Source organism: Ambystoma mexicanum, chromosome 10 (genome assembly GCF_040938575.1).
Source record: "Ambystoma mexicanum isolate Mex_15411 chromosome 10, UKY_AmexF1_1, whole genome shotgun sequence".
NCBI lineage: Eukaryota > Metazoa > Chordata > Amphibia > Caudata > Ambystomatidae > Ambystoma > Ambystoma mexicanum.
Window position 1 is genome coordinate 621,389,062 of NC_090932.1, and position 72,089 is coordinate 621,461,150.

A 72,089-nucleotide genomic window follows, 5' to 3' on the forward strand; every position below is an offset into this window, starting at 1 on the left:
TTTGTGGCAAAGTATTTTATTTTCCATTACATCTCAAAGAAAATGTACACACTCTGGGAGTGCAACGTCCAACAGATCAATCTTTAATTGTCTTAGTAAATGGCATACCTACAAAAGACAAAAGAAATTGGCAACAACTCGTGAACTTACATAAAGTTAGACAAGTCCTGCAATATCTAAAAGACAATGAATACTACAAATAAATTAATATTGAACAAAAATGAGAGAAACCATCCAAATAATTCAAGAGCCACCAGAAAATGGTCAATTTCAACTTCTAGATCCTGCTATAGAATCCAATATCTGAGACCATTATACAATTCATCTATTACACTCTAAAGACACCAAAGATGATGCACTAGAAACGTACCAAATACAACAAGCCAAAGGATCTCCAATCAGCATATGGGAAAAAAGTATAGAAGCCCGTGCCTTTCCTCTACTCTTTCCTACTGGAAAAGGAGGAAGGTACGATGATAGACCCACACAAATAACAGCACCAGAATATCGCTCTTTCTGAATGTATTCTGACAACCCCATATTCAGACAAAATGTTAAATACATATTCCACATTCTCTTTGAAAGTGAACTGGCAACTCTATGCTACGGAGTTACACACACATTAAAATCAGGTACCCATTTTCAAAATATGTCAGCTATGCAATTACTACAAAAAGTGCAAGAAAAAGATTAGGTTTTACATTCAAGTATTACAAATCTTTTAGCAAACATGCATGGTACAAAGGAATACTGGTTCTGACGTCACTGAGATGTACGCTGTACGATAAGAAACCTTAGCCCTCCCACCTGGTTTGTTACATTAAGATGTGCAGAATATGCATGGGAACATTTACATGATTTCCTACGCACAGCAAACAAAAACAAAACAAACATAGATATAAAAACACCAGGAGAACTCTGCTCTCTAGATCCTGCAAATGTATTAAGATATTTCCATCATCGCTTCATTGCTATGCTACACTTTATTGGTAATAAAACTGTTCCTCCCCTCGGAGAAGTGCAACACTTCTTTTGGAGAAGAGAATACCAAGCCAGAGGAGCACCACACAGCCACGTGCTTTTATGGATTAAAGATGCTCCTAAATTTAGTCAGGACAGTGATGCCACTGTTTTGCAGTTTATCCAAAAATATGTCACTTGTGAAATTCCTTCACAAACAACACATAGTGACCTTCATGCACACAATTTACTATTTCAAAGACACAAATGAGGGAAATATTGTCATCGCAAACATAAAAACAAAGGGAAATACTGCACCAAATGCTGCTTTGGTTTCCCTAGACCAGTTACAACAACAGGTCAAGTAAACAACTTCATGTCTTCAGTTAGACATAGTGTCAAAGGTAAATCACCTAAGAACACATATTATATAAAAAGAATGGAAGAATCAAAATATATCAATGATTACAATGCAAGCATTGCCCTCCTATGGAATGCAAACATAGATGTGCAGTACATTGCAGACAATTCCACTACAGTTGCACAATATGTCACAGCCTACTTAACCAAAGCAGAAAAAACAGAGCTTCAAGACCTCTGGGATGACATATCATCTGACAAAACACATCACAGAAATTGTACATCTTAGGCATAAAAACACTCTCTCATAGAGAATGTGGCTGCTATGAAGCTGCAGACCATTTAACCGGTACTGCCTTGTATGGAAACTCTAAAAATATAATATGGCTAAGTCTTGGTCCTCTAAATGTAGAAAAAGAGTTCTCAGATCATATGAGGACATAGAACAAATAGCCAAAAATGATCCCAACGGCCAACACATTTTGAAAAACAATTTACTAGACACATACTACCCAAACAGGACTACCACTTTGGAAACCATGTGTCTATACCACGTAGCCCAAAACTTCACATACAAAAATAATATAAAACCAGATGAAAAGAAAGATAGATACAGATTGGCAAATTGTGAAGGCAGCTTAGTGAAACTTACCAAACAAAGCTTAATTAATCAAATCAAATTATCATTAAAAACTGCTCAACATAAAGAACTGTATTACATGTCCCTGCTACAACATTTTAAACGATGGAGAAAAGAAGAAGAGTTACTAGATACCTATGACTCCTACGAAGACGCTTTCAAAGCAAATGAAAGTACTATAACAGATGTAAACTTTACACAGTAAAAAACAATGTTGCAAAATGAACAGCAACACGAGGAAGAACTCCAGGCCCAACTAGATGTAGACACTCATGACAGTAGTCAACCTTCTGTAACAGGAAGCTACGAACCACTTGGACAGCCACTAATAGCAAACGAGGCAGAATTAGCCATGACAGAAGTAGAAAACGCCATGTGTCAGTATGAACAATCTACAGAAGACTTTACTGTACTGAAATAACAGCTGAACTATGAGCAATGTAGCATTTTCCAAGAAGTAACAACCAAATTGAACATGGTGTGCAACATGACAATAAAAACTGTACCTGCCAAGACTACAAACCTATACTGCTATACGTCAGTGGTCAAGCTGGTTCAGGCAAAACATTCTCAATCAAAATCATCAGCAAGTTCCTCCAACAATTGACAAACAACAAACTGTCAGCTGTTGTAACTGCCCCCACAGGTTTAGCTGCCTACAACATAGGTGGTGTCACTTTACACCGATTACTAATCCTTCCAGTAGAACACCAAAGAAAATTAGACTACTACAAACTTTCTACAGAAGCTGCAGTGGAACTACACAGAGTTTTCAAACAAATGAAAATGCTACTAATAGATGAGGTGAGCATGGTCTCCAACCTAATGTTGGATTTGATTCACCACAGATTACAAGAGGTCCTCAAAACAGGCTACGAAGAGCTCTTTGGAGGAAAACACATTATTGTTTTCGGAGATCTTCTTCAATTAAAACCAGTGAAAGCTGAACCTATTTTTAAAACCTTAGGGCACAAACTGTGCCATAAAACTCTCAGCAGCATAGGAAATGTCAACATTTGGCAACATTTCCAATACAGAGAATTAACTGAAAACATGTGCCAGTCTGCAGACCTCACATACGCCAACATTTTAAAAAGTATTAGAGTTGGTGTACTATCTAAAGAAGCACAATCGATATTAAAAACCAGGCACATCCATGCACTCTATGGCCATAACTCAAGTGCTACTAATGTCATGGAACAATTAGTACACACAAATGTCAATTGTATGTCCTTGATGCCAACTCTTGCAAGCTGTTCAAAATTCAATGAAATAATTTTGAATAAAGAAATGCAACCAATTACTGAAATTTGCTCCACAGACAAACTGCATGTACATAGTATGACACTACCCATGTGTCAACAAGCCACAACAAGACTAAGGGGCCAATTCATAGAATTCGGCGCACAAGTGGCGCACAGTGTGCGCGTGCGGTAGTCTGCGCCAGCCGCGTGCGCCGAAACACATTCAGGCGCACAGCGTATTCATGGATTCCAACATCCACAACCAGCCGTGGCGCAGAGTGGCGCAGCGACCCTGCAGCAGCGTCAGTTACGCCCCCAAGAACGCCCCTCGCGTAGGGAAAAGCCATCAAAATCCCCAATCCAGCGCAAAGGGCAGCAGCAAACGCAGAGCGGGGAGCGTGTATTTCAGGGGTGTGCGGGTGTTCCCACACGCGATAGGCCTGGGTACGTCTATTACAGGGGTGCGCGAGAAATTCTACACGCGATTGGCCTGGGTATGTGGATTTCAGGGGTGCGCGAGAAATTCTACACGCGATTGGCCTGGGTACGTGTATTACAGGGGTGCGCGAGAAATTCTACACCCGATTGGCCTGGTTATGTGTATTACAGGGGTGCGCGAGAAAGTCTACACACGATTGGGCTGGGTACGTGGATTTCAGGGGTGCGCGAGAAATTCTACACGCGATTGGCCTGGGTACGTGGATTTCAGGGGTGCGCGAGAAAATCTACACGCGATTGGGCTGGGTACGTGGATTTCAGGGGTGCGCGAGAAAATCTACACGCGATTGGCCTGGGTACGTGGATTTCAGGGGTGCGCGAGAAAATCTACACGCGATTGGCCTGGGTACGTGTATTACAGGGGTGCGCGAGAAAATCTACACGCGATTGGCCTGGGTACGTGTATTCCGGGGGTGCGCGAGAAATTCTACACGCGATTGGCCTGGGTACGTGTATTACAGGGATGCGCGAGAAATCCTACACGCGATTGGGCCTGTGCGAGTGGGGCAGTGTATTACGTGGGTGTGCGGGAAGTTGAAGAGGTGAATTGCCAGTGTGGGTCCTCCCAGGTCTCCCCTCTACCCCCTCCACGACCTCTGCAGGCAGCCCACACCACAGGGGACTACCCTGCACCCCTGGTCATGTCCCACAGGCAGCCCATCCACCATGGGCATGCCCCCCAGCCAAGCCACATGTCCCCTTGCACCCCCACCCCCCAGCACCGTGGGGCACCTGCCAGCAGGCCCCCAACCATGTCCCACTCATGCCCCTTGCACCCCCACCCCCCAGCACTGTGGGGCACCTGCCAGCAGGCCCCCAACCATGTCCCCTTGCACCCCCACCCCCTAGCAGGCCCCCACTCATGTCCCCTTGCACCCCCATCCCCCAGCACTGTGGGGCACCTGCCAGCAGGCCCCCAACCATGTCCCACTCATGTCCCCTTGCACCCCCACCCCCCAGCAGGCCCAAACTCATGTCCCCTTGCACCCCCACCCCCCAGCACTGTGGGGCACCTGCCAGCAGGCCCCCAACCATGTCCCCTTGCACCCCCACCCCCCAGCAGGCCCCCACTCATGTCCCCCTGCACCCCCACCCCCCAGCAGGCCCCCACTTATGTCTCCCACCACCCCCACCCCTCCAGTCACCAGGGGCAGCCTCCACAAGGCCCCCACCCATGTCTCCCACCACCCCCACCCCCCAGCAGGCCCCCACTCATGTCCCCCTGCACCCCCACCCCCCCAGTCACCAGGGGCAGCCTCCACCAGGCCCCCACCCATGTCTCCCACCACCCCCACCCCTCCAGTCACCAGGGGCAGCCTCCACCAGGCCCCCAACCATGTCTCCCACCACCCCCACCCCCCAGCAGGCCCCCACTCATGTCCCCTTGCACCCCCACCCCCCAGCACTGTGGGGCACCTGCCAGCAGGCCCCCGACCATGTCCCACTCATGTCCCCTTGCACCCCCACCCCCCAGCAGGCCCCCACTCATGTCCCCTTGCACCCCCACCCCCCTGCACTGTGGGGCACCTGCCAGCAGGCCCCCAACCATGTCCCACTCATGTCCCCTTGCACCCCCACCCCCCAGCAGGCCCCCACTCATGTCCCCTTGCACCCCCACCCCCCAGCACTGTGGGTCACCTGCCAGCAGGCCCCCAACCATTTCCCCTTGCACCCCCACCCCCCAGCAGGCCCCCACTCATGTCCCCCTGCACCCCCACCCCCCAGCACTGTGGGGCACCTGCCAGCAGGCTCCCAACCATGTCCCCTTGCACCCCCACCCCCCAGCAGGCCCCCACTCATGTCCCCTTGCAACCCCACCCCCCAGCACTGTGGGGCACCTGCCAGCAGGCCCCCAACCATGTCCCACTCATGTCCCCTTGCACCCCACCCCCCAGCACTGTGGGGCACCTGCCAGCAGGCCCCCAACCATGTCCCCTTGCACCCCCACCCCCCAGCAGGCCCCCACTCATGTCTCCCACCACCCCACCCCTCCAGTCACCAAGGGCAGCCTCCGCAAGGCCCCCACCCATGTCTCCCACCACCCCCACCCCCCAGAAGGCCCCCACTCATGTCCCCTTGCACCCCCACCCCCCAGTCACCAGGGGCAGCCTCCACCAGGCCCCCACCCATGTCTCCCACCACCCCCACCCCTCCAGTCACCAGGGGCAGCCTCCACCAGGCCCCCAACCATGTCCCACTCATGTCCCCTTGAACCCCCACCCCGAGCAGGCCCCCACTCATGTCCCCTTGCACCCCCACCCCTCTGCAGGCCCCCACTCAGGTCCCCCTGCCCCCAGGTCCTGACGAAACGCAATCATGGCAGTAATGGGCAGCATACCCAGCACAAACACCCAGCCAAGGATTGCATCCACCCACATAGTAGATGCAATTACATGATACAACCCCAATGGCAAGTATGTAAATGAACACATGTCCGTCACACACACATACACAAAGGGTGCAAGTGAATGTCAAAACCCATATCATGACATGCATGAAACCAATGAGAAAATACCACAAATGTAAGTAATAAATATATGTATTAAAGATGAAAATGAAGTAAAGAAATAAAACACACAACAATGGGGATGACAAAACAAATGGTCCATGTCCGAGAACTAATAGAAAAAATCAAAAAACAAAGGAATCCAAAAACTAATGTAGTCCATAGAAAAATAATGGGGGGAGAAAATAAGGAAAAACCATTGCCTCATGGTGAACACAAATATAAATCCAACAGATGTTTTCCAAACATCAAACTATGTACAAGAATATCCCAGGGTCCATGAGCCCAACACCATAAATGAAACCTACTACTACTAACTAATAAAAAAAATATATACAGAAAAGTGGCCATTGTCCGAGCGGTCCAAAAAAAACTTAAAAAATAAAGGAAACCTAACACTAACTAACTAAAGAACTATATACAATGGCAGCGGGCAAGTCCTGCGGCTCACTCTGTGATGTTGCCGGCCAGGGCATCATCAAACTCCATGTCGATGTCCCGGAGGCGGGACTCTGTCCTGGCCCCGAGGTCTCGCAGGGACAACCCCGTGTCCACCTCAAACTCCCTGCGAGCTTCCTCGAGGCACTCAGCCCGCCTCAACGCCCGACGCATGGAGAACTCCGCCCTGACCATGGTGAGGCGCTCCTCTTCCGCCCGCTGCCGCTCCGCACCTATCCGCTGGACCAACTGCTCCCACATGGAAGACACTGCCATCCCAGGGTTCTCCTGCCCTCCGGTCGATGCCTGCCCCTCTGATCTTGATGGCCCCGAGCCATGATGCCTCCCACGTCGAGCCTGCTGCTGCCTCTGACGCCACTGCCTCTGCCAGCACGACGGCATCCAGGCTGATGGAATCCACCGATGCCGTCGTGCACGTGCCCTGCCAGATGATGCCGGCACATCCTCCATCTGCAGGGGGACAGTTGCTGGTGTGTCCACCCCTGCTGGACCTTCAACTCCCGACTGTGGCAGGGATGGGGTCCCCACCGAGCTGGCTGCGTTGGTCGGGGCAGGTCCACAGGGGGCCCTGGTGGCATCTGGGCCGGAAGACGGCATGGAGCACGACTGGCGCATAGCCTCCACAGAGGAAGAGAGGGTCGCCAGAAGGCCACACACATGTAGGAAACCCCCGACCATGGCGGCTCCCAAATGGTTCACGTACGCACGGTGCTCTTCGTGATGATGTGCATGCTCCTCCCGGGAAGCATGCACCTCATCACGAATGCCAGCCGTGAGCAACGCGACACCAATCAGGACCCTCTCCACACGGCCAGGGGTCCCCTCGTCCGCAGGTAGAGGAGTGTCAGATGACATGGACATCTCCCCTACCTGCGGACGGACCTGGGATGGGGCATCCCTGCTGGTGCATGGTGGTGCAGTCACAGTGTCAGGGACAGTGACATGCACAGGCACCTCCACGGCGACCTGTGCTGCCTCCTGCCCCTGGCCCTGGACTGCACCACTTGCACCAGCGGGGATGCCCCCACCAGGCCCCATGTGTGGCTCAGTAGCGGCCTCCTCCCCCTCTGTGGAAACCACCAACCTGGATGTCTCCACGCCCTCTTCCGCCGGTGCAAGCTCCTGTGGGGGCTCACCCACCCCTTCCGCTGCAGCCGTGGCGGCATGCCCGCCGCTCTGCTCCACAGCGCCTTCTCCGCCCTCTTCTTCACTTGCCACTGTGTAGAGGGAGACATAGAACACAAGCATCAGGGTACTGTACAATGGTCCCCTAGACAGGAAGCAACAGCAGATGAGTGGCACTGTCATACATCACTTCCATCATGTCCCTCCACAACACATGGGTCAGTGCAGGCAAAACACATACAGTAACAGGCATGGCGCAGGACATGGACATTGGCATACATGACCAAGGGACTCATGATTCATACAATGTTGGTTTTAAACTCACATGCATCATGGGTCTTTCCATCACATGCACACACCTCACCGTAGTTCCATCCATCTGGCCTCGTACACCACAGACGCAGTGGATACAAGGATGACTAGGCTGCATCAGTGAATCTGAACATTGTCACAGACATGTGTCATGCATCCATGGCAGTTACAAGTCACAGACACGCAGGTCAGACACACACACATGGATACCATACGTGTACATGGGACCAGCACCCATCCCTCACCCCCACCCATGTCCAGGAACAGAGACTGCCATGCTTCCATGTGTCCATTCCGCACAGAGCCCCCCATGTTGCAATAGAACACATGCACCAACCATGTGGTTCACACATCACTGTACTCACATGCCTGACCATGATGTCCCTGCACACACACATACGTACATGGCCTATGTCACACATACAGGCAGGTATCAGACAACCAGCACACTGCAACATGCCCTGTCTCACACAGTAATGCTTGGCCACTTACCGGCCAACTCCAGATGGGTCTGCCTCCGAAGGATCTGGGCGTGGAGCGCTGGGTCTACGCGTTCCAGGACCCTCATCTGGATGTCACTCAGGCGTGCCCGGCCCCCCTCCGCGAGGCGCCGGGCCTTATTGAGGGTCCTGGACCTCAAGTCCTCCCAGCGCTTCTTGATGTGCTTGATGTCGCGGGTTGCCACCCCCTCCGCGTTGATGGCAACCACTACATCGTCCCAGATCCTCTCCCGTCCTTCCTTGTTGGCGCGTGGTCTTCCGAAGAGGGCATCATAATGCCCCAGGACATGCTCCACCAGGACACCAACTTCCTTCTCACTGAAGCTGGTGGCCCTCTGCCTCTCTGGCTGGGGGTCGCCACTGGTCTCAGATGGTGCTTGCCCGACATGGCGACCCCCGAGGCAGGCGTGGGTGGGCAACTGGGTCCTGGGGCTGGGCTGTGGAGCGATGGTATCCCAGTCGGGAGTCTACTGTTCCAGCAGGGGTGGACACAGCAACTGGACCCCTGCAGATGGCTGATGTGCAGGCACCAAATGGCAGGGCACGGTGGCAGCAGGCAGGCAGGCAGGCAGGCAGCAGATGGCACGTGGGAGGCTGCTCGGGGCACTGGGGGGCAGTGATTCGGCCTTCTGGGCAGCATCGTGGTCTTCCGTGTGTATTCGCGTGGCCAGCTTGATACGGAGTGATTTGGCACGTGAAAAATCTGCACGTCAGCGTGTAATTCGAGGAAAGGCCCTTAGCGCGTAAGCGCGTCTGCACGCATACGCATTTTCATTGGACCAAAGGCCCTCAGCGCGTGAGCACGTCTGTGACGTGTCGTGCGAGGGTGTATTCCTCATTGCACGTGATGACAGAACACACGTGGATTTCAACCAATCGCGTGTGAAAGTTCACGGCACCCCGGAACACACGTACCCAGGCTAATCGCGTGTAGAACTACCCGCGCACCCGGAAACACACGTACCCAGGCCAATCGCGTGTACGCTCGCTCCCCTCCGATCACACGCGATGACACCCGAATACAGGAAACACGTGCACGGCAAAAGACGTGCACAGGCGTCAACGAGTCCGCCCACACGGAGGCGTCCCGCGGACAGCATAAAAGTGCGCGCAAACAACAAACGCGTATATACAGCGACAATGAATGCCCCATTTGTTGCTGCACTGATCGTGGGACACCGCAGGAGGAGGAGAATAGCCAGGGCACGCATTTTTGCCCCACGGACAAGCCTTTTTGGGATGCCTGACGACCAGGTCTACGGCAGGTATAGGTTTCCACCCCATATCATCCTAGACCTGGTCAGGGAGTGGGAAGATGACCTCACATCCCCCACCCTTTGCTCCCAAGCATTGAGCCCCTTGGAGAAGCTGCTCAATGTCTTGCATTTTTTGGCCACTGGGTCGTTTCAGCGGACCACTGCCATAGTGGGGGGGGTCTCACAGGCCACGCAGTCACGCTGCCTACACCAGGTACTGGCAATCATGACAGCGCGCCCCTCAGTCCGCAGGCACATATACATGCCCAGAACACCCGCAGAAAGGCAGGCCGTTGTCCTGGATTTTTTCAGGGTGGCACACTTCCCCAAAGTGCTCGGTGCCATAGATTGCACCCATGTGGCCCTACGTCCACCTAGGGCCACTGAGCACATCTACCGAAACCGCAAGCACTGGCATTCCATCAATGTACAGGTGGTATGCGATGCAAAGGGAATCATCACCTCTGTCTATGCAAACTACCCTGGCTCCACCCATGACAGTTTCATATACAGAATGTCCGCCCTGAGCCGGGCCCTGGAAGCTGGGCAGCATGGCGACACATGGCTCCTAGGTCAGTACAAATGCCCTTGCACATGCATGCAAGTCACACACAGACAAATATCCCAACCCTAATAATCTCAATTAGTATCACCTCCACAGGGGACAGTGCCTACCCTCTGAGCAACCACATGATGACGCCAATCCGGAACCCCACCACACCACCCCAGGTAAGATACAACGCCGCCCATATTGCAACCAGGGGCATAGTGGAGCGCACATTCGGAGTGCTCAAGTCACGTTTCCGCTCCCTTGACCGCTCTGGTGGGCAACTACTCTATGCACCACCAGTAGTGTGCAGGATCATTGTGGCAGCATGTGTCCTGCACAATGTTGCAACACGGCAGGGCGTCCCGGTGGACATGGTGGTGCCCCCACATCCCCAACCACAGGCACAGGCGCTGCCCATGGGAGGGGACAGGGCACGTGGCGAGGAAGCCCGGACCCAGCTTGTGGCCACATTTTTCACCTAAACTCCCACCCCTGCGGAGTGCACACAGGCCTGGCACATACCAGGTGACAATCGATGATGACAAAGTGACAGTCAACTGTCACAACCCTACCACCCTGAGATAGTTGCCATGGAAGAGCCACATCGTCTGCATCCCTAGCTACTTAAACACAAGCTATCCTGTGCAACCAAAATGCACACATATGACATGTGACATGACATGGGCCATACACAATTATTCCAAGGCGCAAAGAGGCAGGGGGAGGGAACAAGGGAACACAGAGAACGGTACTACTAGGCCAGGTGTCATTGAGATTGTGCAAGTGCAGGGGTAGGGGGAAGGGAAACGTGCAAGGGGAAGGGTGGGCGGGAGTCCAGTACACGGGAAGTAGGCCAAAAAAATAATACATAGGTCGCCTGGTGGCAACTGCAAAGGTAAATGCAGACAAGTGCTGGGAAGGGAGGGCTGTAGGGATAGAGAGACAGTACTGCAGTGCAGGGATTGCCAGGGTGGCAGTGCAAGTGGACAGTGGCTGGGCCAGGGACCGAGGTTGGTGAGAGTGTCCCAGTAGCAGCTCCTGTGCAGTTCCAGTGAAGAATTCTGCAAGGGAGAGGCAGAGAGTAAGCAGAAGCAAAGAGGAAGGTCTTGAGGTGCTTCCAGAACTGGAGATGGTTCCCCTCAAGTTCAAGTCAGGCAGGAAGTCTGTTCCAGGGGGAGGGCCCTGCTGCGGAGAGAAACCTACCCCCAGCTAGTTGCTCTGAGAAGCGGATGACCTGGACATGCAAGGTGTGCATCACACACACCTGCAAAACAGGCCATGGCCATCACTTTCATGTCAGTCAAACCCTCCCAAACATCAACATGACATGGCAAGCAATACCCATACACCGACGCAGTAACGATAAGGTACACATTGCCATGTCCTAAATGTACAGTGGCATCGGACAATGATGCCTGACCCGGAATCAGATGAAATGACAGACCAACAAAATGTCCCACCCAAAATAAGTCGTTTCCAAATGCATTGCAACAGTCGTAGACGTAACATCACAATGAATGCCTGTCTATATGCACATTATGCATTGCAAAATCAACACTGCAGCTCATGTGTGCAGTGTCCCACTCCTGCATCACACTGCTCAGCGCACAGCACAGTGAACAGCCATTGCGTGTGATGCACACCCTGAGCATCACATCTAAGTGACAGACTACATCAAACATCAAATTAGGCATGTACTGGAACCATAATCGGTCACAGAACATGTGCTGCCGGGACACAGTGGGCACCAGAAGGCAAACAGTGTACACGTGGATATGCAAGGGTGGGAGTATATGGAGTGCATCCGAGTGCAAGTGTGTGGTTCTGCAGGGACATGCACTCCACATATGCATGTGCACTCAAGTGACCATCAGTGTTCCCTACACATCACATGTGAACATCCACCATGTGTACACTCCAGCATGTCAAACCACAACTATCCCCTCGCACCTGAAAGGAAAACACAACACATGAACAGGCATTGATCAGCAGAACACAACATGTACATAGGACAACAACATTACAATGTCAGAGTTCCCATCACACTGCAGGGCAATGCAACTATCACCAACAACCCCCCCTCCCGCGCAAATGACCATGACCCACTGAACAACAGCCCTCATTTCCACCTGGCCACAGGATCACCTTTACCCTTCGTGTCCATCTCCCACCTTGTGTGTAAAAAGATGCCTGAACCCTCAGAATCCACACTCATTTCCAAAATCACAAAATCCAAGGCATGAAAACGAACCCAAACACCCTCCAGTAGATGACTTGACGTAGCAGTACCTCACAAACGCCAAGTACTACCACAATGATGCAACAACCAAGGTAGCACAGCAGAACAATGTCACGACAGGATGTGAGACATGTGTGGTACATGATATAGGATGATGCACCATGAATGGATGTGTACTGTCACAGGTCCCCTGTACAGGCGCGGGAGTCTCATGAAACAACCACCCACACCATGTCCTGGGTGCCTGCAAGGTCAAACTCACACAGGCCCCTGAGATCATGGTGGGGAATGAGGTTCAGGGATATGCAGTCGGGACAGGTGTAGACACACTGGATGACTGGAATGAGTGGCAGGTGAGGGGAGGAGGAATGAAACATGAAACTAGGGAATGCACGAAAATGTACAACCTGCATGAACACATACACAATCCAAACAAACTTGGACATCATTGTCATGGCCTTCTGTAGTCCAGGCTCAGGAGTGGTACGAACCAACCACCCCCTCTAGGGTTTTGGCGCCTGCAAGTTCGGGGCTTACACAGGCATCCGCAACCCCAGTGGGGAAAGAGGGTCAGGGAACGTTGCTTGGATAGGCACGGGAAGCAGGAACACCGGGTAGAGGGTACAGGTTTCATAATTGCATAGGATCACGGGTGATTAGGGAAAAAAACATACCAAATAGGACCACACATACATCCATGCATCAGTACACTCCCCAGCAAGCCTATGCAGGGCAGTTTGTAAGGAAAACAACAAGACACTTAGCTCTGGTTTTGAGTGCTGGCCTCCTGCCTGCGCACTCTCAGGAACGGTTACAGGAGCACTGCAATGCTGCAAAGAGAGACACAGTCAACAACCTGTATGTGCCAATTACACAAAAACACAACACAAAACATCCCCCATAGCAACAAACTACTCTACAAACAGACAATCAGTGCTCGATGCTTCGTACCCATATATAACATCACCCCTGTGACGGGTCATGCACAGTCAATGCAGTAAGTCAGGCGCTGGTGGGTGCGTGGCAAATGGAACACCAAATTCACACAACATGCAATGTTCCCTGGGTAAGCAGACAGACCCAAGTATGTCCCTTGCTGTATGTCCCTGTGAGCTGCCCCTTTCCATGTCTCGGAAGGCTACATGGTTGATACAAGTGCCTCAGTGAACCTTGGTGTACCGCAGGGTATGTGCCACTGCCCCTGCATGTGTCCCAGACAACCCTACTATCAACAGCCATCAGTCCACAAACACATCTGAGCTGCATTGTGTGCTTCAACACCAATATTCGTCTAAGCTCACCCTCAGTGCTGTGACTAAGCCTGCATGTGCAACTCGCCTGGTGCAAGCTTTGCTGTGTCGTGGCCCCCCTGTGATGCTCACCTTGCCTGGAGTTCCTTGAACATGTCAGCAGTTCTAGGATGTGGGTCTGCAATCACTGTGGCTCTGCTCGTGCACACATGTTCATGTGGGCACCAACAAACGGGTCAGGAATTCCGTCGTCCAATGGGCCATGTCTGCTGGCAAAGGTGCTCTGGTGCCTCATCCCCCTGCAGAAAGTGCATGAAACAAATGATTAATGCATCAAAGTGATCTGTGTGTGTCTCATCAGGCATCTCATTACTTGACCATGTCAGAGAGTCACATCACAAATCACACCATCAGTCCGTCTTTGACTTCCAAAGTGTGGAGCACAATCTACAGCATGAATTGCAACAGGCACGTGTACAGGAAAGATATGAGACATAATACACAATGCATAGCAATCAATGTCCACATTAATCATGACACACCCCATCTAGCAAAAGCTGAACAGTGGACAATTACACCTAAATCATCCCCACTAGGGGTGTCAACACAAGTCACAAAGCACCAGACATGCCACAGATATGACAGTCCAAAGCCCTTGTGTAAAATTCTGTAACACCGAACCATCCTTGCGAGCCCATGGATAAGGGAGGCAGGAGTGGCATATGTGAGTCAAGGAACCCAAGCAGCAAACACATACACAAGACAACCATGAAGGGCCCAGCTGGAACAGACAGTGGATGCCTTCAAAAACCACAAGGCACCGCACTGTCACATGAAAGCACAATAGACTACAAATTTGAAACTATTAACTAATTACACTAACTATGGAAAACCTACATTACCTATTTAAACTAACTATCAAACAGAAACTTAACTAACTAAACTAAAAGAAAAATCAAAAATGGCCACATACGACCCGGGGGGGAGGGGAGGCACCCAGGAGGGGGGAGGTACAGGGTGCTGCTCAACATCCACCTGCGATGATGCTGAGCCAAAAACAAATACCTCCATGGGCTCAACGCCTGCACAGCACGACCTATGTGGGAGATAGATGGTCGTCCGAGTCTGGCTCATCCTGGAAAGGAGGACATGGCACAGTAGCCTGGCCACGCCTAGCCGCAGCTTGCCCCTCGTCGGCAGCAAGTCTGCCGGACAGGTGAGCCTGGTTCTGTGTGGCGATGTTACATAGGTCTGCATGCAGAACCTCACGTGATACACGTGCTTCCTCTTGCAAGGTAGCACGTGTAACACGGAGTTCCTCCTGCAAGGCCTGGCTGGACAACCGCTGCACCTCCCGGCAAGCCTGTAGCTCAGCCGAGATGGTGCGCTCAAGCTGTGCAAACCTCTCCTCTGCCTGCTGCCTCTGGGACATCATAAGGACACCCAGAGTGGATCTGAGGGAGGCATACTCCTCCCTCAGGGCATCCATGTGCGCCTCTGCGTGAGCAGCAATTGCTTGATGCAGAGATGACATTTCAGCCTGGCGTGCCCTGTCTGAGGCCGCCATGCCCAGCCTGAGCGAGCGGGCCGTGGACCGTGCCGCCTGCTGCTGGAGAAGCACCTGCCTAGCAGGGGGGAGCACAGATCGGGCCACACGCTCCATGCTGTCAGCGATGTTCTCCATTGCTGCCCCCTGCCGTTTGGAATTGGCAGTCATGTCTTGCTCCCACTCAGTATACAGCGGTTGCGCGCGGCGACTGCGTTGCCGGGCTTGACCCCTGTGGGACCCAAGGACCGGGGGTCCTCGCTGTGTTGGCACCACCTGCGGCTGCACGACTACATGCCCCCGTCGACGTGATGTCCCAGGCACATCAGTGACTGGTGTGGAGGGTGACCCTGCGTCCCGATCCACCACGGGCGGAGGAACCAAGACTGTCTGATCCCTCAGTGCAGGTGTCGCAGACAGAGGAGTGTCCACATCAGAATCACTCACCCCTGACACATGGACTTGATGCTCATCCAACTCAACATGGACGTCAGAGTCGTCATAAAGGCTGGACTCATAGGCAGCCAGAGACAGGATGGACTGCAGCACTTGGGGGTTTTCGTGGCCTACCACCCCACGACCCCCACTAGTGCCGGGTTGATGTGGTGTTACCAACCCTGTGTCTGGCATGACAACACCATCCTCTGCATCCATTGCGTCATCACCTGAAAAATAGAGAGGAAAAGGTCACTACACATGTCAGAAGCACACAACACACACACACACACCGACAGCAAAGGCATCCGGCAGACATGTGACACACAACATATGACCTGGCATGCATGCTGGGTCTACTTTGAATAGCTACTGTGATCAGACCTGTTGAAAGGTGGCAGTTTGCATGGAAGTGGGTCTATGCAGTGCTGGAAATGTGTACGCCACTCACTACCTACATGTACAAGCACTCCATGGTGTGTGCCAGGAAATGTGAAGGCAGTGCAATGTCAAATTCAGACATCACGTGCATTGTGTATTCAATGTGTACCATGTCTAGCAGCCAAGCACCCCTCCACCCCAGTACCAAAGCAGGGATGCCTAGCATGGTATCAAAAGGCTGCCCATACACCTGTGTATTGACAAGCAGTGTTGACTGGCATCAACAGCTTAATGTGATTCAAATTACACACTGCAAATGATGCTGGGACAGTGGGCAGGACACATGATGGAAGATCCGGAGGCCGGCCACGTGTGAAGAAGACACGACAAGAGTTGGACAGAGTCATTGGCCATTGAACAGGCTGAGGCCTGTGAGCCACACAGATTGTCAGAGCCTAAACATGTGTGCAACGCAGGACTGAGCCACAGTTGACATGGGGAGGCCGATAATATGGCAGGCAATGTATGTAACCAAGGACTCATATTACAGTGATCATCCAGTCAAGGACACATAGGGGCATGCGTGCAAAGCACATGGAGCATGAATGGGCACTCATGTCCCTGCGGGACATCTGACCCATGCACAGTACAAGTGGGATACCCTGCATCGAGTACTAAGGCTGTACCACACGGCATATGTCTGGCAGTTTCTAAGCTGGAAGTTAGCATCTACACAGGACACATGAACAAGAAACTACACATTGGCAAGAATGTAGCAGACCAGTGCAAAGGTGGAACTGGGGTGCAGAGTGACGGAGGAGGGGCAAGGGAGCATGCCCACATGGAGTCCCGCATGCAGGCAGAGGAGACTTGCATGACGGTAGCATTGCATTACTTACACATCAGAACCATGTACACGTCACATGTAGCAGCAATCATGCACAACACATCCCACAAGTGAAACACACACGTCCTCAACAACTACGCATCAACACTCACTGGACTGGGCATCAAAGTCCAGCATCTCTCCCACACCTTCGACCAATTCTGGTGGTATGAACTCCGCAACGAGAGCCTCATGCGGAGTGAGTTCTTCCTCCTCTGGTGCAGGCCCACCGCCAGTCACCAGAGTCAAGTTGTAATTTGAGGCACGCTTAGCCTTAGTGCTGCGCTTGATGTCATTCCAGCGCTTTTTGCACTCCTGCGCCGTGCGCACCTCATGGCCGAATGAACTGACATGTTCCGCAACATGCTTCCAGTGGGTGTCACGTTGGGCAGCCGTAGTCTGACTATTGGCACCCACTAGCATGTCACGGCTGTGTCCCCGCACGTAGTCCACGAGGAAGTCCAGTTCCTGCTTACAGAAAGGCTTCTTCCTCGACGTGCAGGAGGTCGTGGCTGTGTGTGGGGTCCCAGCCTGTGCTGCAGGTGCAACCTTCCTCCTCTTGGACTGTGGCGCAGACCCTGGCTGGCTAATGCCGCCCTGACCAGTATGGCCAGTGGGTTCGGTGGATTGAGCCGAGGGAGTGGCAGGTGGAGGGATGACCAAAGGCCTGACTTGTGTCAGTGGCAGCTGGGTGCCCACTAATGGACCCTGCGCAGCAACATCAGCTGTGGCAGGGTCATTGACTGCAACGGTCCTGGTTGGCAGACTCACAACCGGGGTGCTGTTGGGTGCATCTGCCCCTGCACTTGCCAACACCCGGCTGTTCGGGGCAGCAGATGACATGACTGCCCCAGGGACACGTGTCTTGGTCTGAGAAGCCCGGCGTGCCCCTATGGTTTCCCCCCTGGCCTGTTGGAGATCTACCAAGGGCTCTTCAAGTGCCAATGCAGCCTGCGCTGGCAGACCCTGAGCCTGGGTGGCGGTGTCCACAGCTGCACCTGCAGCTACCGCTACCCTTGGGCCCGTGGCAGTCGATGGAACGGACTGCCGGGTCATACGGGTGCCAGTGCCAGATGCAGGAGCTGCATCCCCCGGAACCACAGGGGGTGGTGGCATGGCTGCACCAACACATGGCACAACATTGTGCTCAAGTGGCGCACCCCTGCCTCTTCCCCCTCTGTGGCTGCCCTGGACACCCTGGAGTCCCCCTACTCCCTGGTCACCACGGCCACGTCCCCGACCACGCCTGCCACGAGGAGTACGCCCAGCTGAGGCGCCCCTCACCTTTGGTGGCCTCCCAACCATGGCACAGATGTAATAGTGCTGGCACAGATGGAGTGGTGCCAATGGGAGGTGTACAGCACAATTGACCTGGGCAATTGGGGTGAAGGGGGTGGGAAGCAAGATGTTAACAGCCCCCCTGCACCTGCAAGGCTGTATGTGACCCCGGTGATGTGGTGACGGGTCACGCAATGCTCAGGCACCCCAAAACTGCAGTAAAACCGTGCATGCAACCCTGCAGCCTACGTGCGTGGATTTAACCTCCCGCAGTACGCGGTGGCACCCAGTAACACGAATAACCCGTACGCGTGGGACACGCAGGCTACGATGACATCGAAAATGGGTGCAATACACAGGGGCACCCGCAGTGGGAAAAGGAGCGTTTGCGACTCACCGTCTGACTAGCGCGATGCAGAAAAACACGCGTAGCCAATACCCCCGCCAAAAGAAGAGATACGTCCTTGAGAGCTGTGAAGTAGATGGCGCGCGAAACAACTGGAAGCAGCAACACACGACGGTCACCATGGAAGGCACGTACAGCGAACTGCTGGGCCCGCTCACCTTTAACCCGTGCTGAGGGAAACGCACGCGCGCGTCACGTCACATGCGGACGTGCAGTTTTTCACGCGCGATTACGCGCATTACACGCGGACGTGCAGTTTTCCACACGCGATTAGCCTGGGTACGTGTGTTTCCGGGTGCGCGGGTAGTTCCACATGCGATTAGCCTGGGTACGTGTGTTCCGGGGTGCCGTGAACTTTCACACGCGATTGGTTGAAATCCACGTGTGTTCTGTCATCACGTGCAATGAGGGATACACCCTCGCACGTCACGTCACAGACGCGCTCACGCGCTGAGGGCCTTTGGTCCAATGAAAATGCGTATGCGTGCAGACGCGCTTACGCGCTAAGGGCCTTTCCTCGAATTACACACTGACGTGCAGATTTTTCACGTGCCAAATCACTCCGTATCAAGCTGGCCACGCAAATACACACGGAAGACCACGCTCCTGCCCAGAAGGCCGAATCACTGCCCCCCAGTGCCCCGAGCAGCCTCCCACGTGCCATCTGCTGCTGCCTGCCTGCCTGCCTGCCTGCTGCCACCGTGCCCTGCCATTTGGTGCCTGCACATCAGCCATCTGCAGGGGTCCAGTTGCTGTGTCCACCCCTGCTGGAACAGTAGACTCCCGACTGGGATACCATCGCTCCACAGCCCAGCCCCAGGACCCAGTTGCCCACCCACGCCTGCCTCGGGGGTCGCCATGTTGGAGCAAGCACCATCTGAGACCAGTGGCGACCCCCAGCCAGAGAGGCAGAGGGCCACCAGCTTCAGTGAGAAGGAAGTTGGTGTCCTGGTGGAGCATGTCCTGGGGCATTATGATGCCCTCTTCGGAAGACCACGCGCCAACAAGGAAGGACGGGAGAGGATCTGGGACGATGTAGTGGTTGCCATCAACGCGGAGGGGGTGGCAACCCGCGACATCAAGCACATCAAGAAGCGCTGGGAGGACTTGAGGTCCAGGACCCTCAATAAGGCCCGGCGCCTCGCGGAGGGGGGCCGGGCACGCCTGAGTGACATCCAGATGAGGGTCCTGGAACGCGTAGACCCAGCGCTCCACGCCCAGATCCTTCGGAGGCAGACCCATCTGGAGTTGGCCGGTAAGTGGCCAAGCATTACTGTGTGAGACAGGGCATGTTGCAGTGTGCTGGTTGTCTGATACCTGCCTGTATGTGTGAAATAGGCCATGTACGTATGTGTGTGTGCAGGGACATCATGGTCAGGCATGTGAGTACAGTGATGTGTGAACCACATGGTTGGTGCATGTGTTCTATTGCAACATGGGGGGCTCTGTGCGGAATGGACACATGGAAGCATGGCAGTCTCTGTTCCTGGACATGGGTGGGGGTGAGGGATGGGTGCTGGTCCCATGTACACGTATGGTGTCCATGTGTGTGTGTCTGACCTGCGTGTCTGTGACTTGTAACTGCCATGGATGCATGACACATGTCTGTGACAATGTTCAGATTCACTGATGCAGCCTAGTCATCCGTGTATCCACTGCGTCTGTGGTGTACGAGGCCAGATGGATGGAACTACGGTGAGGTGTGTGCATGTGATGGAAAGACCCATGATGCATGTGAGTTAAAACCAACATTGTATGAATCATGAGTCCCTTGGTCATGTATGCCAATGTCCATGGCCTGCGCCATGCCTGTTACTGTATGTGTTTTGCCTGCACTGACCCATGTGTTGTGGAGGGACATGATGGAAGTGATGTATGACAGTGCCACTCATCTGCTGTTGCTTCCTGTCTAGGGGACCATTGTACAGTACCCTGATGCTTGTGTTCTATGTCTCCCTCTACACAGTGGCAAGTGAAGAAGAGGGCGGAGAAGGCGCTGTGGAGCAGAGCGGCGGGGATGCCGCCACGGCTGCAGCGGAAGGGGTGGGTGAGCCCCCACAGGGGCTTGCACCGGCGGAAGAGGGCGTGGAGACATCCAGGTTGGTGGTTTCCACAGAGGGGGAGGAGGCCGCTACTGAGCCACACATGGGGCCTGGTGGGGGCATCCCCGCTGGTGCAAGTGGTGCAGTCCAGGGCCAGGGGCAGGAGGCAGCACAGGTCGCCGTGGAGGTGCCTGTGCATGTCACTGTCCCTGACACTGTGACTGCACCACCATGCACCAGCAGGGATGCCCCATCCCAGGCCCGTCCGCAGGTAGGGGAGATGTCCATGTCATCTGACACTCCTCTACCTGTGGACGAGGGGACCCCTGGCCGTGTGGAGAGGGTCCTGATTGGTGTCGCGTTGCGCACGGCTGGCATTCGTGATGAGGTGCATGCTTCCCGGGAGGAGCATGCACATCATCACGAAGAGCACCGTGCGTACGTGAACCATTTGGGAGCCGCCATGGTCGGGGGTTTCCTACATGTGTGTGGCCTTCTGGCGACCCTCTCCTCCTCTGTGGAGGCTATGCCCCAGTCGCGCTCCATGCCGTCTTCCGGCCCAGATGCCACCAGGGCCCCCTGTGGACCTGCCCCGACCAACGCAGCCAGCTCGGTGGGGACCCCATCCCTGCCACAGTCGGGAGTCGAAGGTCCAGCAGGGGTGGACACACCAGCAACTGTCCCCCTGCAGATGGAGGATGTGCCGGCATCATCTGGCAGGGCACGTGCACGACGGCATTGGTGGATTCCATCAGCCTGGATGCCGTTGTGCTGGCAGAGGCAGTGGCGTCGGAGGCAGCAGCAGGCTCGACGTGGGAGGCATCATGGCTCGGGGCCATCAAGATCAGAGGGGCAGGCATCGGCCGGAGGGCAGGAGAACCCTGGGATGGTAGTGTCTTCCGTGTGGGAGCAGTTGGTCCAGCGGATAGGTGCGGAGCGGCAGCGGGCGGAAGAGGAGCAGCTCACCATGGTCAGGGCGGAGTTCTCCATGCGTCGGGCGTTGAGGCGGGCTGAGTGCCTCGAGGAAGCTCGCAGGGAGTTTGAGGTGGACACGGGGTTGTCCCTGCGAGACCTCGGGGCCAGGACAGAGTCCCGCCTCCGGGACATCGACATGGAGTTCGATGATGCCCTGGCCGGCAACATCACAGAGTGAGCCGCAGGACTTGCCCGCTGCCATTGTATATAGTTCTTTAGTTAGTTAGTGTTAGGTTTCCTTTATTTTTTACGTTTTTTTGGACCGCTCAGACAATGGCCACTTTTCTGTATATATTTTTTTCATTAGTTAGTAGTAGTAGGTTTCATTTATGGTGTTGGGCTCATGGACCCTGGGATATTGTTGTACATAGTTTGATGTTTGGAAAACATCTGTTGGATTTATATTTGTGTTCACCATGAGGCAATGGTTTTTCCTTATTTTCTCCCCCCATTATTTTTCTTCGGACTACATTAGTTTTTGGATTCCTTTGTTTTTTGATTTTTTCTATTAGTTCTCGGACATGGACCATTTGTTTTGTCATCCCCATTGTTGTGTGTTTTATTTCTTTACTTCATTTTCATCTTTAATACATATATTTATTACTTACATTTGTGGTATTTTCTCATTGGTTTCATGCATGTCATGATATGGGTTTTGACATTCACTTGCACCCATTGTGTATGTGTGTGTGACGGACATGTGTTCATTTACATACTTGCCATTGGGGTTGTATCATGTAATTGCATCTACTATGTGGGTGGATGCAATCCTTGGCTGGGTGTTTGTGTTGGGTATGCTGCCCATTACTGCCATGATTGCGTTTCGTCAGGACCTGGGGGCAGGGGGACATGAGTGGGGGCCTGCAGGGGGGTGGGGGTGCAAGGGGACATGAGTGGGACATGGTTGGGGGCCTGGTGGAGGCTGCCCCTGGTGACTGGAGGGATGGGGGTGGTGGGAGACATGGGTGGGGGCCTGGTGGAGGCTGCCCCTGGTGACTGGGGGGTGGGGGTGCAGGGGGACATGAGTGGGGGCCTGCTGGGGGGTGGGGGTGGTGGGAGACATGGGTGGGGGCCTTGTGGCAGGTGCCCCACAGTGCTGGGGGGTGGGGGTGCAAGGGGACATGAGTGGGACACGGTTGGGGGCCTGCTGGCAGGTGCCCCACAGTGCTGGGGGGTGGGGGTGCAAGGGGACATGAGTGGGGGCCTGCTGGGGGGTGGGGGTGCAAGGGGACATGGTTGGGGGCCTGCTGGCAGGTGCCCCACAGTGCTGGGGGGTGGGGGTGCAGGGGGACATGAGTGGGGGCCTGCTGGGGGGTGGGGGTGCAAGGGGACATGGTTGGGGGCCTGCTGGCAGGTGCCCCACAGTGCTGGGGGGTGGGGGTGCAAGGGGACATGAGTGGGGGTCTGCTGGGGGGTGGGGGTGCAAGGGGACATGAGTGGGACATGGTTGGGGACCTGCTGGCAGGTGCCCCACAGTGCTGGGGGGTGGGGGTGCAAGGGGACATGAGTGGGGGCCTGCTGGGGGGTGAGGGTGCAAGGGGACATGAGTGGGACATGGTTGGGGGCCTGCTGGCAGGTGCCCCACAGTGCTGGGGGGTGGGGGTGCAAGGGGACATGAGTGGGGGCCTGCTGGGGGGTGGGGGTGGTGGGAGACATGGTTGGGGGCCTGGTGGAGGCTGCCCCTGGTGACTGGAGGGGTGGGGGTGGTGGGAGACATGGGTGGGGGCCTGCTGGGAGGCTGCCCCTGGTGACTGGGGGGTGGGGGTGCAGGGGGACATGAGTGGGGGCCTGCTGGGGGGTGGGGGTGGTGGGAGACATGGGTGGGGGCCTTGTGGAGGCTGCCCCTGGTGACTGGAGGGGTGGGGATGGTGGGAGACATGAGTGGGGGCCTGCTGGGGGGTGGGGGTGCAAGGGGACATGGTTGGGGGCCTGCTGGCAGGTGCCCCACAGTGCTGGGGGGTGGGGGTGCAGGGGGACATGAGTGGGGGCCTGCTGGGGGGTGGGGGTGCAAGGGGACATGAGTGGGACATGGTTGGGGGCCTGCTGGCAGGTGCCCCACAGTGCTGGGGGGTGGGGGTGCAGGGGGACATGAGTGGGGGCCTGCTGGGGGGTGGGGGTGCAAGGGGACATGAGTGGGACATGGTTGGGGGCCTGCTGGCAGGTGTCCCACAGTGCTGGGGGGTGGGGGTGCAAGGGGACATGAGTGAGGGCCTGCTGGGGGGTGGGGGTGCAAGGGGACATGAGTGGGACATGGTTGGGGGCCTGCTGGCAGGTGCCCCACAGTGCTGGGGGGTGGGGGTGCAGGGGGACATGAGTGGGGGCCTGCTGGGGGGTGGGGTGCAAGGGGACATGAGTGGGACATGGTTGGGGGCCTGCTGGCAGGTGCCCCACAGTGCTGGGGGGTTGGGGTGCAAGGGGACATGAGTGGGGGCCTGCTGGGGGGTGGGGGTGGTGGGAGACATGGTTGGGGGCCTGGTGGAGGCTGCCCCTGGTGACTGGAGGGGTGGGGGTGGTGGGAAACATGGGTGGGGGCCTGGTGGAGGCTGCCCCTGGTGACTGGGGGTGGGGGTGCAGGGGGACATGAGTGGGGGCTTGCTGGGGGGTGGGGGTGCAAGGGGACATGAGTGGGACATGGTTGGGGGCCTGCTGGCAGGTGCCCCACAGTGCTGGGGGGTGGGGGTGCAGGGGGACATGAGTGGGGGCCTGCTGGGGGGTGGGGGTGCAAGGGGACATGGTTGGGGGCCTGCTGGCAGGTGCCCCACAGTGCTGGGGGGTGGGGGTGCAAGGGGACATGAGTGGGGGCCTGCTGGGAGGTGGGGGTGCAAGGGGACATGAGTGGGACATGGTTGGGGGCCTGCTGGCAGGTGCCCCACAGTGCTGGGGGGTGGGGGTGCAAGGGGACATGAGTGGGGGCCTGCTGGGGGGTGGGGGTGCAAGGGGACATGGTTGGGGGGCTGCTGGCAGGTGCCCCACAGTGCTGGGGGGTGGGGGTGCAGGGGGACATGAGTGGGGGCCTGCTGGGGGGTGGGGGTGCAAGGGGACATGAGTGGGACATGGTTGGGGGCCTGCTGGCAGGTGCCCCACAGTGCTGGGGGGTGGGGGTGCAAGGGAACATGAGTGGGGGCCTGCTGGGGGGTGGGGGTGCAAGGGGACATGAGTGGGACATGGTTGGGGGCCTGCTGGCAGGTGCCCCACAGTGCTGGGGGGTGGGGGTGCAAGGGGACATGAGTGGGGGCCTGCTGGGGGTGCAAGGGGACATGGTTGGGGGCCTGCTGGCAGGTGCCCCACAGTGCTGGGGGGTGGGGGTGCAAGGGGACATGAGTGGGACATGGTTGTGGGCCTGCTGGCAGGTGCCCCACGGTGCTGGGGGGTGGGGGTGCAAGGGGACATGTGGCTTGGCTGGGGGGCATGCCCATGGTGGATGGGCTGCCTGCGGGACATGACCAGGGGTGCAGGGTAGTCCCCTGTGGTGTGGGCTGCCTGCAGAGGTGTGGAGGGGGTAGAGGGGAGACCTGGGAGGACCCACACTGGCAATTCACCTCTTCAACTTCCCGCACACCCACGTAATACACTGCCCCACTCGCACAGGCCCAATCGCGTGTAGGATTTCTCACGCACCCCTGTAATACACGTACCCAGGCCAATCGCGTGTAGAATTTCTCGTGCACCCCCGGAATACACGTACCCAGGCCAATCGCGTGTAGATTTTCTCGCGCACCCCTGTAATACATGTACCCAGGCCAATCGCGTGTAGATTTTCTCGCGCACCCCTGAAATCCACGTACCCAGGCCAATCGCGTGTAGATTTTCTCGCGCACCCCTGAAATCCACGTACCCAGCCCAATCGCGTGTAGATTTTCTCGCGCACCCCTGAAATCCACGTACCCAGGCCAATCGCGTGTAGAATTTCTCGCGCACCCCTGAAATCCACGTACCCAGCCCAATCGCGTGTAGATTTTCTCGCGCACCCCTGTAATACATGTAACCAGGCCAATCGCGTGTAGAATTTCTCGCGCACCCCTGAAATCCACGTACCCCGCTCAATCGCGTATTTGACTTCCCGCGCGCCACTTTTTTGATGCTCTGGGACTCTACCACCTGCCTTCGTGTGGCGGCCGTGTTTCAGCTTGTGCGTGTCTTTGGCTGTGCGTGGCTTTGCCCTATTCGATTCCATGAATACGTGTGGTTCGAGTGCGTGTGGGCGTTCCGTCTGCTTCCCTGCAGTACATCCCCAGTTACGCCCTTATTTTCGCGTGTTGTTCCCCATTCCGCGCGTTACGCCCCATGTCCCACCCACTTTCTGGTGTGTGCGCTGAGGTTGTGCGCTTTCACTGTGCGCGTCGCGCACGCCTTTCGCGATGTTGCAGTGAGTTGTGCGCCATGCACGGGTTTGGCGCACATCCCGCGGTGAACACGCGCAGGGACTTCCATGAATCGCACGCGTGCGCGTGCACCTGTTTTTTTCCGCTTGCGCATGCTTGCGCGAAGATTTTCGGCGCACGTTTGTTCCATGAATCGGCCCCTAAATACTTTAGAAAACTCTATCTCCATCACAGATGGTTTGGAGAATAATGCTTAAACGTAACCTTGACGTGGAGCAAGCACTAGTTAATGGAGCACTTGGTACAGTTGTTGGCTTTCAAACATACCCATGTGACAACAACATTCAGTTTGTCAATGTTCTCTTTGACAAACTATCAGAAGTTAAAAAGAAAGGACTCTCAACAGACCGCTTCCTTCTTTTCAAAGACATGTATGTACGCAGGGAACAATTTTCACTAACTCTAGCATATGCAGTCACCATTCACAAATCACAAGGTCTTACCCCAGATAAAGCATTGACAGATATTGGTAGCACCATCTTTAAAGAAGACATGAGCTATGTAGCACTATCATGCTTACGTACACTTGACAGACTATTTCTAATCAACTTTGATGCAAGTAAAGTAAATGCTGATATTCCTTGCATTCAAGAATACAATAGACTGCGTTCACTCTACACCCCCTAATAACCTATCCTGTTCCGCAAAAAGCAAAACATTGTAAACGAAAACTACTTCAGACTGAAATGATACAGGACCTCACTTCAATTCCTCCAAAGAAAGTAAAAGAAGCAAATACTTCATGAAGTACCACAACCAAAGAAGAATCTACTGCTCAAAGTAACTCATCTACGTCTTCAAAGAAGCAACACATACTCCGAACAAATGACTTTGACACTGAACTGTCAGGTCCATTCAAATTCTCAAATATAACTGGTGTGAACTGCTACGCAAATGTAGCAATAAATATTCTATTCCAATTGCCACCAATTATTGTCAACATTTACTTACACAGTACAGACTAATTGTGTTTGAAAATGTTAGTCCTTCATTGAAATGCAACCAACAATCCTGACAACACTTACAGTGTGTCTGGAATAAGGCAAGAATTGAACTGCTGTGCTGGATTGGTCAAATTCACTATAAACTCACAAGAGGACCCAAAAGATTTTCTAATGTACTTACTACGAGTACTGGAAAACAAAAACATACCTATAAATGAAATCTTCCAGATTTCATATGTGTGGAAACATACATGCACTCTCTACAGCCATGACGCACAGGAACAAGTCCCTATTGAACGCTTCATGTATGTATCCATACCTAACTGTGAATCCATTCAATTTCAGCAACTTGTACAAAATGCAAACCATGGCAGATTATGAACTACCTGCAATTCAGATAATCGCTCCACCTTACAAGTAGAGACACATAGTAAATATGTAATAGTAATGCTTTTACGTTACAGTTCAGATGGTACCAACAACAACTGCAAGCTGACTGGATTCACACATGGTCAATTATCACTTGGTAAGAAAACCTTCAAAACAATAGGAATAATCTACCATGCAGGAGCCACAACCAATGTAGGTCACTACACTGCATATATAAAAAAGAAATGTGGATGGTTTGAATGTGATGATACTACCATTACTCTAAAACAAAGATTACCAGCAAATCTTGTTAACGCTTATTTAATATTCTTAAAACCAAAATGTAATAGCTAATCTGTGCATAAACATTAACACAACTACAATTTCAAAACTATAAACAGTTACAATACACCAACAGGTAACTAACTGCCCCAAGATTCTGCAACAAGCAAACAGATAAATGAATACCACTAAAATGTAACAAGAAATAAACAGTTAGAATACGCCAACAGATAACTAACTGCCCCAAAATTCAGCAACAAGCAAAGCGATAAATAAATACCACTGAAATCAAACAAGAAACATAAAATTAGAATACACCAAGAGGTATCTAACTGCCCCAAAAATCTGCAACAAACCAACAGATAGAAGATTAGCAAGAAACAAGAAATAAACACTGAAACAATGAAAGAAATATATTGTACCACAACATAAAAGTTTTTTTTTTAGTCCAGCATGGATTTTTTTCCTACAGACCCAATGATTTAATAAACAAACACATAAACTGAGCAATTTCACAGTACACTGGTTTGAACTATAATACTTCTAAAGTACTAAATATGAGGGTCAAAATAATACAGGAAGGTCTATTATGCAATGCAATAACTGATTATGAACTACCTACACTAACATATCATCTTTTCTTGTATCATAGAGATTGCAAAAGAATGTCTGCTCCAATTACCCATGTCATGAAAAAACTGCATACAACCACAAAAAGTCAAACAGTAAGTTTATAATAAATATACTCACAAACACCGCTGCATAACACACCCATTCAAGCAAACATCTGACCATAGACCACAACCCAAAATGTTTAATTCCATGGGTATCTAATGCTGCAGTACTTGTTGCCAAACTCTAAAATCTTAACTGCATAGCCTAGCCAAATCTTTACATACAGACTCTACAAATTAAACAGTGCACAAACTTTTGGGTTGTGGATATTTGATGGGTGTTTGATTCTATGGGTGTGTTATGCTGCGGGGGTTGTGGCCAGGACCTAGACTCTTGGGTGTATGGTCGAAAGCCTACGGCCTTCGGCCATGCACCCAAGACTCTAGGTCCTGGCCACAACCACCGCAGTTTAACACACCCATGCTACCAAACATTTTGACTGTGGTATGTGGACTGCTTATAGGGAATATTAATTACAATCAATGCTCAACTAACGACCCAAAACCAACATCATAGTAAAGTAAAAGTAGTGCACCCAGTATTTAGTATGTTCACGGACAGCCGTGGTGACCGCGGACACCGCAAACACATTAAGGGCTCCTGCTACCTAGACAAATACAGCATTTGACCCATCTCTTACTTCCCCACCCTCCCCAAGCGCTCCTACACACCAACACACGCCCCAAAATTGCATTTTCGCTCAGTTCGATGCAGCGCTGTCCACGGATCCAATATGGCGGGCGCATCGGAACAATGTGATGCACCTCACGCCTCATCCCAACCAATCAGAGAACACGTCACGTGTCCGCGGACATGATGCATGCTGATTAGCCAATCAGCATCCTGTCCACAGATCGAACAGGGAAGTGTGTCCGCGGAGCGGACACAGATATTACACATTTTTTTACACCTACTTTTTGGTCATTTTAAAAAGAACTACTGGATGGATTTCCACCAAATTTACAAAAGCACACTTTCGGGACCAAGCTGCCGCTCCTGCCGCACATTTGTTGGAAATCCTTCCAGCAGTTTGATCTGTAGGCGTGAGCAAAGTTTTTTCTCCATTCAGTCTGTGGGAAAAAAAGAAATTCAGTTAGGTTATGAAGATTGTCTGGTAATACTGCTGTTTTTTTGTTTACTTCTTTTTCCATGTATATGCTCATATTCCTATGTGTTGGTGTCTGTTTCTGGTTCGTTTGCAATATTGCAGTTATGTAGTAACTAGGTTTTATTAGCTACTTATTAAATGTTTCACAGTACACAAAACTCTAATAAGAAAGCATTTATCATTTTACTATTCAACATGGCAAGATTATTAATATTGCACCTCCATCATGTATGCTCCACACAATGCCTATGTTTCTACATGAGTATCTTAGTATACTAAAGAACTTCATAATTGAATGCTATTTATAAAACTGCATTGCTTCATGCAATAGGTACCTCATGATACGTACTCCAATGACCCTTGACACTTTTATCTTAACATTACAATGAGAACCCTTTGTACAGACTTTTCATGAAAAGTAAATACACATGTGATGTCATCAGTGATGTCATCAATAAAATGTGTGATGTCATCTTGAATGTCCTGGGTGTTAGTATTAGCAGTGCACAGTGGTGGCATGAGTTATAGTAGCTTAGCTTACCATAACTGGCGAATTTCAGAGGATTTCGGTTTGACTTGAACCATGCGTCCCTTTAACAACGTTTTTTTCTCTGAATTTCATACGTTTTTAGTAGCGCAACCTAACCATAACACCCCTTAACACATTTTTTTCACTGAATTTCATAGGTTTTTCGTAGCTCAACCTAACCATAACACCCCTTTAACAACTTCATTTCACTGAATATAGATATAGTTAAAATACATTTGATAAATGTCTACTAGGATACTCTTAGTTTATATACATATAACATAGAACATACTGAGCCCCCTACCTGTGCTAGTGGTTCTGATGTCCGCAGACTATGCGCATGTCCGCGGATGGCCTAGGCCAACATCAATACTCTCCAAAAACTCAGGAGGTATCTTACATTGTTGTATCATGCAACAGAAACACTGAACAAGTTCATAAACACATTACATTTAATAATAAATAAGAAGTGGAAACTGTAAATTAAGACATCAACCTTCCATTTAAATAGCATATGTACCAGAATGGAATATGCCAAAACAAAATACATATGCCTCCAACATAATTACCTCACAGAGACTGCACAGCAAAAAGCAACAGCAGACTTACACAGCAGTAACAGCAAAACCTACCAAGAAACTAGTAAGTACACTACATTTATTTCATATATTTAAAAACTTTCTGTATTAGGTACATTAAAACTAATATTTTTTTTTTTACACAGAAATGTCCAGTACTTTGGAATGGCTGGAAGAACAGTGATACTAATGGTAGATACAACATTTCTTTATATAAGCAAATTAATAACCATTACTTTATGTGTACTTAACAATTTTTTTAACAGACCATACAGACACTAACAATAATATACCAAGAGAGATATTCCAAAATTCTCTGAAGCGAATGGAACTAAAAATGGATATGTTAATGAAACATTTTAAGTGTGTTGTTAGTATATTCCTGTGTCTTAATTTTCAAAAATAAAACAGCAGTTAGGGTGTCCGCAGACAGCACAGGTGTCTGTGATGTCTGTAATTAACCAAAACAGGGGAGTCCTAAGGACACTGTACCTGTTCATACTGTTTGCAATCAAAATGGAGGTGTCCTTAGGACAGACAAGATGTCCGCCTGTCCGCAATTAACCAAAATGGGGATGTCCTAATTACACTATACCTGTTCGTACTTTTCGCAATCAAAATTGAGGTGTCCTTAGGACACACAAGATGTCCGCTTGTCCTCAATTAATCAAAATGTGAGTGTCTTTAGGATACTATACCTGTTCGTGCTGTTCGCAATGAAAATGGAGGTGTCCTTAGTCCCACAAGATGTCCGGTTGTCCGCAATTAACCAAAATGGGGTGTCCTAAGGACACTATATCTGTTTGTACTGTTTGCAATCAAAATGGAGGTGTTCCTAGGACACACAAGATGTCTGCCTGTCCGTAATTAATCAAAATGGGAGTGTCCTAAGGACACTATACCTGTTCGTACTGTTCGCAATCAAAATGGAGGTGTCCTTAGGACATACAAGATGTCTACCTGTCTGTTTTTTATCAAAATGGGAGTGTCCTAAGGACACTATACCTGTTCGCACTGTTCGTAGTTAAAATGGGGGTGTCTGCAGGACACTAAATCTGTCCGCATGCCCGTAACTATTCAAATTAAGGTGTCCTAAGAACATTCCTCCTGTTCGCAATGTTCGCAACCATAATGAATATGTCTGTAGAACACATATCCCCTCCGCCTGTCTGCAAAGTTCTGACACACATTTATTTTATTTGGAGACTTGAACACTGTCCGTAGAACACCGGCACACATGTGTACAGCACTCTTGGGCCCTATGAACAGCGCAGCTGTCCGTAACTGTCTGCTATACGTGTGTCGCACTTTTATTTAGTTCGGGGACTGAAATACTGTCCGTAGAACATCCACGCGTATGTGCACAACTGACCCTGCGCATTTGGTGTTCTACGGACAGCCGTCCCATTTGCAAACGTGTCCGTGATGTCATCATTTGACTGCACCCACGCTGAGCGTGGTTCCTTGTTCACAGACACTGTCCGGGCCGCTGAACATTTAAAAAGTGCTTTTTTGAGCAATTGCTTTTTGAGCAATCCAAGGTAATCCTATGGGACTCAATGGGAATGGGGATCATGGAAACACCGGCAGCATATCGTAATGCTGCCGGTGTTTCCTCGTCCGCCTCCAGGCGGGCGGTGTTAAACCCGCCAGGTCAGACCTGGCGGGAACATCACCTCCCGCCTGCAGGAGTTGTGATCGCCCGGCATGAAAACAACAGTGGCGGCAGGGTTACCGCCACCGTTGTTTCCATACCGGGTGATTTGTAATGAGGCCCAATGTCCCTGCCAATCTACATACTTTTTGGTACTTTTTGAGCCCTTTCTTGGTGTTTGAAGTGTCTGCAGATGGCACGGGTGACCGCGAAGTGCACCCCAGCACCCCTATTAAAGGCCACACCCCAGAGCTGATCCTCATTCTGTCTTTCTACTACTGCAGATTGACCTGCTTTTGCTGCTTTTGCTATTTGCTTTTGCTGATTGCTAAGAGCTGTCCTGATGGCATCCATGGCTGCTGCTGGTGCTACTGCTGTCTGAGCACCACCCCCACCCCTCCCACCCCCTCCACCACCACCAATGCAGTACTCTGCAGGGGGAGACCTTTCAAAGTGCTTTAGAGGTTGCGGTCAAGGAGCATGAAAAGGACTGCTACCTACCTGAATAAGGCCCACCCTACATCTTCCTCTCTCCACCTGCCCTTTCTTGTCCACATGGTTGGTGTCCCTTTCTTACCCTCCTTTCCCCTCCTTTCCTTGTGTGTCATGTTTAAAAAACCAAAACAAATATAAAACACAAAATATAAAAAAGGCTCTTTTCAGAACTGCCTTTCACAGTTCAAAAAGAGAAGTGTCAATAAAATGCTGCAGAGCCCTGTGCATTCTTAGAAGTCCGCGGACATTTTCAATTTTTGGAGTGCTGTCCTATCAGAACCATTGCACATTTCTCCAGGAGGAAGTGGTGGCTCTGAAAAGAGCCTTTTTGTGGGGTTTTTTGTGTTTTGAAAACTTCAAATGGTCAACACCTACTGCAAAATGGATTGCTATGATTCCAAAAAGGGTTCTAATGCTTTTTGTATGTTTTGCAGAAAAATCTGAATGCCTTTATAAGTAAGATGTACTCCATCTCTGCGAAAAAATATGTGTGCTACCGAACATAATATTTTCATTATGAAAAAAAGGCCATGCCAACATCTCTCAAAAAGGCACAAACAGCCTTGTTGTCATTGCGCCACGCTTTCTCTATTTGTGGACCAAATGAAGAAGAACGCAGCCAAATTTGTCTCTCCGCTATATGAGAAAAAATTACTCTGGAGTTTGGAAACATGTCCAAATTGCAAAGAGAGTCCAGACACATGTCCTAAACTGTTCCCGAGAAAAAAAAAAGTACCAGAGACCTGGTGCTTAGGAGTTGCTTATCCCTCACTACCCTCATTCAGAGCAAGGTTGGATACAATGTTAGTCACACATACATATGATTATATAACAGCAAAAAAAATTTTTGTCAATAGCACAAAAAACCAAGGGTAGAAGAGAGAGAGGCATACAAGCAAATAATTTTAATTCACAATCTAGAACATTAAAAAACTACAAATAAGAACATCAATCACATACAGATCAAATGAAAAGACACAAATAGAAAGAATGTAAAATTAGTGTCAAACAATTATATAAGGCAAGGCTCCAGGTGACAAAAAGCCTTAAGGAGAACAAACACAGGCGAGATGAATTAATACACCTTCACTTCCTGATACAAGAATGTTGCAAAAAAGCGAGAATTTAGCATTTGCTGAGATTCAAAGTGTCGACATGTTTCGGCCAATGCTCATATGGGACAGTTTCTCAAGTGTCCATACAGAATACAGTTGTAGTGGCCATCATCAGGACAAGACATTTCTTCAAACACAGCCTTATAAATGATTCGATATTGGCATCACACAGATCTAGAAAAATGCACATATATATAAAATTAATCACAAAGCATAGACACACTTACATATATATTGAAACTAAATGACAATGACAATGTGGCCTCTGGTATTTGGACATACCCTATATCGGCTGATGGAATAGCCTGACATTCTTTTAAATCCTTCAGTTGTGTCACATAAACAAACCAAATTCGAATACATGCCGAGCATCATGCCCAGAACATTTTGCGATAGAAACATAACATTGTATGACATAAGAAAAGTGGATCCAACCCTTACCAATAGCTACTGTATAGGGTGTGATAAAGAAAGAGACAAGCAATGACTCTTGCGCAAACAGAAATGTAGCACAGTATGATTTCTTCAATAATCGTTCGGAGGATTCATAGCGCACTCTGCATGAATGGAAGATAACAGGACATTAATTCCATTTTATGCCATTCTAACCCCAAATATATTTGTAATATAATTTGTGCCAGTGTATAATGTTGGACCAGGGTAACGGTAAAGACATCAAGCCAAAAAACATTGTCGGGTAAACTTATTTTCTTTTTAGCCCAACCCAAGAAAAGCTAAATGACAACAGACTCTAGCATAATTCCTTAAGTATTTATCATCTAAATGATGCAGAGCAATGAGAACAAGTGTGTCACATGCATAGACAAGTCATCTATAATTAAAAAGCAGCAAACTTGTTTGTTACGAAGGGAAACATAACCCTTACAAAGGACATGTCAGAAAGCGTACCTTTGTTTACACGGAACAAAGTCCCTGGCGATTTTTGACGAGCAACAGGCGCGATTGTATCAGCGTTGCATAATCACGTAAATCTATTGCCAAGTGAGTCCAAAGTAGTTTGACAATTAGTCAATAGAGGTTCTGCACAATACAAGAAGGAAACCAGTTAAACTTGGCAGCTCGATGCGAGTCGAGCGAGTAAGTATGGGCGCGATGGAGAATCAACGCTTACCTTAACATACTGCAGAAAGCAAAAAGGAAACCTCTCGTCACCGCCGCTGTGTACCAAATGGTCAGAGCGGTAGTGCGGAAGGAGAACTTAAATACGTGTATAAATCACGTGACGACGGGTAAAGACTTTGTTCTTTAAAGGTGCAGTGTGTACACCCACCTCCTACACAAGGATGCATTGAAACGCTCTTGTCCAAATTTGCCAATGTTCCAGGGAGATGCATGCACAGCATGTCAAATATCCACTTAGAAGGAGTGGCAACGATGGAGGGGGTGTCATAGAGGAAAACTTCATCTCAAAACGTCCTCTTCAAAATGTAGTGTATGCGCATGTTAAGAGGACCTACTAACACGCGATCTAATAAAACGCGACGCTCGAATTAAAATCTCGGCGTGTTGGCGTCAACACCTCACCAAAAAATGGGGTGATAGTGACCCCAAGAGCCAAGCTCCAAACAGGAGTCCCAGGGTATATAAAACACCCCAGGGGCCGGGGGGTCTAGCAGGTCAAGAAAGTGTGTTATCTGCGAATTTCTGACCACATCACGTGATCAGATTATTCCATTCCACCGAAGAATTGAGCCCCTGGTTGACCGTGTTCAAAGTATATATTAGTCTTTGTTCAGCGCGGCTCAGAGACAGATCTCTATTTCCTCCTCTCGGTAAAGGGGATATTTTTTGAATCACAAACCATTTGAAATCCGTATAATGGTGCTTTGCTGTAATATAATGAGAGACCATAGGTTTGTTCTCAGTTTTATTCTTCAGACATGACCTGTGTTCACAGATTCTGAGTCGAACTGTGCGGCTGGTTTTTCCTATATACAGTAGGTTACACGGACATTTAATTCCGTATATAAGCCAATCTGAAGCACAGTTGGAGAATGATCTTAAATTCCAAACTTTGCCATTCAGGTCAATAGACTTGCAATTGTCTGTTAGGTCGCAAACTGAGCAGTGGCCACATTTAAAGTGGCCGACTGCTGGTGGAAGATTCCACAAAGTGGATTGTGATGAGAAAGGACGTATGGTAGGATAAGTGTGGACCAACAGATCTCTAACGTTTTTTTGGCGCTTAAAGGCAAACCTAGGTTGTTTGGGGCTGAAGTCTTCCGTGGTCAGGATGTGCCATTGTTGTTTAATCACTTTGCGCAAGGCATTGCTAATGGGGCTAAACGTGCTAACACATGTAATCCTGTCCTCTTGTATCGAGGGTTCGTGCTGGAGGCATCTAGCTCTATTAGCATATTTAGCTCTTTTATATGCTCGATTGATGCATTTTTTAGGATACCCCCTAGCAGACAAACGCTGTTTCAAGGCTCTACCTTCTCTAGTAAAATCTCCGAGCTCGGTGCAGTTTCTTCTGAGTCTCAGGAATTGCCCAATAGGTAGTTTCTCACGTAAACTCCGAGGGTGAAAGCTATTGTATCTGAGAAGGGTGTTCTTGTCAGTGGGTTTACGGAACAGGGTCGTGCTGAGAGTACCCTCTTCAGTTTTTGAAATAAGAAGATCCAGAAAAGGAATGGTGGTAGAGTTGGACGTCATAGTGAATTTAATGTATGGGTTATGATTGTTGAGCCATTCTAGGAAAACGTGCAGGCGGGGAAGATCCCCTTGCCAGATCATGAACACGTTGTCTATGTAACGGCACCATTTCAGAATATCTTTATTAAAGGGATTGGATGGATGGTAGATGGATGTGTTTTCAAAGTGATCCATGAATAAATTGGCCAAATCTGGCGCAAAAGTGGCCCCCATACTTGTACCATGGATTTGTTTATAGAAGGTACCTTCATATAAGAAGAAATTTTCTGTCAGGGCGATTCTAATACATTCCATGATGAATGGTGTGGGTACTTTTAGCAATGTATCAGTCCGTCGATTCAAGAACATCTCCATAATTTTCAAGCATTCTCCTTGTGGGATGCTTGTATAAAGGGACGTCACGTCCAGGGTAACTAGAAGATCAGTGGTGTTAAGGTGGATCTCGGAGACAAGATTAATCATACTGGTGGTGTCCTTTACATAGGAGTTCATGTGTAGCACAAAAGGTCTAAGGAACCAATCTGCATAAATGGAAAGTGGCTCTAAAATAGAGTTAATGGCTGATACAATAGGTCTCCCGGGTGGAACACATACATTTTTGTGAACCTTGGGAAGAAGATAAAATGCAGGAGTGACAGGTGATGTTTTTATGAGAAACTGATGTTCATCCTGATCAATCCATTCTTCATGTAAAGCATGGTCCATCAGGCTTTTGATTTCTTCACCGATGGAGGCTGTAGGATCATGGTTGAGTCTACGATAGAAGACGGGGTTGTTCAATTGGAGCATCACTTCTGTGGAATACAGTGTGGTATCCCAAAGAACAATACCTCCGCCCTTATCGGCGGGCTTTATTAGAAACGTTGTGTTCTTTTGTAGAGCATCAAGAGCCAGCCGTTCACTATTGCTCAGATTGTCTCTATGGTGGTTTTTATCTTTCAAGAGATTTTTTGTTTTTTCTAAGATCTTATTTTCAAATGCTAAAATGGCCGGGCTAACCATAGCATTAGAGGGAGTGAAGTGTGAAGGAACTTTAAGGCCAGTAATGCTAGGTGCTTTAGTAGAAGACAGGCCATCTTTGAAAAAGTATTTTAAGCGAATCAGGCGAAAGAATTTGTGTAATTCAACCTGAGTGTCAAAGTCTTGGGCTATGGTGGTAGGGACGAAACTCAGTCCATTTTTCAGTACCGATATTTCTGCCTCAGTGAGAATATGGTTTGATAAATTGAAGATGGGAATCACCAGTTTTGAGGAGGACCCCTCCAATTGCGGGTTTGCATCTGTGGAGGCCCCTGTTGCCACTGACGTGGTTTCCTCCCTCGCCCTCGAAAAAAAGGTTGATTATTAGGGTTAGGCCCATTCGAGGTTGCGGGGTTGTCCGAGTCGCTACTCGACGTGGTATTGGAAGTGTTTGAGAAACTCACATATTTATTCCTCGTGCGGCCTGTCGTTCTATTTCTGCTTTGTGCCTGTTTGTTTTGATCCTCATAAAAAGAGGCCACCAAATATGGCTACGTGATAGTTTCCTTATAGTTTTCTGTATCTTTTTTATATTTCCAAATTTTTTTATCTAGAGTGAACTTTTTAAATTTCACTATTTCTTCTTCAATTTTAGTGAGTTTTTCTTTAATGTCTTTTATGAGGTTGTCACCTTTCATCTTATTTTCAAGAGTTTCAATTTCCAGTTTTTGTTTGGTGGACTCTTCTACCGAGGTATCGATGATCAAAATCAAATAGTCACGTGAGCATTTATTCCCAACAGCGCTAAATTGTCCTTTGAATTTGGTATTGTCTAAAAATACCCTTGGGATATTTTTGACTTGTAATCCTTCGGGTATTATGCCTGCTTTTAAATAGGCTAGCATCATCTGTCCGTGAGATTCTGTACGGATCAGTTTTTTCTTTTTTTGTAACAATAGATCCAGATCGACAGCGGCGGTGACGAGAGGTTTCCTTTTTGCTTTCTGCAGTATGTTAAGGTAAGCGTTGGTTCTCCATCGCGCCCATAGTTACTCGCTCGACTCGCATCGAGCTGCCAAGTTTAACTGGTTTCCTTCTTGTATTGTGCAGAACGTCTATTGACTAATTGTCAAACTACTTTGGAATCACTTGGCAATAGATTTACGTGATTATGCAACGCTGATACAATCGCGCCTGTTGCTCGTCAAAAATCGCCAGGGACTTTGTTCCGTGTAAACAAAGGTACGCTTTCTGACATGTCCTTTGTAAGGGTTATGTTTCCCTTCGTAACAAACAAGTTTGCTGTTTTTTAATTATAGATGACTTGTCTACGCATGCGACACACTTGTTCTCATTGCTCTGCATCATTTAGATGATAAATACTTAAGGAATTATGCTAGAGTCTGTTGTCATTTAGCTTTTCTTGGGTTGGGCTAAAAAGAAAATAAGTTTACCCGACAATGTTTTTTGGCTTGATGTCTTTACCGTTACCCTGGTCCAACATTATACACTGGCACAAATTATATTACAAATAGATTTGGGTTTAGAATGGCATAAAATGGAATTAATGTCCTGTTATCTTCCATTCATGCAGAGTGCGCTATGAATCCTCCGAACGATTATTGAAGAAATCATACTGTGCTACATTTCTGTTTGCGCAAGAGGCATTGCTTGTCTCTTTCTTTATCACACCCTATACAGTAGCTATTGGTAAGGGTTGGATCCACTTTTCTTATGTCATACAATGTTATGTTTCTATCGCAAAATGTTCTGGGCATGATGCTCGGCATGTATTCGAATTTGGTTTGTTTATGTGACACAACTGAAGGATTTAAAAGAATGTCAGGCTATTCCATCAGCCGATATAGGGTATGTCCAAATACCAGAGGCCACATTGTCATTGTCATTTAGTTTCAATATATATGTAAGTGTGTCTATGCTTTGTGATTAATTTTATATATATGTGCATTTTTCTAGATCTGTGTGATGCCAATATAGAATAATTTATAAGGCTGTGTTTGAAGAAATGTCTTGTCCTGATGATGGCCACTACAACTGTATTCTGTATGGACACTTGAGAAACTGTCCCATATGAGCATTGGCCGAAACATGTCGACACTTTGAATCTCAGCAAATGCTAAATTCTCGCTATTTTGCAACATTCTTGTATCAGGAAGTGAAGGTGTATTAATTCATCTCGCCTGTGTTTGTTCTCCTTAAGGTTTTTTGTCACCTGGAGCCTTGCCTTATATAATTGTTTGACACTAATTTTACATTCTTTCTATTTGTGTCTTTTCATTTGATCTGTATGTGATTGATGTTCTTATTTGTAGTTTTTTAATGTTCTAGATTGTGAATTAAAATTATTCGCTTGTATGCCTCTCTCTCTTCTACCCTTGGTTTTTTGTGCTATTGACAAAAACATTTTTTGCTGTTATATAATCATATGTATGTGTGACTAACATTGTATCCAACCTTGCTCTGAATGAGGGTAGTGAGGGGTAAGCAACTCCTAAGCACCAGGTCTCTGGTACTTTTTTTTCTCCGCTTCTTGTTAATTTAACCCGATTGTGAGTTTGCTCCCCCGAAAACAAAAAATATTGGGTTTTGGCCTTATTTGCTAATACACTAAACTGTTCCCTCCACAATGAATAATAATAATGTCTGGATGACACTGTGTCATCAAGTTAGCACAAAGAGGTACCAAATACAGCTACTTCATTCCATGCACTCCATGCCAGTGCACTTCCACATGAGGGAATCCAAGATGTGCAGCCACTCTACAGTGATCTGCACCTCCAACCAATTTATCCACAAATCTCCCAAAATCCAAACAATCTGCTTTCTGAAACACAAAGCCATAGCTATGTGCTCTCCTCTCAGGAAAAATACTTTCTGACAAACTCTCTCCTTACACATCACACCCAGTAAACCATATTGACCAATCCCTTTCTCTGCTAAGTCTCATTTGCATACCTCTCAACCTCAAAATTCCTGCATGTAATACGCACTGTCTGCAGAAACCCGTGGTGTCCGCGGACAAACTGCAAAATCTGAGAGTGGGGAATGAAAATTTAAATAGTGTACCCCATTTCCCCTTTGAGGTTGGCTCTGAAAGAGCCTTTTTTTTGTTTTGTTTGAAGATGCTTCAGAAACACCTTTTATTTTGTATTAGTATGGTTTTAGTTTTATTTTCTTATTTACTCCAAATATCTTTACATTAGCTTCTCCAAAGGAATCCTTATATTCCATAACAGGAATTTCCCATGAAAGATAAAGAAATGCCATCTGCTTTAAAGTAAACACCATTACCAGATTCAATGTTGTCATTATTGCAAAAGAACATCCCTTCATAAAAGCAAACATGCCTTGGTTAATTAAATACGTAGCAACATTTTGCTGAGGACAATAAACAGAACTATTGTCCCATACTGCCCTAAGTAACAAAGCAGAAAAAAAACCTTGGCATTTGGAAGGACTTTCATGACTGCCTGAACCAAGTTTTGCAGATCTTGCAACAAAGTAGGGGCACTGAAATAGCCCAAATGCACAGCACCACAGTGCAGGACAACTACATCTGGATTATTGAACCTTACCATATCCTGAAAAACTTCAAATATTGCCTGCAAATTAAAACCAGGCACAGTGCACCACATCACCTCCACTCCTTTTATGTCAAAATTGTTAGCTCGTTCCTATATTTAGCATACTTCTTCAAACCATTCACAAATATATCTCCAACCACCAAAACCCTGACTTTCTCAACCTCTGCCATCTTCACTACACATAGCCTATTTCAATACAAGCCACAACCTCAACACCTGATTGGCTGATCCCTACTGTCCTATTTCTATACCAGATATGTTAAGAAGTCCTGTATGTGGCACGCCCTGTCCGCAGACAGCCGCGGTGTCTGCGGAGTATGTAACAATGTGGCAGCCCTTCTACCCTTTCCACTTCACTCGCTGCACCATTCCCTCATTGGCTACTGTTAAGCAGTCACACAACCATCCACCAATCACATACAAGAACTCTACATCTAACTCCATCATGACAGATCAGCACTTTAGATGTACTATTGATCACTCTCAGTATAATTGGGCTGTGACTGCAAAGGACCTACAGCAACAACTACTATAAAACTCCCCAAGATTTCTACTTGCAGATTCATGCACACCCACATGCATTAACACAAACTACAGGTATGAATATTTTCTGCACAGTGCATGTACAGCTCTTATATGAATGCATATAAACAGAGTAACTGCCACTTACCCTGTATGACCTGTAAAATAAACGTACTGTAATTTCTCCCATCTGCTATGATCAAGTGTCACTTGCAAACCTGTCTGCTATCCACATTTTTGTTTACACACACAGCTATCTAAAAAGTGTCATTTCATATTAAAAGATGAGAGAAATAACAATATAATTGTGGATAAAGGCTCTGTAGTGTATTATAAAATGACACGCAGCCAGGATGAGTACATGCATCTTTATTCATACACACAGATTGACAATATTATTACAAAGGCTCCCAGCTGAAACAACACCACTGCCTCTACATCAAATCATTCTGCTTTATTGCCTACACCTTCACAAATGCATACATTGCATGCTTTTCTGTGCAGTTCCTGCCATGTACACTGTAAACATAGCAAAAAAGCATATGACTATTTCTTCTATCTCCTAACATCCAATAACACAGCCTTAAGAAGCCAAGTCTGCTCTGTATACTTACTATTATACTCATTTGTAAAGCATGTTCAATTAACAGATTCCAAGTCAAATATACAGGATGCACATAGGCAAAGGAAAGTGCATGTACATACTATGCTCAGTTATCAGAAAACACTACTACTGCAAAAACAAAAATAACAATGTCTACATTAACAACATTGCTATAAACACATATATTTACTAACATCTTTCTTTTGCAATTGCAATGAAGACCACTGTCTTGAAAAGCACAGTGTCTGAAGTACGAACAAGAATTTAGAAGAAACCTACTCTTTCCATACAAAAAAGTAAATGTAATACTACCGTAATGTTCTAACTGTTACTCAAACACACTAGAATTCTAGTATTGTAGAACAAACAAGTCTATTAACCCTGTACCATTAGATTTAGTATTAGTGCTTCCCCTCACCAGCTGCATACTTTGTATTGTCATCTGAACCCCAGTATAGTAATGCACAAATACAAGTATAGCCTTCCCAACTTGATGTAGCTGTGCATTGCACAATCACACACCTCCACATACATCCTTACCATCATACTCAGACACTCAGGCACAAAGCACACATACACTGCACAACAGCCCAACCCACACTTTCTTTTTTTCTCCTACAGACCCCAAAGAATGCCTACCAAAAGGCAACTCTGTAGAAAGCAACACAGAAGTAGAGCAAATCAAAATAAAAGTGTCCAAAATAAGCATCCATCTCTAGCAGAATTTGTACAAAAAGTTCAAACAAAACAGCTAATACAGTCATTAAGCAAAACAAAACAAGCTTCCAGTACAGAAACTTTGCCTTCTCTTTCAAACAGACAGTGATTAACAAGACTTCAGCTACCACTACTGCTAACACTGCAACTATAAATCTTGATGTAGTGGCAAGTAACCATACCAAAAACATTTTTTTTACAAAAAATATTCCGAACAGAGTCCTTCAGAACCTTATAAAAACAGAAGAGAAATCATGCACAACCCTTAAAACCTACCGTAGAAAATGTATCCTCGAAGCTCTCATAGACAGTGCAATCCTTCTCAAAAGGAAGTTATTTATTTTTAAACAGAATGAAACCACTAACAAAACTAACTACTAAACTACAAAAAGTCTTCTCACCAAACGGAATATCAACAAAAATAGCTTCTTAAACATCTGTGCAGGTGAATGGAGTCACACCACGAGCACAGAACCATATTTTAATGAAGAAGCATACAAACAAAAGCAAAAAAAAAACAATTGCCATATATAGCATTGAACGAGGGTATGAAAAACGTAATAATGCCAATATGGAACAAGAAACGCTGCTCACAAAAATATCCCCAGAAAACTCAGTATCACCTCTCCATTCCACTGAAGCAAAATGTCCAGTCTAAAAATAGCCTTGCACATCAATGTGTAACATTGCCAAAAAATCTTTCAAATCTTTACGCCAGTTCCTCAATCAGTATGTAAAAAGCAAAGACAAATTCAAACTGAAACTACTAAACATGGATGCCTTTTCAGTGCGCAAATACACAGGACTATAAGGACATTCATTAGCCTGCATTTCAGGACCTATTTGCAAAAGCACCTTCTATCATATCAAAATTACATCAACACATCAGTCAACTATAAGAAATCTGGTCCATAAACTCTACTATGCTAAAAGTCCTGCTTTAGCACTAGGCAATTTAAATAACAATCTTCTATATGGTACAGCCAAACAACTACTCGGAGAAATAGAGCATATCCAGAGAAAATATTTTGGAAGTGAAAGCCACTTACAAAATGCAATAGCTTTACAACAAACTAGCAACTACTGTACAAATAACAACCTTCTATTACACACATACAAAAAAGAAATACTAAAGTTTAAAAGTACATCCGCTGAAATACCAAACTGTGTGTGTGTGTTGCCGAAGGACTTTTTATAAAAGTAGCACAAAAACTGTAGACATAACGTACAAAATAGAAGACAATGAAGAGTCCAAATGGTTCCAATTATCTCTATACTTAATAGCAGAAAACAAATACGAAATGACTGACCCCTTAATACTTTGCAGTGACTGAACTGCAAAACCTGACAACAACCAAACACCTTCACGTGCTATCACAAATAACTTGGAATTATTCCCACTACCAAAACCCCTGCAACAACTACGTTTATATGAGAGCATCATAATTCAAACAGTGCACCCATTTCAAGCAATAATACGCTTTCAACAAAAAACAGCAAAATTACCTCCCTCTGAATTAGTGAAAGGCATTTGTGGCAAAGTATTTTATTTTCCATTAGATCTCAAAGAAAATGTACACACTCTGGGAGTGCAACGTCCAACAGATCAATCTTTAATTGTCTTAGTAAATGGCGTACCTACAAAAGACACAAGAAATTGGCAAAAACTTGTGGATTTACATAAAGTTAGACAAGCCCTGCAATATCTAAAAGACAATGGGCCTCATTACGAGTCCGGCGTTAACCGAGGCGGTAAAACCGCCTGGTTAACGCCGGACTCGTATTACCATTCCGCCTCCGTGATTCCCGGAATTACCGGGGCATCAGAACCCCGGTTTTCCGGGAATCACGGAGGCGGAATGGTGTAAATCCCCATTCCCATTGAGTCCTATGGGACTCAATGGGAATCGGGATCATGGAAACACCGGCATCATCTTGTAATGCTGCCGGTGTTTCCTCGTCCGCCTGCAGGCGGGCGGTGTTAAACCCGCCAGGTCAGACCTGGCGGGAACATCACCTCCCGCCTGCAGGGGTCGTGATCAGGCGGTCCGGAAACAACGGTGGCGGCGGGTTTACCGCCACCGCTATTTCCGGACCGCCACGGTCGTAATGAGGCCCAATGCATACTACAAATAAATTAATATTGAACAAAACCTGAGAGAAACCATCAAAATAATTCAAGAGTCACCTGTAACGCTCACCTGATTCCCACGGAGGCGCTGATCCCGGCTGGGCTGGTATCGTTTCTTCAATGGAGAAGCGTAGAGCTTGGACGACTCTCAGGACTGGGCTTCCTCTTATCGAATGTCTGACTTGCAGGGTAAGTTTTCTGCAGGTGGAAGAAAAAGGGTTAATCACCATTTGATGGGATTCCTTCTCCCACCAATCGCCAGTTTCTCCCACAGCCTAGCTTTCTACTTGTCTCGGCGAGCTCTCACCTTAGGCGTATAAATGCTGAGCTCTCCATCCTGCGTCTGGTGCAGGGGTGCGTGGATTCCAGCTACGTCACTGGATGAGTTCAGTGTTGAGGCTCAAGTCTTTTGCGGCCTTAGTTGTGGCACTGGTGCTGGGATGCCGAAGTGCGATGCCGCCGTTACTGCACGAGCGGATGCCTGTAAGTATACTGTAGTCTTTAGGCTTTAAAAGATGGGCACCTCAATAATGTCCCTTTTCCTTTGTTTCAGGCCTCGGGATGCTGTGGGCGTAGTTTTCCTTTGCCGCTGCACGTGCCGATGCACGTAAGTATAATGTTCGTTGGCCGCTTTTAATGGCACCTCTAATAATGTCCTTTTTCTAGTTTTCAGGTGCCGGGATGCTGCGGTTGATGCGGCCACTTCTGTGCGTGCAAAAACTGGTAAGTTAAGATGAATGCGACTGCCTTCACCCGAACCCCTTTTTAATTATGTCCTTTGCCTTTCAGGTGCAGAGAAGCTGCCGAAGAGAAGGCCACGGTTAGCTCCGTTGCAATCACGGATGGATCAGGTAAGCGGGCGCGGCTGCGAGCGAGTTGCACTTTTCTAACCTTATGTTTATTCTTTGCAGGTTTTGCCGGTGACTGGATTCCAGGATCTGGTAAGTATTGTTCTGAGTCTTTCTTCATCCACAGGTTGCTGCGCAGAAGCTGAAGATGACTCTGGACCTGGAATGCAGGAGCCGACTCGGTGAGCGGCCTGCTGCTGCTGCAGAATAATGCGAAGCACGTGTTTTCCATCGGGCGTGGTTTAAATAGCAGAGAAGTGCTTCCAGTGTGTGTTCTTCCACCGGTTCCACCCAGGTAAGAAAAGAGTTCCTGAATGGAGGGAATAGTTCCTCCCAGCCCTGATGGCCTGGGACTTCAACCAGACTGGATTGTTCTGGGTAAATATGCAGCATGGTCTGCCTCAGGTAAGTCCACCCAAGCATTATTACACTGTTTATCAATATGAGCCCGGCGCCTATGGCGCCAGGACTGAAACCCTTCTTGAGCCTGGCGCCAAAGGCGCCAGGACACGGTCCAAAGGGCCCCTGTTGGGGTCTGCTGGGTCCGGAGTAGTGGAAGACGGGTCTGCTTCCGAGGGCGCTGGGCCAGTCCTGGCCCCTCGGGAGTAGCGCCCATGACATCACCAGAAACTGGTCAATTTAAACTTCTAGATCCTGCTACAGAATCCAATATTTGAGACCATTATACAATTCATCCATTACACTCTAAAGACACCAAAGATGATGCACTAGAAACGTACCAAATGCAACAAGCCAAAGGATCTCCAATTAGCATATGGGAAAAAAGTATAGAAGCCGTGCCTTTCCTCTACTCTTTCCTACTGGAAAAGGAAGAAGGTACGATGATAGACCCACACAAATAACATCATCAGAATATCGCTCTTTATGAATGTATTCTGACAACCCCAGATTCAGACAAAATGTTAAATACATATTCCACCTTCTCTTTGAAAGTGAACTAGCAACTCTATGCTACGGAGTTGCACACACATTAAAATCAGGTACCCATTTTCAAAATATGTCAGCTATGCAATTACTACAAAAAGTTCAAGAAAAAGATTAGGTTTTACAGTCAAGTATTACAAATCTTTTAGCAAACATGCATGGTACAAAGGAATACTGGTTATTACGTCACTGAGATGTATGCTGTATGATAAGAAACCTTAGCCCACCCACCTGGTTTGTTACATTAAGATGTACAGAATATGCATGGGAAGATTTACACGATTTCCTACGCACAGCAAACAAAAACAAAACAAACATAGATATAAAAACACCAGGAGAACTCTGCTCTCTAGATCCTGTAAATGTATCAAGATATTTCCATCATCGCTTCATTGCTATGCTACAGTTTATTTGTAATAAAACTGTTCCTTCGCTCGGAGAAGTGCAACACTTCTTTTGGAGAAGAGAATACCAAGCCAGAGGAGCACCACACATCCACATGCTTTTATGGATTAAAGATGCTCCTAAATTTAATCAGGACAGTGATGCCACTGTTTTGCAGTTTATCCAAAAATATGTCACTTGTGAAATTCCTTCACAAACAACACATAGTGACCTTCATGCACACATTTTACTATTTCAAAGACACAAATGTAGCAAATATTGTCGTCGCAAACATAAAAACAAAGGAAAAAAACTGCACCAAATGCTGCTTTGGTTTTCCTAGACCAGTCACAACAACAGGTCAAGTAAACAACTTCATGTCTTCAGTTAGACATAGTGTCAAAGGTAAATCACCTAAGAACACATATTACATAAAAGGAACGGAAGAATCAAAATATATCAATGATTACAATGCAAGCATTGCCCTTCTATGGAATGCAAACATAGATGTGCAGTACATTGCAGACAATTCCACTGCAGTTGCATGATATGTCACAGCCTACTTAACCAAAGCAGAAAAAAACAGAGCTTCAAGACCTCTGGGATGACATATCATCTGACAAAACACATCACAGAAATTGTACAGTTTAGGCATAAAAATACTCTCTCATAGAGAATGTGGCTGCTATGAAGCTGCAGACCATTTATCCGGTACTGCCTTGTATGGAAACTCTAAAAATATAGTATGGCTAAGTCTTGGTCCTGCTAAATGTAGAAAAAGAGTTCTCAAATCATATGAGGACATAGAACGAAATAGCCGAAAATGATCCCAACAGCCAAGACATTTTGAAAAACAATTTACTAGACACATGCTACCCAAACAGGACTACCACTTTGGAAACCATGTGTCTATACCACGTAGCCCAAAACTTCACATACAAAAATAATATAAAACCAGATGAAAACAAAGGTAAATACAGATTGGCAAATTGTGAAGGCAGCTTAGTGAAACTTAGCAAACAAAGCTTAATAAATCATATGAAATTATCATTAAAAACTCCTCAACATAAAGAACTGTATTACATGTCCCTGCTACAACATTTTAAACCATGGAGAAAAGAAGAAGAGTTACTAGATACCTATGACTCCTATGAAGACGCTTTCAAAGCAAATTAAAGTACTGTAACAGATGTAAACTTTACACAGTAAAAAACAATGTTGCAAAATGAACAGCAACATGAGGAAGAACTCCAGGCCCAACTAGATGTAGACACTCATGACAGTAGTCAACCTTCTGTAACAGGAAGCTAAGAACCACTTGGACAGCCACTAATAGCAAACGAGGCATAATTAGCCATGACAGAAGTAGAAAACACCATGTGTCAGTATGAACAATCTACAGAAGACTTTGCTGTACTGAAATAACAGCTGAACTATGAGCAACGTAGCATTTTCCAAGAAGTAACAACCAAATTGAACATGGTGTGCAACATGACAATAAGAACTGTACCTGCCAAGACTACAAACCTATACTGCTATACGTCAGTGGTCAAGCTGGTTCAGGCAAAACATTCTCAATCAAAATCATCAGCAAGTTCCTCCAACAATTGACAAACAACAAACTGTCAGCTGTTGTAACTGCCCCCACAGGTTTAGCTGCCTACAACATAGGTGGTGTCACTTTACACCGATTACTACTCCTTCTAGTAGAACACCAAAACAAATTAGACTACTACAAACTTTCTATAGAAGCTGCAATGGAACTACGCAGAGTTTTCAAACAAATGAAAATGCTACTAATAGATGAGGTGAGCATGGTCTCCAACCTAATGTTGGATTTGATTCACCTCAGATTACAAGAAGTCCTCAAAACAGACTACAAAGAGCTCTTTGGAGGAAAACACATTATTGTTTTCGGAGATCTTCTTCAATTAACACCAGTGAAAGCTGAACCTATTTTTAAAACCTTAGGGCACAAACTGTGCCATAAAACTCTCGGCAGCATAGGAAATGTCAACATTTGGCAACATTTCCAATACAGAGAATTAACTGAAAACATGTGCCAGTCTGCAGACCTCACATATGCCAACATTTTAAAAAGTATTAGAGTTGATGTACTATCTAAAGAAGCACAATCAATATTAAAAACCAGGCACATCCATGCACTCTATGGCCATAACATAATGTGCTACTAATGTCATGGAACAATTAGTACACACAAATGTCAATTGTATGTCCTTGATACCAACTCTTGCAAGCTGTTCAAAATTAAATGAAATAATGTTGAATAAAGAAATGCAACCAATAATTGAAATTTGCTCCACAGACAAACTGGATGTACATGGTATGACACTACCCATGTGTCAACAAGCCACAACAAGACTAAATACCTTAGAAACCTCTATCTCCAACACAGATGGTTTTGAGAAAATATTAAAATTATCCTTAAACTGTAGAATAATGCTTAAACGTAACCTTGACATGGAGCAAGGACTAGTTAATGGAGCACTTGGTACAGTTGTTGGCTTTCAAACATACCCATGTGACAACAACATTCAGTTTGTCAATATTCTCTTTGACAAACTAAAAGAAGTTAAAAAGAAAGGACTCTCAATTGACCGCTTCCTTCTTTTCAAAGACAAGTATGTACGCAGAGAAAAATTTTCACTAACTCTAGTATACACAGTCACCATTCACAAATCACAAGGTCTTACCCCAGATAAAGCATTGACAGATATTGGTAGCACAATCTTTAAAGAAGACATGAGCTATGTAGCACTATCATGCTTACGTACACTTGACAGACTATTTCTAATCAACTTTGATGCAAGTAAAGTAAATGCTGATATTCCTTGCATTCAAGAATACAATAGACTGTGTTCACTCTACACCCCCATCTAATAACCTATCCTGTTCTGCAAAAAGCAAAATATTGTAAAAGAAAACTACCTCAGACTGAAATGATACAGGACCTCACTTCAATTCCTCCAAAGAAAGTAAAAGAAGCCAATACTTCATAAAGTACCACAACCAAAGAAGAATCTACTGCTCAAAGTAACTCATCTACTTCTTCAAAGAAGCAACACATACTCCGAACAAATGACTTTGACACAGAACTGTCAGGTCCATTCAAATTCTCAAATATAGCTGCTACGCAAATGTAGCAATAAATATTCTATTCCAATTGCCACCAATTATTGACAACATTTACTTACACAGTACAGACTAAGTGTGTTTGAAAATGTTAGTCCTTCATTGAAATGCAACCACCAATCCTGACAACACTTACAGTGTTTCTGGAATAAGGCAAGAATTGAACTACTGTGCTGGAATGGTCAAATTCACTATAAACTCACAAGAGGACCCACAAGATGTTCTAATGTACTTACTACGGGTACTGGAAAACAAAAACATACCTATAAATGAAATCTTCCAGATTTCATATGTGTGGAAACATACATGCACTCTCTGCAGCCATGTGGCACAGGAACAAGTCCCTTTTGAACGCTTCATGTATGTATCCATACCTAACTGTGAATCCATTCCATTTCAGCAACTTGTACAAAATGCAAACCATGGCAGATTATGAACTACCTGCAATTCAGATAATCGCTCCACCTTACAAGTAGAGACACATAGTAAATATGTAATAGTAATGCTTTTACGTTACAGTGCAGATGGTACCAAAAACAACTGCAAGCTGACTGGATTCACACATGGTCAAGTATCACTTGGTAAGAAAACCTTCAAAACAATAGGAATAATCTACCATGCAGGAGCCACAACCAATGTAGGTCACTACACTGCATATATAAAAAAGAATTGTGGATGGTTTGAATGTAATGATACTACCATTACTCTAAAACAAAGATTACCAGCAAATCTTGTTAATGCTTATTTAATATTCTTAAAACTAAAATTTAATAGCTAATCTGTGCATAAACATTAACAAAACTACAATTTCAAAACTATAAACAGTTACAATACACCAACAGGTATCTAACTGCCCCAAGATTCTGCAACAAGCAAACAGATAAATGAATACCACTAAAATGTAACAAGAAATAAACAGTTAGAATATGCCAACAGGTATCTAACTGCCCCTAAATTCAGCAACAAGCAAAGCGATAAATAAATACCACTGAAATCAAACAAGAAATATACAATTAGAATACACCAAGAGGTATCTAACTGCCCCAAAAATCTGCAACAAGCCAACAGATAGAAGATTAGCAAGAAACAAGAAATAAACACTGAAAACAATGAAAGAAATATATTGTACCACAACATAAAAAGGTTTTTTTTAGTCCAGGATGGATTTCTTTCCTACAGACCCAATGATTTAATAAACAAACACATAAACTGGCAATTGCACAGTACACTGGTTTGAACTATAATACTTCTAAAGTACTAAATATGAGGGTCAAAATAATACAGGAAGGTCTATTATGCAATGCAATAACTGATTATGAACTACCTACACTAACATATCATCTTTTCTTTTATCATAGAGATTGCAAAAGAATGTCTGCTCCAATTACCCATGTCATGAAAAAACTGCATACAACCACAAAAAGTGAAACAGTAAGTATATAATAAATGGACTCACAAACACAGCTGCATAACACACCCATTCAAGCAAACATCTAACCATAGACCACAATCCAAAATGTTTACTTCCATGGGTATCTAATGCTGCAGTACTTGTTACCAAACTCTAAAATCTTAACTGCATAGCCTAGCCAAATCTTTACATACAGACTCTACAAATTAAACAGTACACAAACTTTTGGGTTGTGGATATTTGATGGGTGTTTGATTCTATGTGTGTGTTATGCTGCGGTGGTTGTGGCCAGGACCTAGAGTCTTGGGTGTATGGTCGAAAGCCTACGGCCTTCGGCCATGCACCCAAGACTCTAGGTCCTGGCCACAACCACCGCAGTTTAACACACCCATGCTACCAAACATTTTGACTGTGGTATGTGGACTGCTTATAGGGGATATTAATTACAATCAATGCTCAACTAACGACCCAAAACCAACATCATAGTAAAGTAAAATAGCCAGTAGTGCACCCAGTATTTAGTATGTTCACGGACAGCCGTGGTGACCGCGGACACCGCAAACACATTAAGGGCTCCTGCTACCTAGACAAATACAGCATTTGACCCATCTCTTACTTCCCCACCCTCCCCACACCAACACACTCCCCAAAATTGCATTTTTGCTCAGTTCGATGCAGCGCTGTCCGCGGATCCAATATGGCGGGCGCATCGGAACAATGTGATCCACCTCACGCCTCATCCCAACCAATCAGAGAACATGTCACGTGTCCGCGGACACTGTCCACGGAGCGAACAGGGAAGTGTGTCCGCGGAGTGGACACAGATATCACACATTTTTTTAGACCTACTTTTTGGTCATTTTAAAAAGAACTACTGGACGGATTTCCACCAAATTTACAAAAGCACACTTTCAGGACCAAGCTGCCGCTCCTGCCGCAAATTTGGTGGAAATCCGTCCAGCGGTTTGATCTGTAGGCGTGAGCAAAGTTTTTTCTCCATTCAGTCTGTGGGAAAAAAAGAAATTTTGGGACCGCCCCCTATAACTTTGCCCTTCCGTACCAAACCTCACCAAACTGTGCAAAGAAATTCATAGTGGGGCATATACTTTTTTTGCAGAGTTTGGTGAAGATTCGTCCAGGGGGAACAAAGTTATAAGCCGCCCAAAAAGTGCTCTTCCTATGGGTTTAGCAACTTAACCGTACCTACATGCCTGCTACCGCAGGCCAAGTAATATATATATATATATATTACACGCCCCACGGTAGTGGCCGTGTAGTTATGGTTAAGTTGCTAATCCCATAGGAAGAGCACTTTTTGGGTGGCTTGTAACTTCGCTCTCCCTGAGCGAATCCTCACCAAACTTTGCAAAAAACATATATGGCCCACTCTGAATTTTTTGCACAGTTTAGTGAGGTTTGGTGCAGGGGGGGCAATGTTATAACGGGGTCCCAAAATGTCTTTTTTTCCCATAGAGTGAATGGGAAAATAACTTTGCTCACGCCTACAGCTCACACCGCTGGACAGATTTGCACCAAATTTGCAGCAGGAGCAGCAGCTTGGTCCTGAAAGCTTGCTTTTGAAAATTTGGTGTAAATCCGTCCAGTAGTTTTTTTTAAAATGACCAATAAGTAGGTTTAAAAAAATTAGTGATATCTATGTCCGCTTGGCGGAAACATTTCCCTGTTCACTTCGCGGACAGGACACCGATTGGCTAATCGGCTTGCGTCATGTCCGTGGACATACGAGGTGTTCGTTGATTGGCTGGGTTGAAGCGTGAGGTGCGTCGTATTGTTTTGATGCGTCCGCCATCTCAGCGATGAACAGGGGAAAAATACAACTTTGGGGAGTGTGTTAGTGTGTAAGAGTGATTGGGGAGGGTGGGGGAGTAAGGGGGAGTAAGAGATGGGTCAAAAGCTGTATTTGTTTAGGTGGCAGGTGCCCCTGATGTGCTCTTCATAGCCGCGGTCACCGTGGCTGTCCGCGGACATAAAAAATGCACCCAGGACTCTAGGCCCTGGCCACAACCACCACAGCATAACACACCTATAGAATCAAACATCCATCAAACATCCATCAAATATCAACAAATCTAAAGTTTGTGTACTGCTTGATTTGTATAGTTTGTATGTGAAGTTTTGGCTAAGACATGCAATTAAGATTGTAGAGTTTGGTAACAAGCACTGTAGTATAACATATCCATGGAAGTAAACATTTTGTGGTTTATGGTTAGATGTTTGCTTCAATGGTTGTGTTATGGAGCAGTATTTGTGAGTTGAATTACTATATACACTTACTGTTTGTTTTATTGTGATTGGATGTATTTTTTCATGACTTGGGTAACTGGAGCAGATATTCTTTTTCAATGTCTGTGATAAAAGAAAATATCATGTTAGTGTAGGTAGTTCATAATGAGTTATTGCATTGCATAATAGACATTTCTGCATTATTTCAACCCTTATATTTAGAAGTTTACAAACCAGTGTACTGTGCAATTTGCTCAGTTTCTGTATTGGTTTATTAAATCATTGGGTCTGTGGGAATAAAATCAATGCTGGATTAAAAAAAAACCTTTTTTTGTTATGGTACAATATATTTCTTTCTTTGTTTTCAGTGTGTATTTGTTGTTTCTGGCTAATGTCCTATCTTTTGGCTTGTTGCAGATTTTTCGGGGCAGTTAGATACCTGTTGGCGTATTCTAACTGGTTATAGTTTTTTTTATTTATATTTTCAAGTTATTCATCTATCTGTTGGGTTGTTGCAGATTTTTGGGGCATATACCTGTTCACGTATTCTAACTGTTTATAGTTTTCCAATTGAAGTTTTGTTAATGTTTATGCACAGATTAGTAATTAAATTTTGGTTTTAAGAATATTAAATAAGTGTTTATAAGATTTGCTGGTAATCTCTGCTTTAGAGTAATGGTACTATCATTACATTCAAACCATCCACAATACTTTTTTAAATATGCAGTGTAGTAACCTGCATTGGTCGTGGCTCCTGCATGGTAGAGTATACTTATTGTTGTAAAGGTTTTCTTAACAAGTGATACTTGACCATGCCAGACAGCTTGCAGTTGTTTTTGGTACCATCTGCATTGTAATGTAAAAGCACTAGTATTATGTATTTACTATGTGTTTGTATTTGTAAGGTGGAGCGATTATCTGAATTGCATAATCTGCAATGGTTTGCCTTTTGTACAAGTTGCTGAAATGGAATGGATTCACAGTTAGGTATGGATACATACACGAAGTGTTCATTGGGGATTTGTTCCTGTGCCACATGGTTTCAGAGAGTGCATGTATGTTTCCACATGTATGCAATCGGAAAGATTTCATTTATAGGTATGTTTTTGTTTTCCAATATTTGTAGTAAGTACATTAGAAATTCTTGTGGATCGTCTTGTGAGTTTATAGTGAATTTGACCATTCCAGCACAGTAGTCCAATTCTTGTCTTATTCCATGAACACTGTAGGTGTTGTCAGGATTGTTGGTTGCATTTCTATGAAGGACTAACATTTGCAAACACAAATGTCTGTATTGTGTAAGTAAATGTTGTCAATAATTGGTGGCAATTGGAATAGAATATTTATTGCTACATTTGCATAGAAATTTACACCAGTTATATTTGAAAATTTGAATGGACCTGATAGTTCTGTGCCAAAGTCATTTTTTCGGAGTGTGTGCTGCTTCTTTGAAGAAGTACCTGAGTTAGTTTGAGCAGTAGATTCTTCTTTGGTTGTAGTAATTGATGAAGTATTAGCTTCTTTTACTCTCTTTGAAGGATTTGCAGTGAGATCCTGTTTTGTTTCTGTTTGAAGTAGTTTTCTTTTACAACATTTTGCTTTTTGTGGAAAAGGATAGGTTTTTAGATGGGGTGTACAGTGAACGTAGTGTATTGTATTCTAGAATGCAAGGAATGGGACCGAGACAGCGCTAATAGACCTTAAGGCCCAAATAGACGATTGCAGAGACAATGGCCAAGCGGCCCTACTTCTCCTCCTGGACCTATCAGCGGCATTCGACCTAGTGGACCACAAAGTCCTCTGTAATCACCTCGACTCGGCAGCCCACTTCTCAAAAGAGGCCATAATTTGGATCAAGTCATTCCTGAGCAATCGGACCATGAGAGTCTTCGCGCCATCAGCCTCAGCAGATCCAGTCCCCATAACCTGCGGTGTTCCACAAGGGTCCTGTGTATCACCTACCCTCTATAATGTCTTTACGAAGCCTCTCTTTGATGAATTGGATCATCTGGGTATCGCCTAAACTAACTACGCAGACGATACCCAGATCCTCCTCCCGCTATCAGGAGACTACGCCAAGGACCTGGCCCTAGTGAACAGAATTTATAGCATCGTTCAGGCATGGATGGCCACACACGGCCTATGCCTGAACGATGATAAAACTGAGCTTATCATCCTGGGCACCACTACCTATATATCCAAACTCAGCCATGATTATGACAACTTCATTATCGATGGGAACAACATAAAAGTAGCCCATGAAGTAAAAACCTTAGGATTTTACCTAGACGCCACCATGAACTTTACCAAACAAGTTAACTCTCTAGCTTCTGCCACAGCATATACATGCAAACTTATCAGAGCGAGCAAACAATTCCTCTCCACAGACAGTTGCATTACACTTGCCAGAGCCTTGATACTATCCAAATTAGACTATTGTAATGGACTTTACATTGGAGCTAATAAACAGACCATCCACAAAATTCAAGTGCTCCAGAACAATGCTTTGAGAGCAGCACTCAAGATAAACAGAAACGAACATATATCCTCCACAAGAAGAGAACACAAATGGCTCACCACCATAGACAAAATTCATCTCAAAATCGCTTCCCTCACCCACAAATGTATCAACAACAAAGCTCCACCTTACCTCATGGATAGATTACGTAAAAGAACCTCCTCCAGACCTACCAGAATAGCCAACGCAAACTGCCTTCAAGTCCCGCGTTTCAAACTTGCCACTATAGGAGGTAACAGCTTCCCGGTTAAGGCGGCGCAGCTATGGAACTCCCTCCCCCATGACGTCAGAGAACCTCAGCCTTTTGCTAAATTCAGACAAAACCTCACCAGGTGGCTGAGAGCCAATGACAACTAACTAGTCCACTTGTCACATTGTACAATACTGTATATAACTATATATTACGTGAACAGGAGCATGCTCCTCGCACCCCTGTCCTGGATCTCTCCCTGTTCATATTTGCTTGCTATAATTCTGCTTATGTCTCCCTGTTCACATTCGATTGCTGTAATATTGCCTATGTCTACACTTCCTGCCTTTTTTTCTGTACTTGCAATGGCTGAGCATATCTGTAACCAAGCTCAGTGCATCTTTGTACCCCCATTTCTATGTACCTGTAACTAAGTTGAGCATATCCTTGTCCGCTTGCGCCCTGATACTCCAGGGTATGGCGCGCTATACAAATTAATAAACTAAACTAAACTTGCATCAAAGTTGATTAGAATAGACCATCAAGTGTACGTAAGCGTGATAGTGCTACATAGCTCATACCTTCTCTAAAGACTGCGTTCCCAATATCTATCAATGCTTTATCTAAAGTAAGCCCTTGTGATTTGTGAATGGTGACTACGTATGCTAGAGTTAGAGAAAATTGTTTGCTGTGTACATACATGTCTTTGAAAAGAAGGAATCGGGCTGTTGAGCGTCCTATCCTTTTAACTTCTGATAGTTTGTCAAAGAGAATATTGACAAACTGAATGTTGTTGTCACGTGGGTATGTTTGAAAGCCAACAAATGTACCAAGTGCTCCAATAACTAGTCCTTGCTTCACGTCAAGGTTACGTTTAAGCATTATTCTACAGTTTAAAGATAATTTTAATATTTTTTCCAAACCAGCTTTGTTGGAGATAGAGTTTTCTAAGGTAAATAGTCTTGTTGTGGCTTGTTGACACATGGGTAGTGCCATACCATGTATGTCCAGTTTGTCTCTGGAGCAAATTTCAATTATTTGTTGCATTTCTTTATTCAACATTGTTTCATTGAATTTTGAACAGCTTGCAATAGTTGGCATCAAGGACATAAAATTGACATTTTTGTGTGCTAATTTTTCCATGACATCAGTAGCACATGAGTTATGGCCATAGAGTCCACGGATGTGTCAGGTTTTTAATATTGATTGTGCTTCTTGAGATAGTACACCAACTCTAACACTTTTTAAAATGTTGGCGTATGTGAGGTCTGCAGACTGGCGCATGTTATCTGTTAATTCTCTGTATTGGAAATGTTGCCAAAGGTTGAAATTTCCTATGCTGCCAACAGTTTTACGGCATAGTTTGTGACCTAAGGTTTTAAAAATAGGTTCACCTTTCACTGGTGTCAATTGAAGAAGATCTCCGAAAACAATAATGTGTTTTCCTCCAAAGAGTTCTTCCTAGTCTGTTTTGAGTACTTCTTGTAATCTGAGGTGAATCAAAGCCAACATTAGGTTGGAGACCATACTCACTTCATCTATTAGTAGCATTTTCATTTGTTTCACAACTCTGTGTAGTTCCATTGCAGCTTCTGTTGAAAATTTGTAATAATCTAATTAGTTTTGATGTTCTACTGGAAGGAGTAGTAATCGGTGTAAAGTGACACTGCCTATGTTGTAGGCAGCTAAACCTGTGGGGGCAGTTATAACAGCTGACAGTTTGTTGTTTGTCAGTTGTTGAAGGAAATTGCTGATGATTTTGATTAAGAATGTTTTTCCTGAACCAGCTTGACCACTGATGTATGGCAGTGTAGGTTTGTAGTTTTGGCAGGTACACTTTTTATTTTCATGTTGTACACCATGTTTAATTTCTTTTGTTACTTCTTGGAAAATGCTACGATGCTCATTTTTACAGTATTGATTTCATTACAGTGAAGTCTCCTGTATCTTCTTCATAGAGAGACATGGGGCCTCATTACACGGTATGCGGTATCCATGGCGCTATTAGCGCCATGGTTGCCGCCGGTATTTTACCGTGTCCGCCTTGGTGGATGGTGGAATTACCGCCCTACTCCAAGTGAGCGGGGGCGGTAATTCCCCATTCACCAAGGCACTTACCCATTCCCATTTTTGCCCCCATAGGGCTCAATGGGAATGGGGAAGGAGCTAATTACATGACTGCAAATTGCGGTACCGTAATTAGCACCAAGGTCCCTTTGCAGACCCGTTCCTTAACAGCTGGTAAAACCAGCTGTTGAGGTCGGGTCCCGCAAAGGGACCTCGTAGTAAGGCGGTAAGTGTTTACCGGTACCGGTGCCCTTACCAGTACCGGTAAACCCTTACCGCATTCCGTGTAATGAGGCCCATGGTGTTTTCTACTTCTGTCATAGCTAATTCTGCCTCACTTGCTATTAGTGGCTGTTCCAGTGGTTCTTGGCTTCCTGTTACAAAAGGCTGACTACTGTCAGGAGTGCCCTTACATAGTTGGGCCTGGAGTTCTTCTTTGTGTTCCTGTTCATTGTGCAACATTGTTTGGTACTGTGTAAAGTTTACATCTGTTATAGTGCTTTCATTTGCTTTGAAAGCGTCTTCATACGAGTCATAGATATCTAGTAACTCTTCTTCTTTTCTCCATGGTTTAAAAAGTTGTAGCAGGGACATGTAATATAGTTCATGTAATATAGTTCTTTATGTTGAGGAGTTTTTAATGACAATTTGATATGATTAATTAAGCTTTGTTTGGTAAATTTCACTAAACTGCCTTCACAATTTGTCACTCTATCTACCTTTCTTTTCATCTGGTTTTATATTATTTTTGTATGTGAAGTTTTGGGCTATGTGGTATAGACACATGGTTTCCAAAGTGGTACTCCTGTTTGGTTAGTATGTGTCTAGTAAATTGTTTTTCAAAATGTCTTGGCTGTTGGGATCATTTTTGGCTATTGTTTCTATGTCCTCGTATGATTTGAGAACTCTTTTTCTAGATTTAGCAGTTCCATCTTGATTGCTGACAGTACGGACAGGTATAGTGTCCTTAGGACACCTCCATTTTGGTTAATTGTGGACATTCCGGACACAGAGTGTGTTCTAAGAACAGTTCCATCTTGATTGCGGACAGTACGGACATGTATAGTGTCCTTAGGACACCTCCATTTTGGTTAACTGCAAACATTCCGGATACCAAGTGTGTTCTAAGAACAATTCCATCTTGATTGCTGACAGTATGGACAGGTACAGTGTCCTTAGGACACCTCCTTTTTGTTTAATTGCGGACATCCCTAATTCCTGAGCCATCCGCGGACACCTTAACTGCCTTTTTTTAAAAAGAAAGACACAGAGGACTGAATTAAAACATACATAATATTTTTTTATTATATACAAATATAACATTTATGAAAGAGAGGGGGAAGCAGAAACTGACAAAAACACAGGGAATTAGGGGTTTGGAGAGGATGGATGGGAGGGGATGAAGGGATGGAAGTCTCATTATAACGTTTTTCTTCGGGGTGAGGGTTTGGGGATAGTTGACTGGGACATGGAGAGGGGGAACAGGTACATGTGGGACAATGATATTTAATTTTTCTTTTATGTGGTCCTCCACAACATGCTTTAAAATATTTAAATTTTCCATTAGCATATCCACGTTTTGTTCCATGCGCTGCAGAGCATTTTCTAATGTCTCTTTTGCTATATTATTTTCACTGTTTGTATGGTCTGTTAAAAAAATGTGTTAAGTACACATAAAGTAATGATTATTAATTGGCTTATATAGAGAAGTGTCTACCATTAGTATCACTGTCTTCACTCATTTCATCACGTGGGAACATTTCTTCAAGCCATTCCAAAGTACTGGACATTTCTGTGTAAATAAAAAATATAGTACTTTTAGTGTACCTAATACAGAAAGTTTAGAAATATATAAGAAAAATGAAGTTTACTTACTAGTTTCTGCTAAGTTTTGTTGTTACTGTTGTGTAGGTCTGCTGTTGCTTCTTGCTGTGCAGTTTCTGTGAGGTAATTATGTTGGAGGCATATCTTTTTTGTTTTGGTATATTCCATTTTAGTACATATGCTATTTAAATGGACGGTTGATCTGTTACATATATGGGTTCCACTATCTCTTTGATGTCCTGGGTGTTCGTTTTAGCAATGCACGGTGGTGGCGCGAGTTATGGTTGCTTAGCTTACCATAACTGGCAAATTTCAGGGGTTTTCGGTTTTACTTGGTACCATAACATCCCTTTAACAATGTTTTCTTACTGAATTTCATAGGTTTTTAGTAGCGCAACTTAACCATAACGTCCCTTTAACGTTTTCTTACTGAATTTCATAGGTTTTTAGTAGAGCAACTTAACCATAACGTCCCTTTGACAAAGTTGTTTTACTGAATATATATATATATATATATATATATATATATATATATATGTATATATATATATATATATATTTATATACATATATATATATATATATATATATATATTCAGTGAAACAACTTTGTTAAAGGGACTTTATGATTCCAAGTAAAACCAAAAAACCCTTAGAATTCGCATTTATGGTAAGCTAAGCAACCATAACTAGCGCCACCACCGTGCACTGCTAAGACTAACACCCACAACATCAAAGATGACATCACAAATGTCATTGATGACATCACTGCTGACATCACATGTGTATGTACTTTTCATGAAATATGTGTACAAAAGATTCTTATTATAATGTTGCGAAAAAGTGTCAAGGATCATTGCAATAAATATCATACCCTAATTAGTGCATTGAACGATGCATTGATATAAATAGCATTCTATTATGGGGTTCTATCTAGTATACTAAGCTACTAATGCAGAAACATAGCATTGTGTGCAGCGTACAAGATGAAGGTATAATATTCGTAATGTTAATATGTTGAATAATGAAATGATAATTGTTTTCTTAATAGATTTGTGTGTACTGTGAAATATGTAATAAGTAGCTAATAAAACCCATGTATTACATAATTGCATTACTATAGTCAAGAACACATACGAATATGGGTATATACAGGGAAAGTGAAGTTAGCAAAAAAGCACAAGTAGTAGCACAAACAATTCATAACCTAACTGATTATTTTCATGCAAATAAATGATTGCTCTGTTTCAAAGCTGCTATTTACCCTATGTATATGTATCACTTGATGTGATTGGACCCTAAGGAAAGTAGTGTGAATACAATGTATACAAATATGACCATATACAGGGAAAGTACAGCCATAAAAAAACAACAGAACTATCAGAAAGTGCTTATAAGTCTATTGATTATCTATATGCACAAAAAGGATTGCTGTCTTTAAAGCTTGTGTCTTCCCCTATGTATATGTTTCATATGATGTGACTGGACTCTAAGGGAATTACTATAAGAACCTACTTGTAGGATACGTCTACAAATAAAATACAATTTTTAGTTTCTGACTGTTACTGAAGAAAACCATGTGGCCTAGATATGTCAGCAAAAGAAAAAAAGAGTGAGCCAGACATGTGATGTCATCAGTGAGGCCATCAATGACATTTTTGATGTCCTCTTTGATGTTGTGGGTGTTAGTCTTAGCAGTGCACGGTGGTGGCGTGAGTTATGGTTGCTTAGCTTACCATAACTGGCGAATTTCAAGGGTTTATCGGTTTTACTTGGAACCATAACGTCCCTTTAACAAAGTTTTTTCACTGAATTTCATAGGTTTTTAGTAGCACAACTTAACCATAACGTCCCTTTAACAAAGTTTTTTACTGAATTTCATCGGTTTTTAGTAGCGCAACTTAACCATAACGTCCCTTTAACAATGTTTTTTACTGAATTTCATAGGTTTTTAGTAGCGCAACTTAACCATAACGTCCCTTTAACAAAGTTTTTTTGCTGAATTTTGTAGGTTTTTAGTAGCGAAACTTAACCATAATGTCCCTTTAACAAAGTTTTTTTACTGAATTTCATAGGTTTTTAGTAGCGCAACTTAACCATAAAGTCACTTTAACACATTTTTTTTGACTGAATTTCATAGTTTTTTATTAGTGTAATTAGTGGGGGGGAGAAGGAAGACATGGGGCATGAGAGGGGGGTGGGGGTGGAAAGAAGGGAGACACGGGGCATGAGCGGGGGCTGGGGGGAGAAGGGAGACATGGGGCATGAGCGGCGGGTGGGGGGAGAAGGGAGACACTGTGCATGAGCGGGGGTGGGGGAAAGAAGGAAGACACGGGGCATGAGCGGGGGGTGGGGGAAGAAGGGAGACACGGGGCATGAGCGGGGGGTGGGGGGTACAGGAGGGAGACACAGGGCAAGAGCGGGGGTGGGGGGTACAGGAGGGAGACACGGGGCATGAGCGGGGGGTGGGGAGAAAGAAGGGAGACACAGGGCATGAACGGGGGGTTGGGGGGAAGAAGGGTGACATGGGCATGAGCGGGGGGTGGGGGGAAAAGAAGGGAGACACGGGCATGAGCAGGGGGCGGGGGGAAAGAAGGGAGACACGGGGCATGAGCAGGGGGTGGGGGAAGAAGGGAGACATGGGGCATGAACGGGGGTGGGGGGGAAGATAGGAGACATGTGGCATGAGCAGGGGTGTGGGGGAAGAAGGAAGACACAGGGCATGAGTGGGGGTGGGGGGGAGAAGGGAGACATGGGACATGAGCGGGGGTGGGGGGAAAGAAGGGAGACACGGGGCATGAGCGGGGGGTCGGGGGGAGAAGGAAGACACGGAGCATGAGCGGGGGGTGGGGGGAAGAAGGGAGGCATGGGGCATGAGCGGGGGGTGGGGGGGAAAGAAGGAAGACACTGGGCATAAGCGGGGGGTGGGGGGAAGAAGGAAGACACGGGGCATGAGTGGGGGGTGGGGGGAAAGAAGGAAGACACGGGGCATGAGCAGGGGGTGGGGGGAAGAAGGGAGACACAGGGCATGAGCGGGGGTGGGGGGGAAGAAGGGAGACACAGGGCATGAGTGGGGGGTGGGGGAAAAATGGGAGACATGGGGCATGAGCGGTGGTGGGGGGGAAAGGAGGGAGACACGGGGCATGAGCGGGGGGTGGGGGGGAACAGGGCACACACAGGGCATGAGCGGGGGTGGGGGGGAACAGGGCACACACGGGGCATGAGGGGGGTGGGAGGGAATAGGGCACACACGGGGCATGAGCAGGGGTGGGGTTGGGAAAGGAGGGAGACACGGGACATGAGTGGGGGGTGGGGGGAAGAGGAGGGAGACACAGGGCATGAGCGGAGGGTGGGGGGAACAGAGGAGACACAGGGAATGAGCGGGGTGGGGGGGAGAAGGGAGACACGGGACATGAGCGGGGGGTAGGGGGGAAGAAGGGAGACATGGGGCATGAACGGGGGTAGGGGGAAGAAGGGAGACATGGGGCATGAGCGGGGGGTGGGGGAGAAGAAGGAAGACACAGGGCATGAGCGGGGGTGGGGGGGAGAAGGGAGACACGGGACATGAGCGGGGGTGGGGGGAAAGAAGGGAGACACGGGGCATGAGCGGGGGGTCGGGGGGAGAAGGAAGACACGGAGCAGGGGGTGGGGGGAAGAAGGGAGGCATGGGGCATGAGCGGGGGGTGGGGGGGGAAAGAAGGAAGACACTGGGCATAAGCGGGGGGTGGGGGGAAGAAGGAAGACACGGGGCATGAGCGGGGGGTGGGGGGAAAGAAGGAAGACATGGGGCATGAGCAGGGGGTGGGGGGAAGAAGGGAGACACAGGGCATGAGCGGGGGGTGGGGGGGAAGAAGGGAGACACAGGGCATGAGTGGGGGGTGGGGGAAAAATGGGAGACACGGGGCATGAGCGGGGGTGGGGGGGAAAGGAGGGAGACACGGGGCATGAGCGGGGGGTGGGGGGGAACAGGGCACACACAGGGCATGAGCGGGGGGTGGGGGGAACAGGGCACACACGGGGCATGAGGGGGGTGGGGGGAATAGGGCACACACGGAGCATGAGCGGGGGTGGGGTTGGGAAAGGAGGGAGACACGGGACATGAGTGGGGGGTGGGGGGGAAAGGAGGGAGACACAGGGCATGAGCGGGGTGGGGGGAACAAAGGAGACACAGGGCATGAGCGGGGGTGGGGGGAAGGGGAGAGACACACGGGGCATGAGCGGGGGGTGGGGGGGAGGGGGAGAGACACACAGGGCATGAGCGGGGGTGGGGGGGAGAAACACACAAGGCGTGAGCGGGGGTGGGGGGAGGGGAGAGACACACGGGGCATGAGCAGGGGCTGGGGGGGAGGGGAGGGACACACGGGGCATGAGCGGGGGGTGGGGGGAGGGGAGACACACACGGGGCATGAGCAGGGGGTGGGGGGAGGGGTGAGAGACACGGGGCATGAGCAGGGTGGGGGGAGGGGAGAGACACACGGGGCATGAGTGGGGGGTGGGGGGAGGGGAGAGACACACGGGGCATGAGCGGGGGGTGGGGGGGTACAGAAGGGAGACACGGGGCATGAGCGGGGGCTGGAGGAACAAGGGAGACACGGAGCATGAGTGGGGGGGTGGGGGGAAGAAGGGAGACACGGGGCATGAGCAAGGGGTGGGGGGAGAAGGGAGACACGGGGCATGGACGAGGGTGGGGGGGAAGAAGGGAGACACAGGGCATGAGCAGGGGGTGGGGGAAAAGGGAGACACAGGGCATGAACGAGGGGTGGGGGGAAGAAGGGAGACACAGGCATGAGTGGGGGGTGGGGGGAAGAAGGGAGACACAGGGCATGAACGAGGGGTGGGGGAAGAAGGGAGACACGGCATGAGCGGGGGGTGGGGGGGAAGAAGGGAGTCACGGGGCATGAGCGTGGGCTGGGGGGGAAGAAGGGAGACACGGCATGAGCGGGGGGTGGGGGGAAGAAGGGAGTCACAGGGCATGAGCGTGGGCTGGGGGGAAGAAGGGAGACACGGGGCATGAGCGGGGGGTGGGGGCGAGAAGGAAGACATAGGGCATGAGCGGGGGGTGGGGGAAGAAGGGAGATACAGGGCATGAGCGGGGGTGGGGGGGAAGAAGGGAGACACGGGGCGTGAGCAGGGGGTGGGGGGAAAGATGGGAGACATGGGGCATGAGCGGGGGTGGGGGGAAACAGGGCACACACAGGGCATGAGCGGGGGGTGGGAGGGAACAGGGCACACACGGGGCATGAGCGGGGGTGGGGGGAACAGGGTATACACAGGGCATGAGCGGGGTGTGGGGGGAACGTGAGGAACACGCAGAGCATCAGCGGGGCGTGGGGGGAACAGGGGAGACACAGGGCATGAGCGGGGGGTTGGGGGTGAACAGGGCACACATGGGGCTTGAGGGGTTGGGGGGAACAGGGCACACACGGGGCATGAGCGGGGGGTGGGGGTGGGAAAGGAGGGAGATACGGGGCATGAGCGGGGGCTGGAGGAACAAGGGAGACACGGAGCATGAGTGGGGGGGTGGGGGGAAGAAGGGAGACACGGGGCATGAGCAAGGGGCGGGGGGAGAAGGGAGACACGGGGCATGGACGAGGGTGGGGGGAAGAAGGGAGACACAGGGCATGAGCAGGGGGTGGGGGAAAAGGGAGACACAGGGCATGAACGAGGGGTGGGGGGAAGAAGGGAGACACAGGCATGAGTGGGGGGTGGGGGGAAGAAGGGAGACACAGGGCATGAACAAGGGGTGGGGGAAGAAGGGAGACACGGCATGAGCGGGGGGTGGGGGGGAAGAAGGGAGTCACGGGGCATGAGCGTGGGCTGGGGGGGAAGAAGGGAGACACGGCATGAGCGGGGGGTGGGGGGAAGAAGGGAGTCACAGGGCATGAGCGTGGGCTGGGGGGAAGAAGGGAGACACGGGGCATGAGCGGGGGGTGGGGGCGAGAAGGAAGACATAGGGCATGAGCGGGGGGTGGGGGAAGAAGGGAGATACAGGGCATGAGCGGGGGTGGGGGGGAAGAAGGGAGACACGGGGCGTGAGCAGGGGGTGGGGGGAAAGATGGGAGACATGGGGCATGAGCGGGGGTGGGGGGAAACAGGGCACACACAGGGCATGAGCGGGGGGTGGGGGGGAACAGGGCACACACGGGGCATGAGCGGGGGTGGGGGGAACAGGGTATACACAGGGCATGAGCGGGGTGTGGGGGGAACGTGAGGAACACGCAGAGCATCAGCGGGGGGTGGGGGGAACAGGGGAGACACAGGGCATGAGCGGGGGGTTGGGGGTGAACAGGGCACACATGGGGCTTGAGGGGTTGGGGGGAACAGGGCACACACGGGGCATGAGCGGGGGGTGGGGGTGGGAAAGGAGGGAGATACGGGGCATGAGCAGGGGGTGGGGGGGAAGTGGAGAGAGACACAGGGCATGAGCAGGGGGTGGGGGGAACAGAGGAGACATAGGGCATGGGGGGGATGGGGAGTGACACACGGGGCATGAGCGGGGGGAGGGGGAGAGACACACGGGGCATGAGCAGGGGGAGAGACATACGGGGCATGAGCAGGGGGTGGGGGGGAGGTGAGAGACACACGGGGCATGAGCAGGGGGTAGGGGGAGGGGAGAGACGTGGGGGGTGGGGGGGAGAGACACACGGGGCATGAGCGGGGTGGGGGAAGGGGAGAGAGACACAGGGAATGAGCGGGGGGCAGGGGGGAAGGGGAGAGACACACGGGGCATGAGCGGGGGAACGGGAGAGACACATGGGGCATGAGCGGGGGGTGGGGAGGAAGGTGAGACAGAAAAAAACACGGACATTAGTTTGTGTGCAGGCGGCAGATCCCACTCCTCGGCCCTCCTCTGGCCACCGTGTGCTGATGGCGTGAGCGGGGGCTGGAGGAACAGGGGCGACACGGAGCATGAGCGGGGGTGGGGCAGAATAGGGCAAAGACGGGGCATGAGCAGGGGGTGGGGGAACAGGAGACAGACACGGGCATGAGCGGGGGTGGGGGGAACAGGAGACAGACACGGGCATGAGCGGGGGTGGGGGACATACTGTACAGGCGGCAGATCCCGCTCCTGCTGACCTGACAAAGCCTGAAGCCTCTCATGCGAGAAAGAAAGAGGGCGGGCGTCTCTGAAGCCACGACGCACTGGATGCTTTCACCGCATCCTATGAGAGAGCACGTCAGATGTCCGCGGACATCACGCAACCCGCTTGCCCAATCCCTGTCCTGTCCGCGGAGCGAACAGGGAAGTGTGTCCGCGAAGCAAACACAGATATCACTAATTGTTTTTTTACCTACTTTTTGCTCATTTAAAAAAAAACTACTGGATGGATTTTCACCAAATTTGCAAAAGCACGCTTTCGGGACCTAGCTGCTGCTCCTGGTCCAAATTTGGTGAAAATCTATCCAGGGTTTGGGCAGTAGGCACGAGCAAAAAATGTTTCCCATTCAGTCTATGGGAAAAAAAAAAAGTTTTGGGACCCCCCCTATAACTTTCTCCCACCCTGGACGAATCCTCACCAATCTTTGCAAAAAAATACAGAGTGGTCCATATACTTTTTTTGCAAAGTTTGGTGAGGATTCGCCCAGGGGGAGCGAAGTTAAAAGCCATCCAAAAAGTGCTCTTCCTATGGAAATATGGAAACGGCAACTTAACCATAACTACATGGCCACTACCGTGGTCATTTAATATATATATATATATATATATATATATATATATATATATATATATATATATATATATATATATATGATACTACAGCATTTTTGCACCAGATTGCACATATTCCTTGGCATCCCAACTTTCTTTTGGTCACGTTAGATGTTGTTTCCATTTATAAATGCATTACTCATTCAAAAGGTTTACAAGCAGTTAAAAGATTCCTGTCAACCAGATCTCTGAGTTTTCGAGAACATTCCATTATGCTTTCAGATATGCTTTTTTTCATTTTAACACACAACACTTTTATGTTTGATTCTAAATATTATAATCAAATTTGTGGCACTGCAATGGGCACAGCAGTGGCTCCAACATTTGCCAATCTGTACATGGGTGCATGGGAAGAAGATCTTTTCCACAATGACAACTACAAAGAACACACAGACTAAGTAATTATGTGGCAAAGATACATTGATGACTTATTTATTATTTGGAGTGGGACGAACACTGAATGGACAACTTTTTTTCATATTCTGAATCAAAACCAGCAGAACTTACAATTTACGGAACACCATAGCAAAACAGAAATAGTTTATTTAGATATTAAGGTGAAAGTCATTGGAAACAGCATAAGCACAGAGTTGCACAGAAAAGAAACGAGTACTAACACATTATTACATGCAACCAGTGCGCACCCACAATGTCTCAAAGACAGTATTCCATACGGAGAGTTCTTGCGGGTAAAAAGAATGTAGTATGGGAAATAAATGCCAAAAAAAACTGCGGCTAGATTCTCAATCCGAGGCTACAAGAAAACAGTTATAAATAAAGCCTATAACCAAACCTGCAACAAAACCCGAGAGATGATTCTGGCTAAAAAAAGCACAACCAAGGATCAAACAAAGGATCAAACATATGAAGATTGCTCACTTAGATTTATCACCACATTCAATTCTGGAGCAAAAGAAACTAAACAGATCTTAAAGAAACATTGGCATCTTCTGAAACGAGATCAGGACATCAGTCCACACTTGTCAGCACATGCCACTGTGACTTACAGAAAACCACCTTCTATACAAAGTAAACTATCACCTAGTATGTTCCAATCACCTAAACAAAGTACCAACACCTGGCTAACTACCAAAATATAAGATTCCCATACCTGCGCTAAATGTAAAGCATGTCGTCATGGAATAAACATGAAAATGTTCTCACATCCTCGAACGAAGAAAGAAGTCAAAATCAAACAAGATCTGAGATGCTTTACACAATTTGTTATCTATGTGATTACTTGTGCCTGCAACTTATGGTATGTTGGTAGCACCAAGCTGGAAGCCAGGCTAAGAATATTGCAACATCTACGTGCTATCAAAAATCATGATATGTCCTACCCACTTGCAAAACACTTTGAAGAGGTTCATCAAAATAACATCAGTTCTTTTAAGTATTTCATTATTGACTCAGTAAAAATTCACCCAAGAGGAGGGGATAGACTGCGAACTCTTTGACAAATGGAATCTAGATATATAGTAGATTTTAATAACAAGTATCCGGGAGGTCACAATCGTGACGAAGAATTAAATGCATTTCTGGGATCTTGAAAATTCTAAGACTCCAAAATTTAAATCATTGGTAGACCTGAGCATGTCCTAATTTTTCTAAATACTCTGCATTTTTGTATATTTGGTGTGCATGCACTATGAAATAAGGTTTTTAGGAAATGATGTTTGATTTAGACGTCTGTGCATCTTTATGCGGTTTTTTCTGCAAGTACTTTTTACTTTTATTGTGTGTTTTTTATATCACAAACAGTTTTAAATCAATAATTCAGCAAAGGGAGAGGATGTTTTATTTTCATTGAGTGTTGTTTTTATCAATATGTAAAGTGAATTTATCACCCAGTTGTCAATCGCATCACAAGTCTCCCCAAAACAATGCTTATCAATTGCAGGATTGCTTTGAATGTAACTGATGGGATTGAGGTATGGAAGAGGGCAATAATTTCAATGTTAAAAATACTATGTTCCATATCTACTAAAAACTTTAGGCATAAAACACTGGCATGTGAATGTGACATCCAGCACTATGCACTTTAATCTCTAGTTGTAGGTTTCATTTCTCATCAAGTGACATATTCATACATTGTGGATCATATTATATTTTAAATTGTTTGTATTTGAATTATAAGGTGTGATTTTAACACACAACATCAAGCACTTTAACTTTTTAGAAATGTCCTTATAACAATTTGAAAAGGCAACATTCATTCTTGTATTTGCATTAGTTACCTTTTACCACATTATCTAATATACAGGTTGGCTATGTTACAATATATAGGCGCCCGCAAGGGTAACATACTGCCTTTGTGTTTGTACCAGACCAACCTGTTTTTTTATTATGAATATTCACAATATATATTATGGACTCCATGTTTTCCTTAGTATATTTATGTGCAGTTGAATTGACCGGTGTATGATAGGAACATACCACAGAGGCACCCGCAAGGGTTACATACAGCCTCAAGTTACAGCACATAGGCGCCCGCAAGGGTAACACACCACCCATTTGTGCTGTTCTAGATCAATTTACGTGCTTTAGTATAAATACTTTTGATACTTTTGATATATATTAAGGATTGTTTATGCCCCCTTTTTAGCATTCCTTAGCGTTTTTCAGCGTTTTTTAGCGAATTTTTGTGGAGTTGATGTGATCTAAGTATGATAGAACATACCATAGAGGCACCCGCAAGGGTTACATACAGCCTCAAAGGTCAAAGTACCAACTACTTGTGGTTTTGCAATATGCACTTTATATTATGCACTTTATTGGTAGCACTCAGCACTTTGTCAATCAATAGTCCTTTAATGTTTACATAGCACATAGCACTTTATTACCTATGAAATATCTGCAATTTTAATGTTGATGTCTGCAACATGTACTTTGTAAACTTTTTTGACACCACATTTCAGTTCATGCTAAGACACGGCGTCGGCCCACTAGGGCTGAAAAAACAAGCCTAGTACAATAGAAGACGATGTATAATTGTTTCTTTTATTTTGTTGGCATTGGCTAACACTAGGATGGAAAATATAGCATTTTAAACCAGGAATTCTGTGCAAATTGTCCATCCCCAACCCACATGGGCTAATTGGTTTTTTATGACAAAAGCGTTTTGAATTACTACAGTGCCTTTAAAACATTGTGTCTCTTATGAATGCACTGAAATGGGTGGTCATGCAGTTCCAACATGGTTGCATTCCTGTCTACCAATTGTTACTCTATTTAAGTGCTAAACACTAAAAATGGACGTATACACTTTCTTCTATAACACTACAGTCCTCTCTCTGTGTCACATACCAGACGTAGCCCGAGTAGGGTGAAACGCGTCGTTCCTTTCTTGCATCCAAGACCGTTGCTGCCTCCGTTGTCCATGCATTTCAAATAATAAAGGACACTTTGACTGCACCGTACACAAGCCTGTGTGTGGATTTGTTGGAGATATCCAGTCTTTCCTTACTATTACAGCCGGAGTGCCAATGTAACCCGGATTGGTTTCCAATCCACCTTTTTTTATACATATAAATATATATATATATATATATATTACAGGGTCTGCAATAGCGAGCCTGTATTTTTAAGTAAATTGCACTT